General features: G+C 42.2%; 1 protein-coding gene across 1 annotated transcript; it reads left to right on the plus strand.

Moving 5' to 3' along the window:
- The first annotated feature begins 20,923 nt into the window (after window positions 1–20,923).
- On the plus strand, window positions 20,924–44,150 carry CALM1 (calmodulin 1). The gene is made up of 6 exons (XM_060756802.2): window positions 20,924–21,079; window positions 27,468–27,498; window positions 32,328–32,471; window positions 36,635–36,741; window positions 42,259–42,394; window positions 42,844–44,150. Exons 1-6 carry the CDS (start codon window positions 21,077–21,079, stop codon window positions 42,870–42,872), a joined length of 450 nt encoding a protein of 149 aa, XP_060612785.1. The 5' UTR covers window positions 20,924–21,076; the 3' UTR covers window positions 42,873–44,150.
- Window positions 44,151–72,089: the final 27,939 nt, after the last annotated feature.

Here is a 72,089-nt window from a genome sequence, read left to right on the forward strand (position 1 = left end):
TAAAAACTAGTTCTGGGTTTAATAGAACTGGCACAGGAAATCTCTACATATACATGAACAATGGATTTGATGATTATCTGGCATGCAAAACAGCCAGAGGGGTTTGCTGAGCCTTCCTGTTGTTGAGGATTTTCTTTACAGGGTCATATAGAGCTGACTGTCTTTGAGCTACATCTTGAAACATTTCATAAAACAGTTTATCTATATATATAAATTTGTTAGGGGCATCCAACGAGGAAACAAAACTCAAAAACCCCCCAACGAAACTTAACCAAAATTCCCATGCCCATAACACAACCCACAAGGTACAAACATATCTACTCAAAATGAAAAACAACACAACAACACACTCACAAAACGGCAAAACAACAAAACTCAAAAATCCCCCAACGAAACTTAACCAAAATCCCTGTGCCCATAACACAACCCACAAGGTACAAACATATCTACTCAAAATGAAAAACAACACAACAACACACTCACAAAACGGCAAAACAACAAAACTCAAAAATCCCCCAACGAAACTTAACCAAAATCCCCGTGCCCATAACACAACCCACAAGGTACAAACATATCAACTCAAAATGAAAAACAACACAACAACACACTCACAAAACGGCAAAACAACAAAACTCAAAAATCCCCCAATGAAACTTAACCAAAATCCCCGTGCCCATAACACAACCCACAAGGTACAAACATATCTACTCAAAATGAAAAACAACACAACACACTCACAAAACGGCAAAACAACTGAGCATGCGCATTGGCGCCCAGCCGCAAGTTCCATCGCACGCGCACATGGCCTTCCGGCCAACGTTCCCTCTGCGGAAACCATGCCCACTCCAAGCCCCGCCGCGCCGCTTCCCGCACACACACACACCCTGCCGTACACACACACGCAACCCCACGCTCCATCACTCCCCCCGCCGCCGCACACACACACGCAACCCCACGCTCCATCACTCCCCCCACCGCTGCACACACACGCAACCCCACTCCCCCCGCAGCCGCACACACACACGCAACCCCACTCCCCCCGCCGCCACACACACACACGCAACCCGAGGCTCTATCACTCCCCCCGCCGCCGCACACACACACGCAACCCCACGCTCCATCACTCCCCTGCCCCAATCTTACCTCCTTTTACTTCAGGCCACCTCCAAACCCCACCCCGCCCCTTCCCGCCCTGTCAAAATCTAGGAAAGCAGGAAGGAAGGAAAGAAGGAAGAAAGAGAAATGGAGATAAAGAAAAAGGGGGAAGGAAGGAAAGTTAGAGGAAGAAGAAAAGGAAAGAAAAGGAAAGATGGAAGGAAAGAAAAGAGAGACAGCAGAAGAGAAAGAAAAAGGGGGAAGGAAGGAAAGAGATAGAGAAAGAAGAAGAGAAGGAAAGATGGGAAGGAAGGAAGGAAGGAAGGAAGGAAGGAAGGAAGGAAGGAAGGAGGGAGGGAGGGAGGGAGGGAGGGAGGGAGAGAGGGAAAGAAGGAGAGAAAGAGGGAAGATTGGCCACAGCAACACGTGGCGGGTAAAGGTTGTTATTTCTATTATTATTATTATGCTATTGTTCCTCTGAGACCCTTTTAGGGGGAATGGGAGAGGTGTCAGGTCCCAGAGGCAATGCATTTCATTATTGTTATTGTTATGATGGTGGTGAAATAAAAGGAAATAAAAAGTGAAAGAAGGAAGCAAACAGGGAGGGAAGAAAGGCAAAGGAAGAAAGGGGGAGGGAATGAAGGAAAGAGAGAAGGATGAAACCAAGTAGTGAAAGAAGGAAAGAAAGAAAGAGGGAGAGAAGGAAGAAAGTAGAGAAAGGGGGAGGAAAAGGGGGAAGGAATAGGTAGGGACCTCTCTTTCATAATAGTCCAGATATCTACCTCAACTTTGATAAGTTTTACTATAGGCCACAGCAACGCGTGGCAGGGCACAGCTAGTACATTTTATATATAAGAAATAGATACAGTACACAGAAAGGTACATGTTATACAGAAAGTCATGAAGAATTGATACAATTTATTAAAGGGTTAGAAACTATTGAGTCTTTGAGGGTGGGGTGAAGCTGACACTGGTTCTGGGTTGTTGTGAGTTTCCAGGCTGTATGGCCATATTCCAGAAGCATTCTCTCCTGACATTTTACCCATATCTATGGCAGGCATCCTCAAAGGTAGTTCCCTGTCTCCTGATGCCTTGAACTTAAAGGGGGGAATCATATGTTTATATCGGATCATCAGCAAACTATAAATCTTCTGAGGGTGGCTTGACAACAATCCCACCCTTGTATTGTAGTATAAAAGGACTGACAAATATATATTTTTAGGCACTGAATTAAACTGAAAAATCCATGGGCCAAATTAGACATCACCATAGCTATTTGAATGGGATGAATGTGTATGGTTTTCTTTCCATATTCTCTCCTTGCCAACAATCTCCACAGCTGCTGTTTGTATTTCAAAGCAAGCTTTTGCTGGAGACAATGCAGGCTCCTTAGAAATGCAGATGGAAACTCTGGAAAGACACTGTTTGGTGGAGACATGAATTAATGGAACTTTTCTCTGTTGAGGGAAAACCCATAGAGGGTTTTCTGTGAGTACAGGCGGTTGGTAGGACAAAAACCAGTTGGACAGGCTATGAGCCAAATATGAGTGAACCCATCTTCCTCCCCTCATCCTATCTAATCATACTCTCCAATTTATTTATTTGTTTGTTTGTTTATTTATTTATTTATTTATTTATTTATGCTATTTCTATCCCGCTTTTCTCAAACCCAGAGGTGACTCAAGGTGGCTTACAACTGGCAATGGTCAACTTTTAAAAGGGACACACTTGGTCAATTCTCTACTGTCCCACACTACAACTTTTTTAAAAATGTCCCAGTTTCTCTCTTCTGCTCTCACTTTCTTTTTTTGTCCTGGTGGAATTTTGCTTTTCCTAGCAGGCTCAGGCAAAAGCAATATGCTGCAGACTCTCCTGGCATGTGTATTTTTTCTCGTCAATACCTTTGCCATCTTGACTGCATTTTAATATTGCTTGGCCACATGCATCCTGGCTTTCATCTGCAAAATTTTAAAGGGTGGGTCTGTTGGACTGATCTAGAAGGAAGAAATAGCTTTTGCGGTAGTCTTTAACTTTGCCTTTGAAATTAGGCAAAGGGCTTCATGATAATCAAGTTGGGGCCAGTGGCCTAGCAGGTGCACTAGAAATACTTGTGTCCTGACAGCAGGTTATGAGCTCTCATGACTAAACAACTAATTTTTTCTCTACATAAGGTGGCACGGCAAGTGATGAGGCATGATAAAAGTTATGGTCTAATGAGAGGATCACACCTTCTCCATTCTTCATACAATCATAGAAACATAGAGTTGGAGGACCATTCAGTCCAAATCTCTATAAGAATATACAAACCATGTAAGAATACACAATCAAAGCATTCATAACAGAGAGCCATCCAGCCTGTTTAAAAACCTCCACAAAAGGAAACTCCACCACACTTCAAGACACAATATTCCACTTGTTCGATGTCTCTTAACATCAGGAAGTTCTTCCAGATGTTTCAGTGTAATTGCCTTTCCTGTCATTTGAATCTATTGTTTAGTATCCTAGCCTCTGAAGCAGGGGAACTCAAGCTCAACATGTCCTTTCAACCCCCTCGATGGACTGTCACCTTGTCATGGTGAGAGGGCTTGTGTGTTCCAATGAAGTTGCTCTACTGCGAATGGAAAATGGAATGTTAGAGGGCAGTAAAAGAGATTTAAAGATGGGCTCAAAGCCAACCTTAAAAATTCTGGCATAGACACTGAGAACTGGGAAGCCCTGGCCCTTGAGCACTCCAGCTAGAGGTCAGCTGTGACCAGCAGTGCTGTAGAATTTGAAGAGGCATGAATCGAGGGTAAAAGAGAGAAACATGCCAAGAGGAAGGTATGTCAAGCCAACCCCGACCAGGATCACCTCCCACCTGGAAACCAATGCCCTCACTGCAGGAGAACATGCAGATCAAGAATAGGGCTCCATAGACACCTACGGACCCACCGTCAGAACACTGACCTTGGAGGACCATCATCCTCAGACTATGAGGGCTCACCTAAGTAAGTATGTCCATTCAAATATTTAACATGACTATCATGTCCCTTCTTAACCTTTTCTGCTCAGGATGAACCTAAAGTAGGACTATGGTTTTCAGAGCTCCTCCTCCTCTTCCTTTTGCACCAAAGTTCCTAAAATGTTTGATTCTTAGTCCACACATGATTTTTTTCCCAAACTAGACCAATATATTACGATGATCTGACATACTCATAGTATCATTAGGACCTTCTGGAGCCAGTCTCCCTTTACAACCCATTTCTCCTTGTTATATTTAACTGGATTGGAGCTTAATTCACCATCTTTAATGCTGGCATTGCCTCGGAAAGATGTGACCTTATCTAGTGGAAAATTACGATGAGCTGCTCCAGCATAAAAATCTACTGTCTAACCTCTTAATCTTTAAAAGTATTTTCTGTACTCTTTATCAAATTAATGATCTACTTATTATACAGGCATTTGAAAATATAGCTGCAAACACTTGGGTCACAGACCAGCAGCGATGCTGAGCATTTAATTTCCCCCCCACAAAAGGTGCAATGGCAGTACATGCCCTGACTTGAAAAGGAGTGCTGTCTTCTATCATACATTTTTTTCATATTATCGTTTTGGGGGAAAGATATTTTTTCTCCATGCTGCAGGGTCCTAATGCTTAATTAGCAACTGATCCTCTGAGAGATGCTTTTCACTGTGACATTTCTCATCCATTATACCCTTTTGTCATCTGCACCTCATAAATCAGCACTCTTCTTCAGGAAGGCAAACACAACTCAGCACAAAATAAAGTTGGGTTCTTTGAGAGGCATAAATCAGGTACATAACTTATCTTAATTTACATATTTTAGTTTACAGTTTCTGGCAGTCTGCATCATGCATTCTAAATCTAGCAGACATTAGATAAGGATATCCACAAAACTATATAGAGATTGGAAAACTTCCTCTTTTTGGAAAACTCCCAAAATCCTCCGGTCAGAGACTGTGCTGGCTGAGGGATTCTGGGATTCATAGTGCTAAAAATGTGTTTCTCAAGCTTCTTCTATAGGGTAATGAAATCTTAACCATTTTCTCTGGAGATGCTTGAGTTTGTAAGGTTTTGATTAATAAGACCCTAGCATCTATTTATGTATAAAGGTAAAGGTAAATGTTTCCACTTGACATTAAGTCTGTTGTGCAAAGCGTGTTTTAGCCAAGTCCCATGCAAAAGACACACAAACAAGAGGAAAAAGGAACAGAAAAACTTTACTCTTATCGGCAGAGGCATAAAGTTGCAATGTTGCATACAAAATCAAATAGTGCAACAAACGTACATAGTCCTTGTAAGTAACACAGAATAAGGCTTCTTCATCTTCATATAAATGAGTGAGCAAAACATAAACCTGAGTAAATAGCTATTCCACCATAGCAAAGAGCAAAGAGCTATGACTTCCTTGATTGAATACATCCACCTGTAATGTACTCTTTCTCTTTTTCTGACTGCCTTCTACCTTGCCAAGCATTATTGTCTTTTCTATTTAGTCATGTCTTCTCATGATATAGCCAAAGTGCAAAGGCCTCACTTTAATCATCTTGGCTTCTCGGGAGAGTTCAGGCTTGATTTCCTTTAGGATCTATTTATTTGTCTTTTTGGCAGTCCAGGTTATTCACAGATCTGTCCATTCCTCCACCACTATATTTCAACTAAGTTGATTTACTTCTTATTATCATTCTTCACTGTCCAGCTTCACTATCCATACATAGAAATTGGAAATGAAATGGCATGGACACTCTTGACTCTGTTCTTCAAAGATATGGCTTTACATTTGAATATCTTGTCTAATTCCTTCACAGCTCCCTTTCCATGTCCTAGTCTTCTTGTGATTTATAGACAGCAGTCCTTATTTGGTGCATTTGGTGCTTGCAGTGAATTCAAACTCGTGTCTGATGGGGAATGGTGGTGGCAACACTGGGATATTGGCCTATCCCTGTGCAGTAGTGTTCATCTGGACAGTGGGTTGGGCCAAAATGTACCTGATCCAACTGTTCAGATAGCTCCAAAGCAATAGAATACTCCAGAGTTTTCTGGAAACTCTGGAGTGTTCCCCCAACTTTGCCTAAATCAGAGCAAAGACAGGTCAAGGACAGAAAACTCAGAATACTCACCAGAAGTTGCCATGTGCTGTGAGAAGAGCTAGTACTGGATTTGAGACAAGTCAAGGTTTTTTGACCATGTAGATAAGTCCTCATATTCAATTTATTCACCAAGATCCAGGCATTTACTGAGTCCAGACTCAGGATTTACATAGCAGTCAGACCAAACTTCCAGCTTAAACATGGAGGACCATACTGAGCTACACAGAATCCCCAGGCCAGTCTGCATTACCCTCTAATTCTGAAAATGCTTGGACAAAAAAGACTGGGATCACTGCAAAACAACGGGCCAAAGCCATATCAGAAGCCAAAAGGCTACACTGATCAATGATATTGAATATTGCTGAGAGATTCAGCAGAACCAACGGAGATATACTCTTCCTATCAAAAGCGCAAAAGCTGGGTTGCAGCTAAACATTAAAAAAACCAAGATTATGGCAACAAGAATGATTGACAACTGGAAAATAGAGGGAGAAAATGTGGAGGCCGTGACAGACTTTGTATTTCTAGGTGCAAAGATTACCGCAGATGCAGACTGTGGCCAGGAAATCAGAAGACGCTTACTTCTTGGGAGAAGAGCAATGTCCAATCTCGATAAAATAGTAAAGAGCAGAGACATCGCACTGGCAACAAAGATCCGCATAGTCAAAGCCATGGTATTCCCTGTAGTAACCTACGGATGTGAGAGCTGGACCTTAGGGAAGGCTGAGCGAAGGAAGATAGATGCTTTTGAACTGCGGTGTTGGAGGAAAGTTCTGAGAGTGCCTTGGACTGTGAGAAGATCCAACCAGTCCATCCTCCAGGAAATAAAGCCCGACTGCTCATTGGAGGGAAGGATACTAGAGACAAAGTTGAAGTACTTGTTGGGGTTCAACCTGATCCTGATCTGTGTGAACAGGATTCTCTGATAGTTTTTCAAACTGAGCAAGCTCTTCCTGACTCTGACAGTGTGGAATCTGTTGTTGATGCAGAGGTCAGTGGGAATGAAAACGAAACCCAACAGTTAGAAGAGAATGTTTTGGAAGTTAGCCGTGATATCTCCCCACCTGGGCTTGATAATGAGGTCCGAAGAGAACAGATAGTGAGAGATAGATTTGTTTCCCAGTCTGTATGAAGGTCACAGCGTCTTCAGCAGAAAGAGGCCCAAACAGAAAAGTCAAGGGGTGTTTCTAAGAATAGCTTCTTTGGTTTAAGAGCATCCCTGCCGGGTGCTTCTTTAGGTCAAGCAACATTCGGGACTGTGGCTGGTCTTGGCAGAATTCCTGTGTTCTATGGCCAGTAATCCCATAGTTTCCAAGTTCATGGTTAGTAAAAGGCTAACAGACTCCTGGTTATTGTTTTGTGGCTTTTGAAGTTTTGCTCAAGTTCAGAGATCCTATTGACTACTGTGTTTTTCTGTGGCTTTTTTTACTCTGCATTTACCTTTCTTTTGTAACCAATTTTTCATCAATAAACAAGGATTACTTTTCCTACAGTCCAGAGTGGTGGATTTAATCTTATGGTCTTGTTTCTTGAACTGGGACGCAACAGTACTTTGGCCACATCAGGAGGAGACAGCAAAGCCTAGAGAAGACAATTATGCTGGGGAAAGTAGAAGGTAAAAGGAAGAGGGGCCGACCAAGGGCAAGATGGATGGATGGCATCCTTGAAGTGACTGGACTGACCTTGAAGGAGCTGGGGATGGTGACGGCCGACAGGGAGCTCTGGCATGGGCTAGTCCATGAGGTCACGAAGAGTCAGAGACGACTGAACGAATGAACAACAACATCAATTTACTGTCATAATAAATCCACCAAGGTGACTGTTTCCGTCTCATAAACAGGTCTGAAACCAGATTGGAATGGATCAGTAATCATGGCAAAACACTTGCCATTCTAATAAAGTATGAGAGTGAGTAGGGAGAGGCACTTCTTCAAGTGTCAGGATACCAAGTGATTTAAGGCTTTAAATATCAGCAGCAGCCTCATGAATTCAGATTGGAATCATATGGGCTATAAAGCCCTAGCCGGCTAAGACCCAGACTACCTGAAACCACATTTTCCCACATATGTCTGCCTGAATCTTACACTTTTCAAGGAAAGGATTTCTTTCTATCTCTATGGCTAGATTATTTCCATCCAGGAAATATGATAGACCAACCAAAACTGTTCCTTGTCACTCCAAACAAGCCTCCAATAGTAGCAATTGATCTAGGAGCACTCCAAAGCTACCCATTTCCCCCCTGACTAGTCAAAACAATAACTGTCCTGGACAAGATTGGGTCCGTGCAATGGAGACAATAAAGAACAATTTCTTCATTGCTCCCACCTTCTTGGACTCAGCTCTGAAATTAGTCCTAATGGCCATGGTATGCCTCAAGCATTAGTTTTGATAAGGAAATAACAACTACCTATACACCCATTATCCTATAACTTCCCTAACAAAGGATATGGTAAGGACTGCTTAGTTAGCATTCATAATATCATGATGCTAATCAGTACTGATTTCCAAAAGTAGTCATACTTTTCTATGCAGTGATGTTTGTTACAGTAAATTGTAACAGGATCTAGTGTGTGTGTGTGTTAAAGAAAACCATATGCTGTTAATTATTATGTGCAGCTGCTAATGTAGGTCAGCTAGTAAGTTTGGACCACACCTGGTGGAGTATAACTGTATGGTTTTTAGACTACAGTTCGGCTTTTGCTCTGAGAAGCCTTTGCTCAGGCATTTTGCTCAACCATTTCTACTGCTCTCTCATTTGGATGAAGATGAAGAAGCCTTATTCTGTATTGCTTACAAAGATAATGTAAGTTTGTTGCACTGTTTGTAGCATTGTAAGTTTATGTTTTAACACTGCTAAGAGTAAAGTTTTCTGTTTTTTTTCTCCTCTTGCCTGGGTGCAACGTTATTGTGTCTTCTGCATTGGACTTGACTGAAATACATTTAGCGCAACAATGTTTAGGGGTTCTGGTGCTTACTGGATATTATTAGAGTATTCTATAGTAATATGTAACAAAATTTGAAAGATTTTCTCTTCCTGATTTGAAAGTGTTATTTTCTGTTTAATTGTGCAGTATTTACCTTAAAAGTAGCTGTTATACTCCAGAAATTTTGTTTTTGTGGCTGCCACAAACTATGTTGAATTGGTTGAGATTCTATCAGATATTCACTGAAAAACTATAGCAAAATCTTCTGCAGGATGGCCCACAAAAACAACATTTTTGCAGTTTTAATCAACATTTTCCATATTTTTTATGACAGAACCAATTAGGAAATGAAATTTATAACCCAGGAACAAAAATCGTATTACATAGTGTAATGTTTCCATGGTTTTACCAAGCTGGGAATTAACACCTCCCATGCCTGAAAAATTTCCAGAGCTCAATTAGTCTACTTATGCATTTTTGTCATTCTCATCTCTGTCTCTAAAACTGCAGGCTTTGCTCACTCACCTCTCCTGGGACAGGAAGAGGACAAAGGTATGAGTAATTGTTCTACCTTCCTGTTCCATTCACATAGGTAAGAACTGATAACCAGTCAGATAACACTTGGAAGCATAACCAGATGAGACCTAACCAACCAGTTTTTCTGTTAAATGATTCACTTTTCCTGACAATATGAGTGACTGGGTTACAATTCTTTTCCATTGATGGTGTTGGATGGGATTTAAGGGAGATGTAGACCCCCCAAAAAATCCCTGCTGGAGAACTAAAGATTGTCTCCTGTAATGCGAGGGACACCTGGGATGTTGCAGAAACCAATCAATACTAAATACTTTTTTGCCATTGTTGGCTTTGACTTATGGAAGCCCAATGGTAGCTCAATGAAAAAAAGACTTCTAAGAACTTCCCAGTTATCAACTGCTCTGCTCACATCTTGAAAACTCAGACTAGAAGAAAATCCTATATGGGACTATAAAATTGAATAACTCAATATTGAATAATACTATAGATAAGAATAGAATAGAATAGAATAGACTATGGAATATAGAATAGATGCAGGACACTACTTAATTACAGTTGAAAGTTTAATTCCCAAAGAATGGTCAAGAAGTTCTTGAAAGAGCCATTGAAAACAGCATGCTTTAGATTGTTGCTCTTTCAAACAAAATACATGAGAAAAATTGTGGTATTATGTGTTAAGCATATGGCTTTTCCTTTCTTGAACGCTTAAATGTTTTACTGGGCAAGCAACTTCCAAAAAGCACTTGAAAAAAAGTGTACAGACAAAAAGGTTTAATGGGAACTATGATTTGAGTTTCAGAACTATGACAAAATATGCTCTCCCTCTCAAAAAAAGGAATGGTGTTTTTTTTTTTTAGATATGTCAGAGCCAGGCGTGTAGCCAGAGGGGGGGCTTGGGGGGTTTCAGCCTCCCCCCCCCCCCCAAAATTCTGATGGTGGTCCGCAAGAAGGCCTTACTGGTGCATTATTTAAACTGCTATGTTTATTCTTATCATGATCTGATCACTATACTCAATATATCCCATATGCATGGGGGTATTGGGGTAACGATACAAAAGGTTTGCTAGGATAGACCCTCTTTCACTCAGACTCAGCCCCCCCCCCCCCACGAACCAAACTCAGCCCCCCCCCAAACCGAATTCAGCCTCCCTCCCGCCAAAACAAAATCCTGGCTACGGGCCTGGTCAGAGCAGAAATAAGCAAATGCCCCTTTTGCCAAGACAGTGTTAGGCAAACAGCCAATAGATTGCACCACAAAATGTGGGGAAGCAAATATGGGCAAACTGTTGGAAAAATTACTTTCTTGCTATATGGGTTGCTGTGAGTTTTCCAGACTGTATGGCCATGTTCCAGAAGCATTCTCTCCGGATGTTTTGCCCATATCTATGGCACGTATCCTTAGAGATTGAAAGGTCTGTTGGATACTAGACAAGTGAGGTTTATATATCTGTGGAATGTCTAGGGAGGGAGAAAGAAATCTGGTCTGTTTGAGGCTAGTGTGAATGTTGCAATTGACCAACTAGATTAGCATTTAATGGCCTTGAAGTTTTAAAGCCTGGCTGGTTGCTGCCTGGGGGATCCTTTGTTGGGAGTGATTAGCTGTCCCTGATTAATTAATTGTCTGGAATTCCCCTGCTTTTTGAGTGTCACACTTTATTTACTTTTCTGATTTTAGAGAGTTTTTTTAATATGGTAATCTGATTTTGTTCATTTCCATGGTTTTCTCCTTTCAGTTGAAATTGTCCACATGCTTGTGGATTTCCATGGCTCCTCTGTGTAATCTAACATGGTGGTTGTTAGAGTGGTCCAGCATTTCTGTGTTCTCAAATATGCTATTTCTAGGATGATTCATCGGGTGCTCTGCTATGGCTGACTTTTCTGGTTGAAGTAGTCTGCAATACCTTTCATGTTCCTTGATTTGTGTTTGGGCAATGCTGTGTTTGGTGGTCCCTGTATAGACTTGTCCACAGCTGCATGGTATACAGTAGACTCCTGCAGAGGTGAGAGGATCCCAACAAAGGATTCCGCTAGGCACAACCATAGAATCATAGAGTTGGAAGAGACCTCATGGGCCATCCAGTGCAAACCCCTGCCAAGAAGCAGGAAAATCGCATTCAGCCAGGCTTTGAAGCTGCAGGGCCATTAAATGGTAATCAAGGTGGTCAATTGCAATATACACACTTGCCTCAAGCAGGCAAAAGTTCTTTCTCCCACCCTGGACATTTCACAGATATATAAACCTCACTTGCCTATCTTCCAACAGACCTCTCAACCTCTGAGGATGCCTGCCATAGAGGTGAGTGAAACATCAGGAGAGAATGCTTCTGGAACATGGCCATACAGCCTGGAAAACTCACAGCAACCCTATGATTCTGGCCACAAAAGCCTTTGACAACACATTTCTTGTTATAGTTTCCTCAATTAACCTGAAGTATTCCAGAAGCTGTTCTTCCATGCAGAAATGTCAATTCTGCAGAAGTACAGAGTTGGTGTCCACACAATCCAACCATTGCGACACTACATTGACCTGGCTGGACACTGTGTCAAAGGCATCCTAGCACTTAACAGTACATCTCTGCTCATTGTAGTTTGACACATGCCCCCAGGTGTGCAAAACAATAGAGGACATAACTAAATCTGGTGCTCAAAGATCAGATGAGATCAGAAAATATCTAACTTGCGCACAGCTGTGCTAGTACCTTGGGAAGTCTGACTTGGCCATGGTGATCCACGCTTTGGTTACATCCCATATAGACTACTGCAATGCGCTCTACGTGGGGTTGCCTTTGAAGACAGTTCGGAAGCTTCAAATGGTCCAATGGGCGGCGGCCAGGTTACTAATGGGGGTAGTGCTTAGGGAGCATACTACTCCTCTGTTGCGTCAGCTCCACTGGCTGCCAATTTGCTACTGGGCACAATTCAAAATGCTGGCTTTAGCCTATAAAGCCCTAAACAGTTCTGGCCCAGCTTACCTGTCTGAACATATCTTTCCTTATGAACAATTTAAGAGCTTAAGATCGGTGGAGGAGGCCCTACTCTCGATCCCACCTGCATCGCAAGCGCGATTGGCGGGGATGAGGGACAGGGCCTTCTCAGTGGTGGCCCCCCATCTATGAAACTCCCTTCCCAGGGATATTAGATCATCCCCCTCCCTTCTGACTTTCTGAAAAAAGGTAAAAAATTGGCTCTTTGAGCAAGCTTTTGAGAATGCAGCAGAATAGATAACATTAAACTTTGAATGATGGACATGGAATGGCCAGACGATGTTACTGGAAAACGATTTTAACAAGATGTCATCAGTGACTACATGTTTTAATGGTTTTTATATATGTTTTTATATTGTTATGTTGACTGTTTTTAATCGCACTTTTATGAATGTATGGCATTGACTCATGCCAATCTGTAACCTGCCTTGAGTCACTGTATGGTTGAGAAAGGCGGGCTATAAATGTCGTAAATAAATAAATATATAATAAACTGCAAAAAAGTAACTGCCTCAAAGTTTTCCCAGATTCTTCTAAAAGAGAGAATGAATGAAAGCTATAATCGCTGGCAGGGGCTTAATAAAAAAGCAAATAGATATTGCAGCTATACTGATTCACCAATACTTTAAAAAAAATCCACCAAATGCAAATCATGCTTTTATTAATACTATACATCAGTGTTAGTTTCTCCCCAAGAATCAATAGCTCTTACTGATTAGACACTATATAGTGTATACTATACAGCAGTAATTCACTTGAATCTGCCTTAATTCATTAACAAACAGGACATTCAAATGGCTCATGCACTAATGTAAATCCAAACTCAGTGGCACTTGTACCAGCACAAGAACCATTCCTGCTGCCTCATCAATTTGTGCTGCCAAAGCTGATACCTCTCCAAAAATTGGTTTCTCCTGTTTTTACTAAGATTGCCTGAAAGAAAAATACTGTTATTTAAGTGCTTAGTAAACACTAAGGTGCTTAATAAACCCTATTTCTTTGTTCATCTTATGTGGTTGGCAAAAAAAAAAGCCAATTTGCAATTCAAGGTTATATCAACAGATACATAATGTCCAGATCAAGGTAAGTGGTACTGCCAATCTATTTTGCTTTAGTCAGGCCTCATTTGTAATTATGGAATCCACTGCAGGGCACTGCCATTCAAGAAGGATATGGAGAAGTTGGAATGTGTTCGGAGGAGGGCAAACAAGATGGGAAAAGGCAAGTTTATTTATTTATTATTTCCACACTTCTCAACCCCCAACGGGGGACTCAGGGCGGCTTACAAACTGGCCACAATTCGAAGCCTCAAAATAATACAAATATAAACACAAATAGCAACAGTTTGAAACAGTAAATAAAACATTAAGTTAAAAACGCATTAAAAACATTGTCATCAACCATATAACCAATTTCAGTCTGGTTCAACATCCAAAGTCCTGTCATGCTTGTTGTCCAAAGACCTGGTCCCAGAGCCCTGATTTAACCTTCTTCCTAAAAGGTTGGTAACTGTTTTTATACTGTAACATTGAATTCTGCTGTCTCTTATTGTTGTGAACCGCTGTGAGTCGCCTTCGGGCTGAGATGAGCGGTATATAAGTAAGGTAAATAAATAAATAAATAAGAAGCTGACCTGATCTCGCTGGGGAGTGAGTTCCACAGGCGTGGGGCCACTGCTGGGAAGGCCCTGTCCCTCGTCCCCGCCAAGTGCACTTGCAAGGCTGGCAGGAGCAAGAGCAGGGCCTCCCTGGATGATCTTAAGCTACAAGGTGGGATATAGAGGGAGATACGTTTGGACAGGTAAGCTGGGCCGAAACCATATAGGGCTTTATAGGTCAAGACCAGCACTTTGAATTGTGCTCAGAAGTGGACTGGCAGCCAGTGAAGCTGGCACAACAGGTGTGTGCGTGTGCTCCCTGTATGTCGCTCTAGTTAGTAACCTGGCTGCTGCACGTTGGACTAGCTGAAGTTTCTCAACAGTCTTCAAAGGCAAAGAACAGATGGGTATGTTTAACTTGAAAAAGAGAAGATTTGTATGGTTCAGATAGAATTAATGTAGAAGATGGGGCAAGCTAGAACACAAACTAGTAGATTTAATTTACTAGAAAAGAGAATCTACCTAGACTTTAGGAAGAACTGTTTGGCCGTAAGAGTTGGTTGAATATATTGCCTTGGATGGTGGTGGACTCTCTCTCTTTTACATGGAGGTTGGATGGCTATAGAGTATGAGTTTTCCTTTATTGTATGGGGATGGACTAGATGGCCATTGTAATCCTCTCTTGTATGTGATTCTATGATTCTGTTTTCCAACTGCACATGATGTGTCCAATTGTATGCATGTTGTGTTAAGTTGTCCTTTGGTAACTGTTGTAGATCAATCAGAGGCTGATGGTTTAACTGATGATTTAGAGAGGATTGTGAGTTTTCCTGTGGCACAAAGTGATGGGCTCTCAAGTCTGGGAAATTCAAGTCTGGGAAATGATGGGTCTCTCTGTCTCAGAAAGTGCAGGGTCTCAAGGGCATCCAGGAGAGTCAGAAGTAGCAACAGCAGATAAGGAATTGAGTGAAGAGATGAGTGATAAGGAGGGTTCCCATGAGAACCCACCTGTAGCTATGGAGATCAACAAAAGTCTTCATTTACAAATCAGAGCCAAAAATAGATTGCGTTGTTCAGAAAGATTATGTGGGAAAGTTGTGAAGGAAATTCACAGGAAACAGAAAGATTTCATGGGTGTCTATTAGACAATTAGGCAATGCTCCATTAGAGTGAGAAACCTGAGTTCTCTTGTTCCTGGTTCAAGCCAAGCTTTGATTTTGGATTTTCTATATTCTGGAAGTTTTCTATGTTCCTGTTCATGTAATCCTGTTCAAGTTTTACTAGTTATACCTTCTGGGTTGTGGACTTACGCTGTAATTTCTGGCTGTTCCTGGACTTTGTCACTTCTAGAACTCTATGAGATATTTGGATTATTGTCTGGTTATCATCCACCACTAACCCTTTTTGGATTACATATCTTCCTTTCTTATTGCTGATTTTCATATACTTTTAATATGTTTTACAATAAACTGTTTACTTATATTCCTGGACTCCTCTGTGGTGTGGTGGTCATAGGCGTTTCCAGGCCTGGAGTGCAACAGTAACTGTAAATTCACAATGAGTTTAGGATGCTGAGACCAATCCGTGCAGGGACTTTACCCTCTGATACTTAGAAATGAAGCTGTGCCTTTCATTTCTGGGCCATTGTTCCCTCAAACAGCTCAGGTACAAATACAGAGGTAAGCCTGTTTCTGCAACTGCTCCAGAGCCCCCTCTGCCTTAATCCAGCTTTGACAGTGGTGAGGGGAATCTTTCTCCTGCACCATTTTTCCAATTAAAATGGTCTCACTAATCCTGCCGCTTGCCCTGCAGCACAAAACATACTGTGCAGGAATAAATACTGGGACTCCTATTCACAGAAGTGGATTTGCAATTTAAATTGTATTCTTGACTGTATGCAAATATATGTTCAAACTCCTGCTCCAGGGCAAATACATACAGGCAATCATCCTCCTTTGCTTATCAGTTACCATGTCAAAAAGAAGGGAAGGAGGTCTAATTGTGGGAAAGACATTTATATAGTGATTTTTTTTTTGGTCGTGTCAGGAGCAACTTGAGAAACTGCAAGTTGCTTCTGGTGTGAGAGAATTGGTTGTCTGCAAGGACGTTGCTCAGGGGATGCCTGGATGAATTGATGTTTTTATCATCCTTGTGGGAGGCTTCTCTCATGTCCCCGCATGAGGAGCTGGAGCTGATAGAGGGAGCTCATCCACCTCTCCCCGGATTAGAACCTGCGACCTGTCAGTCTTCAGTCCTGCTGGCACAAGGGTTTAACCCACTGCACCACCGGGGGCTCCTATATAGTGATAATGTACAACTTATGTGAAGTATGAAAGTTTTATCCTATTCATATGCCAGTACTGACACATTGAGGCCTGTCGATTTTCAGCCTTCTTCAGAAACAAGTCCCACTGCAGCTTTCAAGTGTTATTAGGTAAAGGTAAAGGTTTTCCCCTGACATTAAGTCCAGTCATGTCCGACTCGGGGTGGTGGTACTCATCTCCATTTCTAAGCCGAAGAGCTGATGTTGTCCATAGACACCTCCAAGGTCATTTGGCCAGCATGACTGCATGGAGCGCCATTACCTTCCCGCCAGAGCAGTACCTATTGCTCTACTCACATTTGCATGTTTTTGAACTGCTATGTTGGCAGAATCTGAGGCTAACAGCGGGAGCTCACAACGCTCCATGGATTCGAACCTGTAACTTTTCAGTAAGCAAGTTCAGCAGCTCAGCAGTTTAACCCACTATGCCACTGGGGCAAACATATTATTTCTTTGAAGTTTGGACTATGAATTTGGAGACCAGGATTTGAATCCCTTCTTGGCCATGGAAACCCATTGAGAGATCTTTGAGATTGAGAGAGTATGTCTTCCCCGAGGAACAAATCTTGCCAAGAAAACCCTATGGGACATCTATACTGACTACTTAACATATTACGGAGGCAGCTTGGCAGTACAGTGCTGAGATGAATATGTGAAGGAATGCACATGAAGGGCTTTAAACCAGAATAAGCAGAGTTAGGTGATACTCCAAAAGAAAACCTGTCATGCCATCATCATGCCTAAATACAACCACACTGCATGGCACAACCAATTCAAAGATGGGTGCATTGTGGGGTGGGGGTGAAAAATAACACAACTCCTCCATGTCTGTGAAGATGGAGATTCTGCACATCATGGAACTAATATGCATTTATAAGCAGTGCATGTAAAAACTATCCAGGCTTCCAACCGGCTCTGGGACATCGCATATAATCATCCTACAGGAAAGGTGATTTCACCTGAACATTAGGAAGAATTTCCTGACTGTGAGAGCTGTTCAGCAGTGGAATTCTCTACCCAAAGTGTGGTGGAGGCTCCTTCTATGGAGGCTTTGAAACAGAGGCTGGATGGCCATCTCCTGGGGGTGCTTTGAATATGATTGTCCTGCTTCTTGGCAGGAGGCTGGACTGGATGGCCCATGAGGTCTCTTCCAACTCTATGATTCTATGGTCCACACAGTAAAATCGCTTCTTTCTCTGCAACTCCCATGTTGCATCAGCTCCACTGGCTGCCAGTTTTCTACCGGGCACAATTAAAAGTGCTGGCGTAGGCCTATAAAGCCCTAAAGGGCCCTGGCCCAGTTTACCTGTCCGAAAGTGTCACCCTCTATGAACCAACGTGGCGATTAAGCTCTTCTGGGAAGGCCCTGCTCTTGGTCCCACCACAGGTGCGATCGGCTGGGACGATGGACGGGGCCTTCTCAGTGGTGGCCCCTCGGCTATGGAACTCCCTCCCAGGTGAGATTAGATCAGCTCCCTCCTTCCTGTCCTTCAGAAGATGGTATAAACTTGGCTTTGGAACCAAGCCTTTGGGACAGTGCACTCTATCCTGCTGATCAGATAGATCAGATATGATATGAGATGGTTTTAAACAATTGATTTTAAATGGAGATAACTGATTTTAGTGTTTGTGTGTATCCATGTTCTGCCATTGACTGTTTGCCGTAGATATGTTGTGCTCCGCCCTGAGTCCCTTTATGAGCCCCGAGAAAGGCAGAATATAAATGCTTTAAATAAATACATTTTCTGAATCAGCACTCCAAATAACCAAACCGAATCTAAAGTTGACCAAAAACTGATTTGTAACCCTTTTGGTACTAATGTTGGAGAGTGGACCCTAGTCAAAGTGGTCCCTGGTCAAGTGATCCCTGGTTTAAAAAAAAGGATGGGAACCACTGATTTAAACATCAGGAAGAACTTCCTGACTGAAAGAGCTGTCCAGCAGTGGAATATATGCTGCCTGGGAGTCTGGTGGAGTCCCTTTTCTGGACGTGAGTGCTTTGATTGTGCAGTCCTGCATGGCAGATGGGGGTTGCACTGGATGGCCTTTGGGGTCTCTTCCAAATATGTTTCAGTGGTGAAACATAATGGTGCCCGATCATCATCCCCCAAAGCAGTTTCTATACTCCCAACTCAAGAACAGGAAAAATAATGCTGATGAACAGGAAGAGAGATTTAAAGACAGGCTTAAAGCCAACCCCAAAAACTGTGGCATAGACACCGAGAAATGGGAAGCCCTGGCCTTGGGGCACTTTAACGGGAGGTCAGTTGGGACCAGCAGTGCTGCAGAATTTGAAGAGGCAGGAATGGAGGGCGAAAGGGAGAAATGTGCCAAGAGGAAGGCGTGTCAACCCTGACCGGGACCGCCTTTCACACAGAAACCAATGTCCTCACTGCAGGAGAACATGTGGATCAAGAATAGGGCTCCACAGCCACCCATGGACCCACCACCGAGACACTGGACTTGGAGGACCATCATCTTCAGGCTACGAGGGATCGTGCAAGGAAGTAAGTAAGTAAGGTGCATCATCCATCAGTCTCCATCATCCCTCCTCATCTCTTGCCAGAGGCGGGGGGAACCCTTTGGCTGTTCCTGAGTATTATTTATTTCTTTTGTATCAAAAACATTGCATAAATTAGTATAAAAATAAAACCGATAAAAATAGAAGGAGTACAGGTGGCTAAATATCTTTTGACCAAAAACGGGCAACAGCAATGGCATTGTCTGTAGCCTCCAACAATTCTTCCTCTGTACATGAGGCAGGGCATAGTGGACAAGCGTACAGGTGCAGGTGAATTCTTCTAGGTAGTCCCATTTTGCCAGGTTGCCTTCTGATCTTCCCACTTCTGAGTCTGTTCAGGAACTTCCAAGTTGGCCATTCTTGGTTTGCCCTGGAGGCAAACCCTCATTGGGGGCCATCCAGTTGGGATTTCCTGGTTTAGTTGCCCAGAGGGATACCCTTGCTGTTGCTGGGGGACACACCAAGGGGAGTGGTAGGTAGTTCTTATAAAGCCTTTCCTTGATTTGAGTCTACTGGGAGGAGGCTGGTAGCCATGAAGTGGATGGCTTTCACAGTGTACAACCTTATTTCCAATGGGACTTTGGCCTGCATCAATAGGAGCAGAGTGTCTAGATCTAGGGAAGTAATGCTACCCCTCTATTCTGCTTTGGTTGGATCACACCTGGAATATTGTGTCCAATTCTGGGCACCACAATTGAATGGAGATATTGACAAGCTGGAATGTGTGCAGAGGAGGGCGACTAAAATAATCAAGGGTCTGGAGAACAAGCCCTATGAGGAGCGGCTTAAGGAACTGGGCATGTTTAGCCTGAAGAAGAGAAGGCTGAGAAGAGATATGATAGCCATGTATAAATATGTGAGAGGAAGCCACAGGGAGGAGGGAGCAAGCTTATTTTCTGCTTCCTTGGAGACTAGGACGCGGAACAATGGCTTCAAACTACAAGAGAGGAGATTCCACCTGAACATGAGGAAGAACTTCCTGACTGTGAGAGCCGTTCAGCAGTGGAACTCTCTGCCCCGGAGTGTGGTGGAGGCTCCTTCTTTGGAAGCTTTTAAACAGAGGTTGGATGGCCATCTGTCAGGGGTGATTTGAATGCAATATTCCTGCTTCTTGGCAGGGGGTTGGACTGGATGGCCCATGAGGTCTCTTCCAAATCTCTGATTCTATGATTCTATAACTGTGAGAGCTGTTCAGCAGTGGAACTCTCTGTCACAGAGTGTGGTGGAGGCTCCTTCTTTGGAGGCTTTTAAACAGAGGCATCTGTTGGAGGTGCTTTGAATGCAATTGTCCTGCTCCTTGGCAGGGGGTTGGACTGGATGGCCCATGAGGTCTCTTCCAACTCTATGATTCTATGATTCCAGCCTGAGAGAGAGCCCACCCTCTGCTCCCTGGAGATTTGCAAGCAGATAATGGCTGGACTTCTGTGGGGAGTGCTTTGGTTGTGTTCCTGCGGTGCAAACCAGGGTTGGACTGGATGGCCCATGAGGTCTCTTCCAACTCTATGATTCTATCATTCAAGCCTGAGAGAGAGCTCAGCCTCTGCTCCCTAGAGATTTGCAAGCAGGCAATGGCTGGACCTCTGTGGGGAGTGCTTTGGTGGTGTTCCTGCGGTGCGAACCAGGGTTGGACTGGATGGCCGTCGCGATGCCTCCCAGTTCTGCCAAGGCTTTCCTCCGCAGGCCAGCTGGGTTGGGGAGGGGGAGGGTCTTTGCCTCCTGCAGTCCCTCTGCCGCCAGATGCCTGGGTCCGGGGAGGAGAGAGAGAGAGAGAGAGTGAGTGAGAGGGGGGGAGCGGCAGGCAGGCAGGCAGGCAGGCGCTGCTCCGGCGGAGGGATACGCCGCGCCCTATAAAACCGCCCCGCGCAGCCTCACGCCTCGACAGCCGCTTTTGGGCGACGAGGCGAGCAGCCAGACAGAGCCGGGAGCCGCTGCCGCCGCCACCACCACCACTACCTGCCTTCTACCTTCTGCCCCTCCGCCTCTCGCCCGCAGCCCCCCGTCGCCATGGTAGGTAGCGGTCATTGCTTTGTCTGGGGTTGGCTTGGCAAGGGCTTGCTTTGGAGCCCTTCCTTGTCCCGCGATGGGCTTTGTCGGGGCTCCTTTCCCATCGGAGGGAGTGCTGCTTCTTTGTGGTTCCCTTTTGGAGGTGCTGAGAAGAGCTCTGGCTCTGGTGCTCCTGCTTCTTCGTGGACTTCTGGTTGCCTTTCCCTTCGGAGGTTCTGTTTGCAAGGGCTTGCTCGGCTTCATGTCTTCCTTTCCAAGAGGAGCTCTCTTGCTTGTGCCGCGGCTTCATGTCTTGCCCTTTTTAGGGGGTTTCCTTTCCTTTCCTTTCCTTTCGGGGGGTGTTATTTCCAGGGGTTTGCTTGGACGCCCATGATTGTGCTAGTGCTTCATGTATGGTCGCCTCTTTTGCTCTTCCCAAGGGCTTCCTTAATTGTGTTGGTGCTTCATATATGGTCGCCCCCTTTACTCTTTCGAAGGGGTTCCTTAATTGTGCTAGTGCTTCATATATGGTCGCCCCCTTTGCTGTTCCCAAGGGCTTCCTTAATTGTGCTAGTTCTTAATGGATGTTCGCATTATTTTGCTCTTTCCAAGGGATTCCTTAATTGTGTTGGTGCTTCATATATGGTCGCCCCCATTGCTCTTGCCAAGGGCTTCCTTATATGTGCTGGTGCTTCTTGTATGGTCGCCTCTTTTGCTCTTCTCAAGGGCTTCTTTAATTGTGCTGGTGCTTCATATATGGTCGCCCCCATTGCTCTTTCCAAGGGCTTCCTTAATTGTGCTGGTGCTTCATATACGGTCGCCCCTATTGCTCTTGCCAAGGGCTTCCTTAATTGTGCTAATGCTTCATATATGGTCGCCCCATTGCTCTTGCCAAGGGCTTCCTTAATTGTGCTGGTGCTTCATGTATGGTCGCCTCTTTTGCTTTTTCCAAGGGCTTCCTTTGCAGCTCTTTTGGCGGCTGCACGGCTCGTTTTGTGGCTTCCTTCCTTCCTTCCTTCCCTTTTCGGGCGACGGTTTGCTTGGCTTTGGCCGCTTCGGGCCGGGTTTCCTCTTGCAGTCGCCATGGCTTTGAGAGAAATGGCCCGAACTGATCAGAGGAGGGAGAAGGCGGAGGGGAGGGTCATCCTCTTCCTCGCAAGCCCTCCTTTGGACACCCCCCCCCCCCCTTGAGGCTGGGTAGAGTGTCCCTTTGGCTTCCTGGGGAAAGCGCCACCGCCTTTTTGGAGCCTTGCTGGCCTCCTCTCTCCCGCCTCTGGGGCTTCGGGCGGGGATGCTCCAGAGTCCAAAGGGAGCAGCAGCAGCAGCAGCAGCATCATCAGGAGGCATCCTTGGGCCTGACCTTGGGAGCAAGGCTTCTGGCCAGGGCTTCGGGGCAGAAAGAGCGCCTTCTGGCCGCGGAGGGACCCATTTCTCTGACCCCAAAACGGAGGATTTGGATGCTCCAGATTGCCTCCCGCCCCCTCTCCTCCCATTCTTCCTTCGGGAGGGGCTTCCTAGCTCTGCCTGGAGTTGGGATATTAATAAGACATGTTGGATGGGGATGGAAGGGGACTGGGAAGCTGGGAGTGGGCAGATGGCACTCACATTAAGTCTCCTTTGTGGAGAGAAAAGGCAGGGTTGTTATTATTATTATACACAGAACAACAACAACAACAATAATAATAATAATGCATAATAGTCTCTCCATATCTGTGTGTCTTTGAAAGCATGCTTCTTCCTCCCGTGGAACACCTCAATGGATGCACATTTTGGGTTGCTGTGAATTTTCCAGGCTGTATGGCCATGTTCCAGAAGCATTCTCTCCTGACATTTCACACACATCAATGGCAGGCTTCCTCAGAGGTTGTGAGGATGCCTCCCATAGATGTGGGTGAAACATCAGGAGAGAATGATTCTGGAACATGGCCCTGCAGCCCGGAAAACTCACAGCAACCCAGTGATTCTGGCCATGAAAGCCTTCGAGGACACTTTGATACACATTATGTCACCTCTGAATTTCTACAGATTATTCCACCCTTCCCATGATGACCCTTTTCTGTTTTAACGAAAAAGTGCAACATAATAATAATAATAATAATAATAATAATAATAATCTTTATTTATACCCCGCCACCATCTCCCCAAAGGGGACTCAGGGTTGCTAACATGAGGCCCAGCTCAGAATTACAATACAGCAAAATAAAATACAAACAGCAAATAATAACATCAAAATAAAATACATCAAATAACAGAAAATGAAATAAACAGATGCAAACTAATGCAATGAATTAAAAAAAAAGCATCTATTCCACTCAATAGGAGTAAGGGTGGTTGTGAGTTTTCTGCGATGTATGGCCATGTTCCAGAAGCATTATCTCCTGACGTTTCGCTTGCATCTATGGCACCCATCCTCAGAGGTTGTGAGGTCTGTTGGAAACTAGTTGGGATGTGCTTTGAGTCTCTGTTTAAGAGAGGAAAAAACAGGACTCCAATAAATATAATAATGCTGCTGATGGAGAAAATGTGGATTATTTTCTGTTTTAATGTTGTTGTTGTTGTTGTTGTTATTATTGTGTTCATTTGTACCCCACTTTTTCTCTCAATGTGGATTATTTTCTGTTTTGTTGTTGTTGTTATTATTATTATTATTATTGTGTTCATTTGTATCCCACTTTTTCTCTCCATAAGGAGACTTCTGTTCCCTTCCAGGGAACCAAAAACAGGAGGCAAAAGGTCTCTGGTTAGGGATTATAGGTGTTGTAGTCCAGCCCCTGTGGAGCATGCCGCATAGGAGGAGGGAGCAAGCAAGCAAGTGTGGCTCCCGGCTGTGTGGCGTAACTGGTTGTGGAGGATTGTCAAAAAGACTCCGAAGCTTCGAGTATTTTAGAAAGGGTGTTGATGGCGTTGACAGCTTCAGAGGCTGTGTCTCTTCCATGGGAAGGGAGGGAATGTGGTGAGAGGCGAAGACCAAAGCTGGCTGCAAAAAGAGGGCAGCTCTGGGTTTGGAGGGTGTCAAGAGGATGATGGAAACCCTGCCCGTCCCTCTGCCAGCTGCACTGCGCAGGGTTGGAGAGGAGGGGGCCCCTCTGCGGCTGTTCTCCTCCTCCTTCCTCCTCCTCCGCCCCACCCCCTGCTTCCTCAAGCCCCTCAAACCCAGCAGCGCCAAAGAGGCATGGATGGAAGAGAACCCCTTTCAGGGCTGCATTACATCATGTCTCCTCTTCCTCTTGAACCTCCATCCTCCTAACCCCGAGAGGCCCTTGAGAGCAGAGGGTGATGAAAAACTGACGTGCTTCTAATAGGAAGTGGCACCTTGTTTCCTAGAAGCCCCAGACAAGCCTGAATGCCTCAGAAAATCCACTGCTATGCCAGGCTTGGAAGGAGTGTATGCATTCGGGTGATGCAAGCTTTGGTTGTAAGCTTGATGTTCAAAATGTATGGGTTGAAAAACAATGGGCTTTGGTCAATTTCAAAAACAAGGCTATGATTAAAATGCAGAATTGGGCTATTTTAACTAAATTTGTCTTTGGGATGTGTGTTTTCTGGGCTATATGGCCATGATGTTTTGCCTGCATCTATGGAAGGCATCCTCAGAGGTTGTGACCTCACAACCTCTGAGGGTGCCTCCCATAGATGCAGGTGAAACATCAGGAGAGAATGCTTCTGGTACATGGCCACACAGCCTGGAAAACACACAACAACCCAGTGATTCCGGCCATGAAAGCCTTTGACAAGACAAATTTGTCTTCTTTTTTTTCCCCCAAAGTGGCACTTGTATACACCTTGGATCGCTCGGTACCCAAAGATGACCAATCCCTTTCCCTTCCAGAGCATCTATTGGAATTGGTTTTAGGTGGTCTTTTGCTTTCATCCAGTTTCCGCCCCACAATGGGCACCAGATGTCTGTGGCAATACTAGGAAATCCAAAAGTGTGAGGTTGAGAGGGGAGGAAGTCTCCATTTCCCTTTCCCATAGCAGAGAGAGAATAAAGCTCCACTTGCAGATGCCCAAATATGATTATGGGCCATTCATTGTGTTTCTCTCCTTTCTCCTTCATCCTGTTGGGAAAGGTGACATCATCTGATGCAACTTCCTCCAGCCCAGCTCCCAATGACTTGGCAAGGGTGGGGTGCCTGATTCACCTGGTCGCCCAAGTGATGCAATTTTGCATGTGCTGCATAGCATGGCAGACCAGATACTGCCTAGCAGTTTGTCCCAACTGGGGTGTTGTCCAGAGGGTCACACTACAACTCTGCTGGCTGGGGATGATTGGAGCTGTATTGTGACCCTTTTGAAGAGAGCCATGACTGGAGGAAAAAAAAATGCTGCTTTAGCAGCAACATGCTGGATTCTTATCTCGCCAATCTCGCACAAGAGGACTTCCTACACTCCGGTTCTGTCAATTTGCATTATTCTTTCTGTCAAGGCGTGGTCCCTGTTTCCTGTTCTGCATTGCTCTGATATGTTATGTAAATTGCTATGTCAACTTGCTTCACTGAAGGGAAATCCAGCAGCTGGTTTCTGGGAGGACACAGGACAGGGTTTCACGTCTGGAGCCAACAACAAATGCTATGGATTCTTTCTTTCCCCCCTATGAAAAGCCTGCTTTGAGATGCCCCTAATCCACTGGCAAGGCACTGCATTGGCAAGTTGGCCGTTGCCAACAGAGGCTTTTCTAACTGCGGCGGAGCTGTGATGCATCTGTCAGTCAATCAAACCTCGCAATGACTGTTTGGCAGATTGTATTTGAAATATGTTTTGCTCCTCTAGAATTTATGTTTTAAAGCAGTGTTTCACAACCTGGGGGCCGTGATCCCTTGGGTGAGATTGTAAGGGGGTGTCAGAGTTGTCGCCAAGGACCATTCGAAAACACAGTATATTCTGTTGGTCATGGGGGTTTTGTTTGGGAGGTTTGGCCCTATTCTAACATTGGGATTCAGAATGCTCTTTGATTGTAGGTGAACTGTAAATCCCAACAACTACAACTCCCAAAAGTCAAGTTTTCCCCCCCAAACTCCATCAGTTTTCACATTTGGGCATATTGAGTATTTGTGCCAGATTTGGTCCAGATCCATCATTGTTTGAGTCCATAGTGCTCTCTGGATGTAGGTGAACTACAACTCCAAAACTCAAGGTCAATGCCCACCAACCCCTTCCAGTATTTTCAGTTGGTCATGGGAGTTCTGTGTGCCAAGTTTGGTTCAATTCCATCGTTGGTGGAGTTCAGAGTGCTCTTTGATTGTAGGTGAACTATAAATCCCAGCAATTACAACTCCCAAATGATAAATTCCCACCAGTATTCAAATTTGGGCATATTGGATATTTGTGCCAAATTTGGTCCAGTGAATGAAAATACACCCTGCATATCATATATTTATATTACCATTCATTACAGTAGCAAAATTACAGTTATGAAGTAGCACCAAAAAAATTGTATGGTTGGGTGTCATCACAACATGAGAAACTGTATTAAGGGGTTGCAGCATTAGGAAGGTTGAGAACCACTGTTTTAAAGGGAAATGGGTAATAGAATTTGACCCTGGCTGTGTCAGCCAACTATTCTAGGGGAGGAAAATACTTAAAACTATAGGATTGGTTCAGATGCGACTTAAATCTCCCAGTTTCCAGCAGTTCCTAAAAAAGCACTTTGGCCTCACCAGCTGTTTTAAGTACATATGTGCCTCTCTCCCACTGACATTGATGGGACTTGACATTTTCAATATTGGTCCAATCACATGTCCTTAGTAGGTCAGTGTGAGCATAAGTACAATTGTTTTCTGTTTTTGTGTTGTTCTGTTTTAATAGTGGGTTTATTGAACAAGGAGGCAACTGAGCGTGATTAATTGTAAAAAGGCAGTATTGGTAAGTTTTAGTGACGGCTCCAGCTGCCCTAAAAATGACATGTGACTAGAAAGCAGGACACACATTTTTAAATGGTAAACACGGGGCTGAATAACTCCTACCATTGTGTGTTGGCCATCTTAAAGTGGGAAATCCCTTAATGGTTTGTCATTGCTTGCTTACAAAGACTGCATCTTGCTGACTTGTTCTTGTGCCAATAGTTGCATAGTGTTAGGACTGGCAGCCTCTTGGCTGCAATGAAACCTTGGCATGAAACAACTCAGAAAGAGGAGAATCTGTTCCTTGATCATCAATTGTACTGGGCCTTGCTTGCCTGGCAAGCTAGCATCCTGGCTGGACACTTTGTGTTCTTCGTTCTGCTGTGCCATCTCAATCCAGTTTGTTTTCCCCTTAGTGGACGGAGAAACAATCCCTTGCCAGTTGCTTCTGGATGTGCCAAACTTTTAGCATAAGATTATGTCACCTTGCCTCCAAGTTGCAGTTGCATCTTCTGGTTTAACAGGGCTACAGGTAAACAATGTTCTGAAATACTTTTCTATTCTTTACATAGGCCGATCAGCTGACCGAAGAACAGATTGCTGGTAAGTATCCTAATTGGAGGGAGATGGTTTCTGTTGGCCTGGCAACCTATTCTGAATACAAAAATATTGCAGAACATTCTTGGTGACTGCCATCACTTGGCTGTTTCTCAAACCTTTGCTTTCCTATCAGAGCGGGCAGGATTGTGTTCAATGAACAGGAAAATACGATTTTAAATCACTTCCAATTTTGCAGTTCATATATTTCCTAAAAGTGTGAGCATGTGTGCCAATAATAATCTACTAAAGCATTTGAAATATATTTGTTGCTAATGAAATCCATGTTTGGGATCAAGGATCAATAATAATAAGAATTATTATTATTATTATTATTTGCAAGCTAGCAAAGTTGGTCCCAGTGGTGAGTGGCACACTGGGTGCAGTGCCTAAAGACCTTGGTTTGCACTTAAAAACAATAGGCTCTGACAAAATTATCATCTGCAAAAGGCCACCCTACTCGGATCTGCACACATTATTCACTGATGCATCACACAGTTCTAGACACTTGGGAAGTGTCCAATGTGTGATCCAATACAAAAGCCAGCTTAGTGATCTTGTTTGCTGTGTACTAATCTTGTTATGTTTCAAATAATAATAATGATGATAACTTTATTTGCATTCTGCCCCTCTCCCAAAAGGGACTCAAGGCAGTTTACAACAAAAATGCAATATGCATAGTAATGATAGCAAGGATAATGGTGTATCTGGAAATGTTGGAGTAGATGAGTTTGTTTAGCTCCTGCAAGGACACCAATCCAGATTCTTTGATTGAAGATTAAAGGCACAGCCCAGTGCCCATTTCACCTGGAAGTAAGCTCCATTAGACATGCTTCTCAACAAAAATGGATAGGATTACATATTTGAATACTTTTCCAAAAGGAAGGACTGGCTGATGCTGTGCACACCCACCGTTTCTCCATGACATGCAAGTTTATATCTTGCTTCAGCCTTTAAATGGGAAAAAACCCGAAATTAGTGAAGTCTTTACACAGCTACAAGACACACTAAAGCACAAATTTACTGAAGCAGATGAGTCTTTAGTGGACTACTAAGGTGAAATGGAGGATGACTAGATTGTAGAATGGATGCAATTTGACACCACTTTAATGGCCTTGTCTCATTACTATGGAATCCTGGGAGTTGTAGTTTGGTATGGCATCAGCATTCTTTAGAAGAGAAGGCTAAAGATTGCAGAACCACAAGCTCCATGGCTCCATAGCATTGAGCTATGTCAATTAAAGTGATATAGATCTGCATTAATCTACAGTGCAGATTCACCTTTGGATTTCTTCATACGATGTGTACTTTCGTCTTCACTCATTATATTGTCAAACTGTGGAGCTCGCTGCCACAATAGGATTTTAACACTTCCTCTTCAAAGGGTATATTCATGGCTACTAGTATGGATGGCTGTATGTCACATCCAGTTTTAAAGACAGTATGCCTCTGGGTATCAGTTGCTGAGGAGCATGAGGTGGAGAGTGCAGTTGTACTCGTGTCCTGCTGATGGGCATCCCATGGGCAACTGATGGGTCACTATGTGAGCGGAATATAGGATGAGATTAGATAGGCCCTTGGCTGGACCCAGCATGACTCTTACAGTCACAGCTCAGTCCTAGAGCCTGCAGTGATGTCACTGTATGTGCCTACGCCTATAGTAAGCAATTCAGTATTTGACATTGCCAGCATTCAGATGTCCTCCTCAACCATGGACTGGAGAAGCATAAATCAGTTCTGTCCCTGAACATTTTCTACACTGTCATCACCTTTTGAGCTTTGTAGAGTTTTTGTAGAAATGGAGTTCTATATAAAAATGCAATTAGACATGATGGAAATTACTGTCTAATGACAAGATCACATTTTCTCCAACCTTCATAGAACCATAACGTTGGAAGAAACCCATCAGGACCATCTAGTCCAATCCCCTGCTGTGCAGGAACACAGAATCATAGCACTCCTAACAGATGGCCACCCAGTCTATGTTTAATTATTTATTTCAATTATTTATTTATTTCAGATATTTGTACCCCACTCTTCTCTACCCCCGCAGGGGGACTCAGGGCGGCTTACAGCCGGCAACAATTTGATGCCCCACATATACAACAGATAAAACAACAATTACATAATAAGTAAAACATTAAAATTAGATTAAAAACCATTTAAAATAATGCAAATTAAATTAGTTGGCATGTCAAGTCTGAGTTCTACGATCAACAACTTAATTCGAAGCCTGTCCATAGTCCATTTTCCATAGCATTGTCATCATTTTTATTGTCAACCTGCTATCCGAATGCCTGGTCCCATAGCCATGTCTTCAACTTTTTCCTGAAGGAAAGGAGTGAAGCCATTGACCTAATTTTGCTTGGGAGCGAGTTCCACAGGCGGGGGGCCACTGCTGAGAAGGCCCTGTCCCTCATCCCGCCAAGAGCATTTGTGATGGTGGGATCGAGAGCAGGGCTTCCCCAGAAGATCATAAGTCTCAGTATGGGACGTAGGGGGAGATACATTCGGACAGGTAAGCTGGGCCAGAACTGTATAGGGGTTCAGAGAATGATATTCCACCATATTTGAAGGCAACATTTTACTGTGGGAAGTTCTTCCTAATATTCAGGAGGAATCTCTTTTCTTGCAGTTGGAATCAGTTGCTCTGGTTAGTCTCTATCAGTGGTTCCCAGCCTTTGGACCTCCAGGTGTTTTGGACTTCAACTCTCCGAAATCCCAACCATTTTATCAGCTATTAAGAATTGTGGGAGTTGAAGTCCAAAACACCTGGAGGCCCAAAGGTTGGGAACCACTGCTTGATCGTTCGTGAATATTGGACACTGTCAAGCAGCTGCACTGATTAGAATGAAGGTGGCCAGAGCAGGCTTACTGGTCTCTAGCACTTCTTTACCAGAATTACAACTCTATTAACAATTTTTATCCCTCCCATCCTCCAAGGAGTTGAAGGCTGTGTATGTGGTCCTCTTCATGTCCATTTCATCCTCCCAGTAGTGCTGCAGAGCTGATGCAGTACAGTGGCCAGAATAGCTATGAATCATTCAATTCCCAGTTCAATTTTAATTTCTTCCTTGAACTCAGTAGGTGGCCCTCATTCAGCCTTGTCTCTCAGTGCTCCAATTCCCAACATGGGGGATAATATTACTGGCTTACCTTGTGGGGCTGCTACAACCATTGCAACTTGAGAATGTGCAGGAAGCACTTTCCACACTTGATAGGTCTATGCAAATACTAAGTACTACTGTTGTTGAACACTTAGATTACTAAGATTCCTATGGTCTGCTTCACCCTCCCCAATTTGACATCTTCCAAAAGTCTACTTCTCGAGTGCATATTTAGGATCTCTTAAGACACGTATGAGTATGCAAAGGGATTTTACAGCACCGTAGAGACTAACTCAGAGAACGAAGCTCTCATAGGCTAAGTCTACTTCCTCAGGTGAATGGAGCGAAGAAATAATCTATGAAAGCTTATGCTACCAGCTTGGTTTTCTTTAAGGTGCTATAAGATCCATGTGTTATTGATATTCCAGATTAATGTCGCTGTGTCTTTGAACTGAGTTACACATTCAGTGCTAGGGGAAGATAATCCCTTGCTAGAACATTTTTTTCATGTCAGGAGCAACTTGAGAAACTGCAAGTTGCTCCTGGTGTGAGAGAACTGTCTGTCTGCAAGGACGTTGCCCAGGGGACGCCCTGATGTTTTGATGCTTTTACCATCCTGTGGGAGGCTTCTCTCATGAGCTGGAGCTGCCACCATTAATTCATAGGTGCTTATTAACATTTTATTAAGAGTTTTTCTGCCATCATAAGATTAGTACTAAATAATTAATATATTGTTATGACTCAGGTGGCGCAGTGAGTTAAAGCGCTGAGCTGCTGAACTTGGTGACTGAAAGGTCACCAGTTCGAACTTAGGGAGCAGGGTGAGCTCCCACTGTTAGCCCCAGCTTCTGCCAACCTAGCAGTTTGAAAACATGCAGATGTGAGTAGATCAGTAGGTACTGCTCCAGTGGGAAGGTAACAGTGCTCCATGAAGTCATGCCAGCCACATGACCTTGGAGGTGTCTACGGACAACGCCGGCTCTTCGGCTTAGAAATGGAGATGAGCACCAACCCCCAGAGTCGGACACGACTGGACTTAATGTCAGGCGAAAACCTTTATCTTTACCTTATGACTAAGAGTGACCTGTGAATCCAGGAGCCTGTGATTCTGTTGTGAGTTTACTAAATCTTGTGTTTCACATGCATCCTCTTTTTGGCAGTGTAAGGAGGATAGTAATCTCTTTTGCAAAGCTGTTGACATTGTGGATTAAGTACTTTCAAGTACATTGTGACCAGGGTTCCTGGGAGTTGCAGTTCAAGAAAACATGGAAGGCTGTATAGTCCCAATTTCGGGTTAGATTTCCCCCTTTCTCCACGGTGCTGTGGAAGACATGGGGTTAGCGTCACACACACACAAACATGTGAAATGAAAGACTGAAAGCAACGTAGGTTCATGACCGGGGTGGGGAAAGAACTTGAACTTTAGACCCTGTAATCCAAATCCTGCACAGTATCCATGGCACATTGGTTGTCATTTTCTCAAGTATAATAATGGCATCCCATGGGACAAGTGAATTGATACTGATGAGTAAGATTAGAAACACATAGTTTTATACGGCGTGCAGGTAAGTGGATCTTTACTACAGTTGCATCTCATTTGCACACAGAAACCAATAAAGAGGTGAAAACGGACTTCATTTGTTGATTGATATTTTGATCATTTGCACAAAACGATTATTGGTTAATACTATCCTCATAATAAGTATTCTCCTTACCTATTCTCCTTAGAATTCAAGGAAGCTTTCTCTCTATTTGACAAAGATGGTGATGGCACCATCACGACAAAAGAACTTGGAACTGTCATGCGGTCGCTGGGTCAAAACCCAACAGAAGCAGAGCTACAAGATATGATCAACGAGGTAGATGCAGATGGTAAGTCTTTGAAGAAGCTAAACACCTGCCATTCTTATACCAAAATACCTTCCCTGAAATCGGTTTTGGTGAAGGCTTAACTCACAGAAATCCTGACAGACATTGACTCCTTGCCTCAGCATTTTTAGTAAAAGCAGCCATTACATAATAGAGAGAGCTGAGTTTTTTTCTAAATAATCATAGTGCTACGCTGAGTTAAAAACATGGATTAAGTTGGAGTGTGTCTAGTGGGTTTTCTTTTTTAAAAGGCAGGTATTGCTGTAACATATAACTTTGTAATGCTATAATGTCATACAATATAATACTACTACTAATAATACAATATTATAATTATATATTTTATATTACATATAATATTACTAATAATATTACAATATAATGGTATAGTTGTTGTTGTTCATTCGTTCAGTCATCTCCGACTCTTCGTGACCTCATGGACCAGCCCACGCCAGAGCTCCCTGTCGGCCGTCACCACCCCCGGCTCCTTCAAGGTCAGTCCAGTCACTTCAAGGATGCCATCCATCCATCTTGCCCTTGGTCGGCCCCTCTTCCTTTTGCCTTCCACTTTCCCTAGCATAATTGTCTTCCAATGGCATACTGACATATCTCTGGTTGTACTGGTCCATTTACTTTTCTTGGCAAGAATACTGGGGTGGTTTGCCATTGCCTTTCCCAGGGATCACGCTTGGTCTGACCTCTCTGCCACAACCATCCCGTCTTGGGTGGCCCTTCACGGTTTTGTTCATGACATTATTGAGGTGCTCAAGCTCCAGCGCCACAACAAGGCGGTGATCCTTTGCTGGAGAATGGTATAGTACAAGATAGTAATATATAATACTGATATTGTGCTATGCTGAATAATATAATATGTTGTATGTATATATATCCTGTAAGCCACTCTGAGTCCCCTTCAGGGTGAGAAAGGCGACATATAAATCCGTAAATAAATAAATAAATAAATAAAGCTTTCTGATGTCTACAACTTAATCTTCTAGACTTAGTGTCCAAAATATGTTGTGGTAGTTACATTAGTTCTGCTCTTGAATACAGAGTTATTCCCTCCAAACCTACACACAGATTTTGTGTGTGTTTGTGTCAGGAGCGACTTGAGAAACCACAAGTCACTTCTGGTGTGAGAGAATTGGCCATCTGCAAAGACGTTGCCCAGGGGATGCCCTGATGTTTTGTCATCCAGTGGGAGGCTTCTCATATCTCCACATGAGAAGCTGAAGCTGACGGATGGGAGCTCTCCCCACTCCTCGGATTTGAACCACCGACCTTTTGGTTAGCAGTCCTGCCAGCACAAGGGTTTAAGTCATTGCGCCACCAGGGGCTCCTACACATAGAATATCAGCACAGAATACCAAGTCCCTATCAACTCTGCAGCAATGGCCTGAGGTTGGGCAATGGTTCAGTTGAAAACAATATATCTTTTTTCTTTCTGCCTTTGCAATGTTGATTTCTGACAAGGGAAAGGGAGGAGATTATTTGGCTCAAGCTGGCAAAATCTTAAAGCTCCCTCCCTCTCATGGCAGGATCCAGATCAGGAGTCCCTGTGCTGACAGTTTGTGGGAAGAAAATGTGCTGATTTCAAGACCATAGCTACACAACCAAGGCGATATGTAGCTTAGCTGTGCATCTTATTTAAAGAAGGCACGTAGAAGCAGGGAACAAGTAGGAAATTCTTGGGCACATGCCTCTGTTGGCAACTATCATGGTGAAAAAGGTTCAAGTGGTAATAGGAAGACTATCTTTAAAGTCTTCTCAAGAACTTCATTTGGTCTGCCTACCAGTCACTCATTGGAGATATCAGTCTCCAAATCCCACCTTTTCTTTTTGTTAGTAACATTGGCCTATAGTATTGGAGCACATTGAAAGAGAACCCAGCATTGTCACACTATTATATATATATCTCACATTTGATCTATGGCCACTGTCTGGAACTTCGATGCCAACACTCGTTTAATATATCCTATACCTATTGTGACTTTCAAAAATAGAAATTCACAAGGGTATTAAAGAAAAGGCTCTCTTGTTTTCAATCCCACTAAAGGGAATAGAACTTTGAAGGTTTTGGAGGCCCATTTCTTCTGTTGCTATAATTCAGTGGTTCCCAACCTTTTTTTGACCAGGGACCACTTTGACCATGAACTACTTTCCAACATTAGTATCAAAAGGCTTATGAATCAGTTTTTGGTCAACTTTAGATTTGGTTTAGTTATTTGAGGTGCTGATTCAGACAGTTGCAGTGGATAGACCACATCGGCTCTAGTTTCTGATACAGAACATATGCCACCCAGTAGTCGCCATCTGCTCACCCACAGAAAACTATATTTAATAATCTAGAGCTGATGTGGTAGTAGCAGCAATCTTTCGTGGGTAGTCAACTTCTACCCTCCCAACATCCCCATTGCCTTGGCACTATAAGAGGGCTTTGTGAGACCAATCACTCTCATTGCTGTGTGGTTTCGAGGCAACGGTGTAGTAATGGTGAGGCCGCGGACCATATTTTTGCTGGTGGTCCATGGACCACAAGATGGGAACCACTGCTATAAATCATGCTTGGACACATGCTTTGTTAAATATCCCAGTGTTTCCTTCTTTTTTTTTTTTTTGTTTCTCTTGCCCTTAAACCTTCTGCCATTTACATAGCAATGAGTACTTACCTGACTGGCCACAGAACAGTTGTCCGCCATTGTCTTGGTCTGATGACAAGAAGAACATGATAGGGCAGCTACTAGGTTCATAGCATGTGTATACAAAGCCTATAATTTCCAGTTCATAGATAGGAGAGAATAATAAGCCTTGTATAGTATTCGCCTAGTACAAAAGGTTCTCGATAAAAATAGATAGGATTGCATATTTGAAAACTTTTCCAAAAGGAAGGACTGGCCAATGCTGGGTGCACCCATTGTTTCTCCATTATATGAAAGTGTTCGTATCTTGCTTCAGCATACAAAATGGCTGCTAAGAAGAAACTACATTTTCAGATTCTAAAATCTGCTGGAGATGATAAAATGTACACATGCCCTTAGTGGGAAATGGTGGGGTGGGGGGAGTATTAAGATACGCTTATTGCTATGAAATAATAATAATCTCTATTGGAATGTAGCAGCTATTCCATCTTCTTTTTAAGTTTGAGGTATATTTGCTGCTACTAAAACAATTTATTCTAAGGAGTCCTTCTGGATGTTCACATCACTATTTGACACTATTAAGAAACAAAGCCTTCACAATATCTCTTGAGTGAAGCCTGTGGGGAAATGGAAAGAGTTACTTTTTTGGACTGCAGGTCCCAGAACCATGTTGGGCTTTAGCAACGCCAGGCTTTAGCACAGCGGGTTAAACCGCCAGCTGCAGAAAATCTTGCTGATTGAAAGGTTGACATTTCAAGCCCGGGTTGGGGTGAGCTCCCAACTATCAGCCCAGCTTCTGCTCACCTACCAGTTTAAAAACATCAATGTGAGTAGATAAATAGGTACTTCTTTGGCGTGGAGGTGTAATAAAAGGTGTCCATGCTGAAGATAACAAAGCTCCTCGGCATGGAAGGTGGAGCGACAGCACCCCCCATGGCCGGAGTCGAGCACAGCCTCTAGATGCCAAAGATGGGAAGCCTTTATCTCTGTTTATGTACTGTCTTTGTTAATTGTATAATGCCATTGAATGTTTGCTGTATATGTGCCCTGAGTCCCCTCGGGGAGATAAGGCATAATATATTATATTTCACTCACCATGGCCACTGGCTATGGCTATGGTGGTTGGAAGAATCCTGGAAGATATGGCCCCAAACTAGCATTTCCAAGTTCTGAGCCTGAGCCAACATTCCCATGCAGCCAGTTCTGTTTGTATCTGTAATATAAGAACACTTATATTAGCTCCAACTTTACTGGGGCAAAGGAAATGGGGCAATGTCAGGAAGAGGTTTGCTGAAGCATGATTGCCTGTGAAACACCTCATATTATGAAGGTTAGGCTGGTCTTCTTCCAGTAGCCTGTTAAATGAAAGCAAAACCCAAGCCTCTGAAAGGAAAAAGAGTATTTCATCTAAGAATACTTATTCCAGATCCAAGAAAGAAGGTGATTTTGTGTGAGAGAACAATTGCAAATGTGTGTTGAGCATTCAGATGGAATTATATTAATTAATCTCCTTCCTCTTTTCCAAAGGCAACGGCACTATTGACTTCCCAGAATTCTTGACCATGATGGCCAGAAAAATGAAAGACACAGACAGCGAGGAAGAAATTCGTGAAGCGTTCAGAGTCTTTGACAAGGTATGGCTTAGATCAGAGGTGTCAAACTGATTTTCACTGAGGGCAACATCAGTCTTATGGTCGCCTTCAAAGAGTCATTTCTAATTGTAAGACGGTATAAATGCTGGCTGGCATTGAAAGCTTCCTGGGCCACCTAAAATGATACGGCCTGCAGACCTTGCGTTTGAGACATACGACTTAGACATATTAAGTGGTGTTTAGACTACTTATGCTGTGGCTTATTTGGCTATAGCTACAAAGGCAACAATGGAGAACATGCTTTGTTGCTGAAAGCAAAATGTACACCTGGGAAGGTCCAGAGAGATTTAGAGGCTTTGCTTGTGGTCATAATCAAATCTCAGTTCCTGTCTTGTCTTAGCCTACCTAATGAAGTCATTGGGAAAGGAGAGGTGTGTGAATTACAGTTGGAAAATGAAAGAAGATATGCTTGCCTGTGTATGTATATAATACATATACACAGTGGGCTCTTCATATCTGCTGGGGTTTGGTTCCATAATCCCCTGTGTTTATCAAACTCTGTGGATGCTGTGTTTATCAAACTCTGTGGATATACAGTGGTGTATATTCAAATTATCTGAATGTTATGTTTGGAAATTAGCTGAAATTCAGCTTGGGCCAAGAGTAAAGCAAAGGAGGTACTTATTACAATGTATGTGAAGTTAGATAGGGATGTGGTAACTTCACCAGGAACTCTTTGTGAGGATGTTAACAGAGTGGAGAAGTTAATGCTGGTATGTTTTCCTTCAAGGATGAACATCTTATGCAGTATCTCTCCTAGAGCCAGTACATTTCTGTATTTAATTTGCCTTTGGATTAGAAATTGTCCATTTTTCTTCATGCTAGCTAGCCTGATAAAAAGTCAAAGAACGTGCAAAACCCATTTTCATTACAACCTTGCCTGGTCTAAATCCAGAGAAATCATGCTACCCCTCTATTCTACCTTGGTCAGACCACACCTGAAACACTGTGTCAAATTCTGGGCACCACAATTGAAGGGAGATGTTGACAAGCTGGAATGTGCCCAGAGGAGGGCGACTAAAATGATCAAGGGTCCGGAGAACAAGCCCTATGAGGAATGGCTTAAAGAGCTGGGCATGTTTAGCTTGCAGAAGAGAAGGCTGAGAGGAGACATGATAGCCATGTATAAATATGTGAATGGAAGTCATAAGGAGGTGGGAGCAAGCTTGTTTTCTGCTGCTCTGGAGACTAGGACACGGAACAATGGCTTCAAACTACAGGAAAGGAGATTCCACGTGAACATTAGGAAGAACTTCCTAATGGTGAGAGCTGTTCAGCAGTGGAACCTCCTGCTCTGGAGTGTGGTGGAGGCTCCTTCTTTGGAGGCTTTTAAACCGAGACCATCTGTTGGGGATGCTTTGAATGTGATTATCCTGCTTCCTTGCATGGGGTTGGATTGGATGCCCAGGAGGTCTCTTCTAACTCTATGATTCTATGAAATGAACACACAGGATTTAATCTGTAATGGAGAGCTAGAGAGTTTCAACTACACATAGAAGGTGTGTTCCTCTATATGTTCTTTAGCCTTTATCTATATTGTTCCTTATCAAGTCAGTGGAATCTCTGTAGACAGTGATCCGGTTAGGTATCATGAAATCAATCCAACCAAATCAACAGATTGGATTTGAATCACGTATCCTGTGGTATAGTGGTTTTAGCGTTGGGTTCGGACTTCTGAAGACCAGAGCCCAAAGCCACATTCAGCCATGGAAATCCAATTGGTGACCTTGAGCAAGCCATTGTGCCAAGAAAATCCTGTGATAGGTTCACCGTCGGGTTACCATAAGTTGGAAGTAACTTGAAAGCACACAACAACAAATTATTATTTATTATTTATTTACAGTATTTGTATACCGCTTTTCTCACCCCGAGGGGGACTCAAAGCAGTTTACACATATGTAGTGGCAAAAATTCAATGCCAGTACAAACAATTACAATTATACACTACAATTAGACATAAATCAAATTAAAAAATACATCCATGAGCAATAAAACAATCATTAAAAAAATAAACAGTCTTGTCCGTTGAATCGCTGTTCCAGTCATTGTCTTTCCGAAATACTGGATACATTTATTTCTACTGCCCGAAGGCCTGGTCCCAAAACCATGGTGGCCAACTTACTTGCTATGATGGGCATGTGTTATTGGCCTAAATACATTTGCCTGCTGGAGTGCAAAATCCAATTGACTTTTGGGATGTTTGAGACAAAGGGGAGATGTGTATAAAATTATGCATGGTGTAGAGAGAGTAGATAGAGAGGAGTTTTCATCCCTCAAAGAATTCTAGAGCCTGAAATTGAAGAGTGGGATATTCAGGATAGATGAAAGGACATACTGTTTTCTGCAATGCACTGTTAATCAGTGAAATTTATTGCTATAAAATGTAATTAAGGCTGTTGATTGAGATGGCATTAAAATGGAGACTGAATGAATTCATGAAGCATTGCACCATCAGTGGGTAATTTAGCTTGGGTGGCTGTATCTCCTCCATTAAGACAGTGCCACTATTTATTAGTTGCTGAAGAAAATGATCGTTATGCTGCCCCACTTTTGCTTACGAGCTTACACGAGCAATTGCTTGGCCATTGCATAAACAAAATGATGGACTAAATAGGACTGACCCAGTGGGGCGCTTCTTGTGTTTTTAACCACATGATTCACAAAATGTTCCCCCCAAACAGGATTTCTGGGTGTTTTTAAATAGCAGCTTTGCATCTTGCTTGCCAAAGCCCATTTTGGAGCTCAGACAGGGAGTTTCAAAAGCAGTTAGTGATGCTATGTGAATGTGGCCAATGTTCAAAAGGGGAAAAAAAATCTTTGTCCCAGCGGGCATCCTGAAGCTCACTGAACACCTAATTGAATGCTCTCTATATTTGTGACAGGAAGCAGGTTAACTCTCAGGGGTCTTTTCTGTACATTTTGGCTTAATGGGGGGGGGGGGGCTCTGCCTCTGTGTGGACACTAGAAACCTCTAAAATCTAGAAGGAAAACCTCAGCCCCATCAGTTTCTGTTCTGTCTAGTTGTTTTGTTTTTCAGAGCGAAAACAGAAGTTTGTGATAGGTCCTATAATGTTCTTGCCACCTTGGGTTGCACTCTGGGAGAAAGACGGATAATAAATAGCCAAGCCAGAACCCTTAGTAAACTTAACTAAGTAACTTCTCTTGGTGCGACACTGGCCAAAACATGATGTAAACAACATTTACCCTCCTTCTAACTGGCAGCAGAATTGCCTTCCTTCTCCATATGCAGCTGATGCCTGGCAATGTAGTTGGGGAGTGGGAGGATTTAAGATCATCACAATCATGGTGATGATAATGATGATGATTGACTTTATTTATACGCCGCCTTTCCCCCTGTGGAGACACAAGGCAGCTTTTTTTAATGGTGTCAGAAGCAAATTGAGAATATACTATAAGTCGCTTCTGGTGTGAGGAAATTGGCCGCCTGCAAGGACGTTGCCCAGGGGATGCCCAAATGTTTTACCATCCTGTGGGAGGCTTCTCTCATGTCCCCAAATGACAGATAGGAGCTCACCTCATCTTGCAGATTCAAATCACTGACCAACACAAGGGTTTAACCCATTGCGGCACTGTGGCTAATGATGTCAAAATAAAGCAGTTATTAATATGAAACAGTTACTCTTCCTTAAGTGTTTTGTATTCACCATCACTACTTAGTCACAATTTTGACACTGTTGCCACAATGTTAACTCCCTCCACCAACCTCCCCTCCTGAGTATCATGGGGAGAAGAAGAGCCATTCAGTGAATGACGTTTCCATCACGTTTGATGAGGATTTGACAAGGAAAGATTACAAGGCTCCATCTACACAGTTGTATAAAACCCAGATTACCTACTCAGAACTGGATTAGATGGCACTGTAGACTAATATAATCCAGTTCAAAGCAGATACAGTAGAGTTTCGCTTATCCAACCATGGCTCATCCAACGTTCTGTATTATCCAACACAGTCCACCTCCCACTTGGATCCACAGCTGTTTCAATACATTGCAATGTTTTGATGCTAAATTCGTAAATACAGTGATTACTACATAATGTTATCATGTATTGAATTGCTTTTTCTGTTGATTTGTTTTAAAACATGATGTTTTGGTGCTTAATTTGTAAAATTATAATGTAATTTGACGTTTAATAGGCTTTTCCTTAGTCCCTCCTTATTATCCAACATTTTCGCTTAGCCAACGTTCTGCTGGCCTGCTTACATTGGATAAGTGAAACTCTACTATAATCTGTATTTTATATGGCAGTGTAGATGGGAACTCAGTTAAGTGTACTTGAGCTGCAATCTTATGAACACTTGTGTGGGAGAAATTTCCAGTGAATGTGGTAGAACGTACTTCTGAGTACAGTAAACATGCAGAGGATTTTACTGGTAAAGAGCCGCATCAAACTTTTGCCATAACGTTATTACAGAAAGCTTTTGGTATTGACTGGGGTTTTGCCCCAGGGCACACACACATGCTGTCGATACAAAAATCTATAAATGCTCAAGTTGCTATTGTGGTTTTGAGGTTGGTTTAATACACTTCTACGTTGTTTTTGCCGTTCTTAATTTTTTTAATTAGATTGTTTACGTTACATTATTTGTTATGTTTTTAACTGTGTTTTAGCTAGTAAATTCTGTTGTATGCTGAGCTTGGTCCCCATGGAAGCTGCCCCGAGTCCCTTCGGGGATATGGTGGCGGGGTATAAAAATAAAATTGTTGTTGTTGTTGTTGTTGTTGTTGTTGTTGTTGTTGTTGTTACATGCAGTGATGTAGTAAAATATTATCTCTTCTGTAAGATCACACAATCAAGGATCCTTTTTGGAACTTTATTTTGGGGAACATTTTCAAGTTGTGGATGGTTGAATCCATGGATACAGAACCCATGGATATGGCAGACTGATTGTATTTATTCAATTAAATTGCACATAGTCCAACATTCCCCTAGAACTGGGATTCGTGACCACTTACAACATGAATCAAACAGATATGAGTAAAAAGGCAACAGCTAATAGCAAATTAAGTCATAACACAAACCAACGTCATATTAAAATAACTACCAAATGAAAAGCAAATTTGAAAGCATATCGGAAGAAAATGGTTTTATAAGCTTGTTGGGTCCCCTGGTGGCACAGTGGGTTGAACTGCTGATCTGCTGAACTTGATGAACAAAAGGTTGGCGATTTGAATCCGGGGAGTAGGGTGACCTACCTCTGTTAGGCCCGGCTTCTGCCAACTATCAATTCGAAAACATGCAAATGTGAGTAGATCAATAGGTACTGCTTTGGCTGGAAGGTAACGGCACTCCATGCAATCATGCTGGCCACACAACCTTAGAGGCACCTGCAGACAACACTGGCTCTTCAGCTTAGAAATGAAGATGAGCACCCCCCCCCCTCCCCCCAAGAGTCGGGCATGACTGGTCTTCATGTCGGGGAAAACCTTTACTAAAAACCTGTCGGTTTCAATCTTTTCCATCGTTTTGTTTTTGCAGGATGGCAATGGTTACATCAGTGCAGCAGAGCTACGCCATGTTATGACAAACCTAGGAGAAAAGCTAACAGACGAAGAAGTAGATGAAATGATCAGAGAAGCAGATATTGATGGGGACGGACAGGTCAACTATGAAGGTAAGCTGTAGTTTCCTATATCTGTAAATAGCACCTTGAAGGGATTTTTTGTGTGTCAAGAGCTACTTGAGAAACTGCAAGTTGCTTCTGGTGTGAGAGAATTGACCATCTGCAAGGATGTTGCCCAGGGGACACCCGGATGTTTTGATGCATTACCATTCTTGTGGGAGGCTTATCTCATGTCCCCACATGGGGAGCTGGAGTTGACAGAGGGAGCTTATCTGCGCTCTCTCTGGATTCAAACCTCTGACCTGTTGGTCTTCAGTCCTGCTGGCACAAGGGTTTAACCCATTGCGCTACCGGGGGCTGAAATATTGGGGTGTTAGAAACCCTTACTATTCTTTTGTGCCAGAATAGCTATCTCTAGTGATTTTATCCTGTACTTAATTTTGTATTATTTCCTTTCTAAGGAGGTTAAAAGTAGTTTTTTCTTTTGCTCTTTCTTTTAGAATTCGTACAGATGATGACTGCAAAATGAAGAGACCTCCCACCTATTTTTCCTCTAGAAGAATCAAATTGAATCTTTTACTTACCTCTTGCAAAAAAATGTTCATTTATTCATTCTGTTTCTGTATAGCAAAACTGAATGTCGAAATACCTTCTGTCCACAAACTGCATGTAATGGTTGGTGGTCCTGTTCCCAAAAAGATCAAGTTAAACATCAGTCCCCCCCCCCCCCCAATATAAATAATTGTATTTACTACCTTTTAAAAAAGTAAGAAAGCACTTAGCGAACTCCTCAAAAAAGTTCCATTTGCTAATAACTATTACACTGTTTGGGCTGGCCAGTTTTTCATGCATGCAGCTTGACAATTGAGCACAGTCAGACATTTGTATTAAAACAGTTTTAAAAAAAGAGAGAAAAAATCTTTAAAAAAATAGTAATTCCCAGGCCACTCTTTTCTCTGAAAGTGGATTCTGGTTCAATTTGTAGTTGTCAAATTGTCATAGCTGGGTTTACTTTCAAATTGGTCTATACCTCAGGATGATGGTATGCAGCAAAAATGGTTGAAGGATGCAAAATGCTTAGTGAGAAAATGCCCCTAAAGTTAGAGAAGGTTCTTCTGTATGTAGAAAAAGTTGGTTCCAAAAAACAAACAAACACAAACCCATGACTGCGGCTATGGGTGGCAAGTCTGTATTACTTTGGTTTTAATATTGTCTGCGTTGCACTATTGTGAAACAGGCGTTGGGGCCGTTACCCTTCACAAAACCTTTAAAAATGAAACCTTAATTAATTAAGGGGTGGGAGCACCTTTGGGCATGTGCTCCCCTTTTCTCTCTCTCTGTCTCTCTCTCTCTCTTTCTCTCTCTCTCTCTCTCTTGCATTTTCAAAACCTTCTGTATCAAGACTTGGAGCTGGCGGAGCAGCCTGTGGACTTCAGCACAACTATCAACATCGCTGTTCAAAATATTACAGTTAATGTCCATTCCAAGTTGTAAATGCTAGTCTTTTTTTCCAATAAAAGACCATTAACTTAAAGGTGTTGTTACATGCTTTGTAAAAGCTTGGAAATAATAATAATAATATATAGCTCTCTATAGAATTTGAGAAACTAAAAACCAAATGAATAAATAATAAATAGATGGCAGTAGGGAAAGGGTAAATGTGTTCTGTAAATGACTTGCTGCTAAATTTTAAATGCACATGTATGCAATAACTTAACCCGTTTAACGTTTCTTCAAGATGGCAAGAACTGACCTCTTGTAACCCAAGACCTTTGCTATAAATAAATGAACTTGTGCTTGCCTTTCATATTTATGACAATCTTAATTCACTTGCTCACAAACCAGCTCGATTCTGACATTTCTGGGGCCTGTCGGGAGGCGGCACCACTCCTAATACTGTCTGTGTTGGCTATCCATCTAAGAAATGATATTTTATGGGAAGGGTCACCTTTGGTGGGGGTTTAAAAATATTTTCCTAACATTTTTTGTGGAAAGGCATGGAAACAAGTTACCAAGCATGATTACAAAGAGGGTTGGAATGCGGCATGAACAAAAAAGGCCTCTGAATGGATCCTCTGACTAATGAATATTGTAAACAAAAGCACAAAATAGAGGAGCTTTCTTGGGCAACTTGCTCTCAAGAGAGTAAAATTGCAAGCTCTGAATCAAAAGAACCTGTGCAAATATGAACTCTGCCCCTTTCCAAAAACTTTAGCACAACCATGCTTTATTTCCAAAACTTGTGACATTTTGATTTGTTTTAATAGATCCCTCCTGCAGATTATGTTTGGGTTTTTATTCTTTAAAGGGTTGCATGGCAACCTTTTTCTGGAGTTTCCTGGGAGTGCATGATTCCGGTGGTTGCTTCTGCAGGTTCATTGAAACATGTCATATAATCCAGTTCAAAGCAGATAATCTGGATTTTAGATGGCAGTGTAGAAAGGGCCTTAGACTGGGAAGCTTCAACCTTTGCCTGTGATTGGTGCCTCTAAAATAGCCCCAAACTTTGTCATCTAAATTGCCAAAATTTCAAAGACTGTAGCCAAACATGCATTTGTATTTGTGGAGAATCCTAGATACATTCCTTTTCAATAGGGAATTAGGCCCAATCTGAACTCATTTAATGCAATATCAAACTGGTATTGAAGAATGCGGTTTTGCTGTGCAAATAATTCCATAGACATTCCTGGAACCAGTTAGAGGCCCACTTGGTGATGATTATACCAACCACAGATCACTCATGCACATTAAGGGCTATCCTTCATGTGCTTTTGTGGGAGTTTATTGTCTGATCAGTCCGAAGCTAACTTTGAAATGCATTAAATTGGCAATGTAGATGGAACCTAAAAACACAGAAAGGTCTTGCATTAAAATGAGCAGCTGTTGAAATGCACCCCCAAGCAGCCCTAGCCAAACTAGATAATAATAACAATAAGAGATTATTGGAGTTGCCACCCAGCAACATCTGAAGGACCACAGTTCCCTTCCTAGTTCAAATGAAATAACTAATCTTTAAGAAGTGAGTCCTGTGTATATCTGCTGTAATTCCTAGGTAGGTAAACATTGCTATTGCTCACCAAAATGTTTACCTAAGACCAATTCATGGACAAGGATCATGCACTCATTGCAATAGTGTATATGTATATATTAAAAACATTTCTGCCTGTTTTTTTTTTCTAAATTTGCTTAATGGCTAATAGCAACAACAGAATTTTAATAGGTTGCTGTGAGCTTTCCGGGCTGTATGGCCATGTTCCAGAAGCATTCTTTCCTGATGTTTAGACCACATCTATGGCAGGCAACCTCAGGGGTTGTGAGGTCAGTTGGAAACGAGGCAAGTGAGGTTTCCAATGTCCAGGGTGAGAGAAAGAATTCTTGTCTGTTTGAGGCAAGTGTGAATGTTGCAATTGGCCAGCATGATTGGCACTGAATAGCCTTGGAGCTTCAAAGTCTGGCTTCTTCCTGCCTGGGGGAAAATCCTTTCTTGGGAGGTGTTAGCTGGCCCTGATTGTTTTCTGTCTCAGGTCTCAGAGACCTCACAGCCTTTGAGGATGTCTGCCATAGATGTGGGCAAAACATTAGGCGAGAATGCTTCTGGAACATGGCCATACAGCCTTGAAAATGCACAGCACCCCAGTGATTTCAGCCATGAAAGTCTCTGACAACATGTAGAACTTTAATATATTTTTTACAAATCCCTATGGAACATAAAATACAAAGCAGCAGCAGGGAAAATGCCAAAATTAAACTCCAACACAAGGCAATAAAATGTGTTTTTAAAATTAGAGACTAATAAAAACCATATAATTACTTAATGAACGCCTTCCTAGAGGAAGAAAGTTTTCACCAGCCTTCAGCCTAGATTTTATTGCTTTGCTTGAAGCAATAAAGATGTGAGGAAAGATTTCCCTTGTAAAGATCTGCCGCCAATATCAAAAGTTAATTAAGTGTAGCTATGTTGTAATGGCATGCTTTATTACCACATTACAATAAAGGTGAACTTTAAAAAAAATAACTTCACCTGTAGCCTGTTATGCATAACTCCTTTGTCAAAACAAAACACCTGATGTTTGTAGACCAATAATGATGACATAGAAACCTGTCAATCAAGTCATCAGATGCAAGTTTGCTGTAGTTTGCCTCTGCCTGGCTTTATTTTATTTTAATTTTTGGTTTGTTTTTGCTGTCTTAAAGAGACATTTCTACATCACCTCTGATGAGAAAAATGAACTACAAATCTCTTGTTTTGTCAACACACTTGGCAAATAATAGCATTCAGGACATTCCATACCAATAGGAATAAGAAAATAAAATGTTTGGTGTTAGGGATGAGAGCAACAGTCCCCTCCAGTAAATTCCTATTGATCACTGGCAGGAATACAGCTGCCCTGAGTAAAGTGCTGGGTGAAAGAAACCATGCGTCAGAACAGCTGCTACCACAAATGATGACTCAAATGCAGTTTTCAAGCAAATGTTACTGATATTTTGACTTACTAATTGCTTTTTTTGGTATACAATCATTCTGACAGTTATGTAAGCTTTTAAGATTGCAGATCATGTGTACGTTTTGCATTTAAGCAGAATTGTGTGGGAATCATACCAAGCGTGAGCTTGGGTCCAAAATTAGACCTAACACAGCATTGCAGTGTTTACCACTCTTACCTCAAAACATAGAATGGTTCTGAGAGTGTTCTCGCCATCATCTTGTGTGTTCTATTTCATTGCATTTGAGGTGATGCAATCATGCAGTAAACTGCACATTGTGGTCCAATAATTCTAGTCTTTACCCTTCTCAGTCGTCACTCTGCAAATGCCTGATTCCACAGCCAGGATTTCAATTGCTTCCTGAAGGTCAGGAGGGAGGGGGCAGACCTAACCTCATTTGGGAGAGAGTTCCATAGCTGGGGGGCCACCACAGAGAAGGCCCTGTCTCTCGTTCCCACCAGGGAAAACCAGCTGATCCCTAATCCATCTAAAACACAGACATGCGCCTTTCACCTTAAGAATAGACATGCATCCCGAGCTCTGAGGATTACCTGGGAAGGAATCCCACTGGAGCATTGCAGCGCACCCAAATACCTGGGAGTCACTTTGGACCGTGCTCTGACCTACAAGAAGCACTGCCTGAACATCAAACAAAAAGTGGGCGCTAGAAACAACATCATATGAAAGCTGACTGGCACAACCTGGGGATCACAACCAGACACAGTGAAGACATCTGCCCTTGCGCTATGCTACTCTGCTGCTGAGTATGCATGCCCAGTGTGGAACACATCTCATCACACTAAAATAGTGGATGTGGCTCTTAATGAGACATGCCGCATTATCACGGGGTGTCTGCGCCCCACACCACTGGAGAAATTACACTGCTTAGCCGGTATTGCACCACCTGACATCAGCCGGGAAGTAGCAGCCAATAGTGAAAGGACCAAGGCAGAGACATCTCCAGCTCATCCCCTGTTTGGGTACCAGCCAGCACGTCAACTACTTAAATCAAGACATAGTTTTCTTAGATCTACAGAGACACTCGCTGGAACACCCCAGCAAGCGAGAGTCCAAAAGTGGCAGGCCCAAACCCAGCACCTCAATTCATGAGTGATACCAGATGAGAGACTCCCCCCTGGGCACACAGAAGACTGGGTGACTTGGAAGGCGCTGAACAGATTGTGCTCTGGCACCACGAGATGCAGAGCCAATCTTAAGAAATGGGGCTACAGGGTGGAATCCTCGGCATGCGAGTGCAGAGAAGAACAAACCACTGACCACCTGCTGCAATGCACCCTGAGCCCTGCCACATGCACGATGGAGGACCTTCTTGCAGCAACCCCAGAGGCACTCCAAGTGGCCAGATATTGGTCAAAGGACATTTAACCAAATACCAAATTTACAAAATCTGTGTGGTTTTTTTTCTTTCTTTTTTTTCTTTTTCTTTTTAATCTCTGTGTTTGTTTTGCTCTGTTAGAATTGTAATACAATGGTTGCTGATGACACGATAAATAAAACCAAGAGCGACTGTGAAGGTACTGGGACTGAGAGCAGGGCCTCTCCGGAAGATCTTAACACCCTTGATGGTTTATAGGGGAGAATACGTTCAGACAAGTAAACTGGGCCAGAACTGTAAAGGGTTTTGTAGGTTAAAACCAGCACTTTGAATTATTAGCCCTCATCCAGTTCATCACTGATGACAGGCACCGGTTTAGGGGTGGGATGGCATCCTTGGGGCTTTCAGTGGAAAGGAGTAATAAGGTTGTGATGTAGATTTCGCCAACCTGGCGCTCTCTAGAAATATTGAAATACCACTTTTTTTTTATCATGTCAGGAGCGACTTGAGAAACTACAAGTCGCTTCTGGTGTGAGAGAATTTGCCATCTGCAAGGACATCGCTCAGGGGACGCCTGGATCAATTGATGTTTTTATCATCCTTGTGGGAGGCTTCTCTCATGTCCCCGCATGAGGAGCTGGAGCTGATAGAGGGAGCTCATCCGCCTCTTCCTGGATTCGAACCTGCGACCTGTCGGCACAGGGGTTTAACCTACGGTGCCACCGGGGGCTCTGAAATACCACTAATCCCCATACACCAAGGCCAATGATGATCACATCTGGGAAATATGCTGGGGAAGGCTGCCATATTCTGAAGACTTTGGTGAGTCATAACAGTGATTCTATAAGAATATTTGCAAAAAAAAACCCCCAAAAACAAAACAAAACAAAACAGGATTTAAGAACTTTAGAAGAGTTATGTGGGTCCATCTCATCCAGTATTCTGTTCACACAATGACCAAATGGTCGCTTCTGAGAAGACCATAGGCAAGATACAACTGCACCTGCATATGAGGCAATTACTTTGAAACTGGAATCACTTCTCTCATACTATCCTCTTCAGCTAGGACAAGTAGATTTCTCTTTGTGCAAAAGAATGTATCTAAGCCACAGTATGTCAAACATGTTCCTGAGTTCAGAAGGGTTAATAAACCATGGTTAATATTCTAGGTCTAGGAAGGAATCCTTTTGATTTTACAAAAGTTAATTGGTCTTCGGACATTTCCATATCTTCCTTACAGCTTTTTATTGGTTAATAGGGTTTGGGTAGGCCTGGCAGGAATCCACTACGTAGCATCATAAAGACAGAATTCTGCTGGATATTAATAACTGATATGCTAGAACTATAGTGGTAAAACTTTTAATCTTGAATGCAAGTTTGCTGTTCTAAAATTAATTTATGGTAAATAAAAGAAAAACAACAGAGCCCTGATTCATGAGTCATCAGTTGTTTGAATAGGTAAATGAATTATCTTTAGAGTGAGTAGTTCTCCTTTTTTAATACCAAATCAGCAGGGGAGCATCTGCAAGACCAGTTATTTCCTGCATGACCAGACAACCCTTCCATGCCTATGAAAACATGACAAAAATGCTCTTGAGAGAGACAAAAACCAATCAGATGTTGGAATCAGGCTGTGCATTAGCTAGATCCTGCCACCTATAAACTAGGCAACAGCACGAAGAAGTCCAAGTATTTGCATAGCAACATACCGATAAGAACAGAGAGAGCAGTTTTCACTAGACAAACAACTTCTTGCCTGCCACACCTTAGTGCTCAAAACAACCAAACAATGTGTATCCTATAAAATGACATGGATAAGACATCTGAATTGTCAGCTCACCAACGTATTAGAATAACTATCTGTATTTCAAAACTGTTTGATATCTATTATGTATGCAAAGAGCTTCCACTACAGAAGACTATGGTAAATCATACTAGATGAAAGCCTCCTTCTCTCCCTTCAACAGTTGTGTTTGGTGAGCCAGATGGGGAATTCTGCAGCATCAGCTTCTCTCAAGAGGTTTAGAACATCACACGCGCTGCTAGCTCTTCACCTCAACAGATTAACATGAGCTTAAAGCTCCTGTGATATGGCTTTTCCAACTTGATAACAGCTGGGAGCACCTCATATATTTGTTTTGGGTTTATATACTAGCTTGGGTACCTGGCGGTGCCCAGGTTATTTGAAAAAAGCATTGTTTGTTTTGGGATGTTCGGAAATATCATATAGTTAATTAGTAACACTATTTATTAGGAAAAAGCCAGTTGTTGAATTCGTTTTTTATGAATGCTCCCACTAGAAAATACGTAACAATGTGAATGAACTACAATTCCCAGAATTGTAGGTCAATTCTCCCCAAACTAGGCCCGTATGCACAGTTGGCCATGATGGGTGTGTGTTCCAAGTTTGGTCCAGATCTGTCGTTGGCTGGGTTCAGTGCTCTCTGGATAAGGGCGAACTACAACTCCCATATGCCAAGGACAGTCAGTATTTACAGTTGGCCTCAGTCCCCCAAACCCCTCCAGTCTGTTCAGTTGCTGATCAATTACTCTATGTTCGCTGTGTGCCATAGGAAGTGGTAGAAAAGGGTAGGAAAGGGTTAAGGGAGAGGCAGTGGGCGAGATCATACAAATTCCACATAAAGAACCTTGGGATGCCTGCCTGTGGTGGAGGAAACACATTAAATCTAGGATGAAATTCTCCCCAAATGAAAGTATTCCTTGGGTGGTGGGACGCAGTGTTGGGAAGGACATTGGTAGGATTTGGGCTACATGTCCATGGTGCTCGCTCTAATCTGTAATGTCAGTAGAGGGAGTGCCTTTGGAGGCTTCTCAGCACTTAGAACTACAGTGTTCCCTCACCTATCGTGGGGGTTCCATTCCAGGACAACCTTATATTTCTTCCCTACATTAGTCATAAAACTTAAGGATGCTCTTATTATCAAGATGCTTTAAACTATCAGACATTCCTCCTTTGAAGTCTTGTGTGGTTTCAGAGTTCTGGAATTCAGAAAATTTCCCAGTTTTTTTTTTAAAGGAATACGGAGTGGACGGGGACATAATTTGCCTATGTGATGGATACGAATGCAGGACACAATAGAGGAAATGCTGGAGAACATATCCATGTGGTGGGAAGCCTTGGAATTTAATGACCCATTTTGGGATGGAACGTTATAATTTCAGATGGTTCCCCCCGTTTCCCTGGAGTATGGACTGTGTCCATACTCCAGGAAATAAAACCTGACTGCTCACTGGAGGGAAGGATATTAGAGGCAAATATGAAGTACTCTGGCTACATATTATCCTTGAAGTGACTGGCTTGACTTTGAAGGAGCTAGGGGTGGCCACGGCCAACAAGGAGCTCTGGCGTGGGCTGGTACATGAGATGATGAAGAGTTGGAAATGACTGAATGAATAAAAACAACAACAACAACCCCTCGCTTCCCACAGTTCATGTGATGAGGTCCCTACACTTACTTTCTGAGGAAGAAAACCCACCAAACTCAGTTTAAATACATCTGTTTTACTGAGTCTTTGTCTTTCCTTGTTATTGCAGAGCTGTACCAAGATTGTTCTTCTCTTCTAAGCTTTATTCCTCACTGTCTTTGTCAAAATCTGACGATTCAAAGTGAGGAGATCAAAGAAAATTGAAGAGGCAGCTACAAAAGAGAGGGGGTTGTACATATGCATTTCTGTGCATACCATTCTCTGTTGTCATATGATAGCATAGTGAGCAAAAGGAAGTCTTTACTTAATAATTATGGCTACTGACTTAGATGTATTTTCATGCAGGCAATCAAGATTCTGGGCTTCTCCTCTTATGGTCAGGACAACATGGATATTGAAGCACAGTGAGGCTTATCATCAAGCTTTTTTCTATGGCACATCTGTTGTAGTTTACCAAGCCTGAATTTTACAGGTTTCTGGGTACAATTATTGTTCTGGTTGCAATCAAAGGTTTGTGCTAAAAAGTTCTGTATTTTATTTCAGCCTTTAGGTTTGATGACTTACTCTGCTTTGTTCTCCTACATATAACCCATCCTTCAGGTATTTCTACTTTCCCTTCTCTTGTACAAAGAGGATCCCCAATGTCAGTCAGGATTAAATGCTTTGACAAAACACTGTATAGATCCCTATTGCATATATGTGAGGAACAGTAGTGAAGATTCAACAGGCATAATATGAAGGACTTTTATTTCAGCCACATTTTTCTTCTGTTTGTTTGTTTATTTATTTATTTATTTATTTACCGTATTTATATCCCGCCTTTCTCAGCCTGAAGGCGACTCAAGGCAGTTTACAAGTTGGCAGTAATTCGATGCCACAACAAACATAAAATGCAGTTTAAAAACATTTAGCACATAATATGAAAACCATACAAAAACATTAAAAACATATAATCATCAGTGTCTTCTTATTAAACTCATTTTCCAATCGCATCGTCTAAGCCGTTCTGTAGTTCCATATTTACCTATCACGCTGCATTTGCAAAACTATTGTGTTATTGTGTTTTCTTTTGGTTAGTTCATAGAATTATAGAGTTGGAAGGGGCCACATAGGCGACTGAGTTCAATTTATTTCACTTATTTACAGTATTTATATTCCGTCCTTCTCACCCCGAAGGGGACTCAGAGCAGATCACAGAACACATAAGGCAAACATTCAATGCCGTTATACACTGATAAGACAGACAACTGTACATAGATCTTTGGCATCTTGGAGGCTGTTCTTGGTTCCGGCCACAATTATATGTGTGTGCTGTTGCTCCACTTTTCCCTGCCAAAGAGCTTTGTTCATAAACTTCCTCCTTGAACGAATTGCCTTATGGGTGCCTTAAATACTTCCCCATTTAAGCAGTACCTATTTATCTACTAACATTGCTGTTTTCGAAACTGCTAGGTAGGCAGAAGCTGGGCTGAAGGCCAGAAGCTCACCCTGACCTGGGCTTTGAACTATCAATCTTTCGGTCAGCAATATTTACTGCAGCTGCTGGTTAACCTGCTGTGCTAAAGCACAGCCATGGTATATTATTATTATTATTATTATTATTATTATTATTATTATGTTTATTTATGCTCTGCTTATAGATCAAATTCAATTCAGAATTTCCAGATAGAGCATTCCTAAAGGTTTCTATCCAGCCTCTCTTTCAAGATATCCAGAGAAGGAGACTTGCAACACCTCTCCAGGCAGTGGGTTCCATTGAACTGCTCTTACTGGCAATACATTCTTCCTGATATTCAATCTAATCTACTCTTCTGTAACTTCAAACCTGGTCCTGCACTTTGGGGCAGAATTCTTGCCCTTCCCTGTGAATTCAAAATGATCTCCAGTGGAGTTACATGGCGTTCATAAGAGAAGAGGCATTGCACACACCTGCTACTCCGCACATTTGTTTGTCTTTGAAATTTATATCTTACCATATGGCTCCATCAGAGCCCTCAGGGTGGCTAACAACTTAGAATAAATCAACACATGATTGTATTATATGCCACCATCATAATTCATCATTGTTCCTCACAATTAGACTGGTACTTGAGGACCATCCATCTAACAAATGTAGGAAGCGAGGGAGTTACATACTCTAGGTATCTGCAGCTGACGATTGCCTGCTGCCTTACTGGCTTTATGCTAGGACAGAGAAAAACACCCTCTCTATTCTTTCCTATTGAAGGAATGTACATTTCTTCTTCTGATATGCCCCTGATAAATGTACACTCCTGTTGCACAAGTGGGCTATATACCAATTATACCAACTACGAACCTGCGCAATCCCTTCGAACTTCAGGGGAGGCCCTCCTCTTGCTCCCACCTCTGTCAGAAGCATGGCTTTTGGGGACAAGGGAGAGGGCCTTCTCCGTGGTGGCCCCTTGGCTCTGGAACTCGCTCCCCAGGGAGATTAGGCAAGCACCCACCCTGGCAACCTTTAGGAAAAGTTTAAAAACTTGGTTTTTCCAGCATGCTTTTGATGAATGAATAACTAATTTCGATGCCAGGTCCCGTCCCAGTGTCAATTGTTTTTCTGATGCACTTTATTTCATCCCTCAGTGGAGATGAACCTCATTGTTTATCCCACCCAGTCTCCCACTAGACACAGCACTTTATCTATCTACCTCACCCATGGGTTTTACAATTTTTACCCTTTGTATTTGGCCCAGCTCACCCTCGTTTAATCCTTGTACCATTTTATACTCTGCTTCATTATGTCATTGTCACTATTTTACTGTATTACCATGTTATTGTATAGCATTTTTACTTGATGTTATCGTCTGTCTTGTATGTACGGTATGTTATCTTGCTTTATTGCAATTGCTTGGGCTTGGCCCCATGATAGCCATCCCAAGTACAAATGAAGTTGTTGTTGTTGTTGTTTGAAACACAAGATGGGTCCACAGCAAACAAGATCTCTCTGCTGGCTGTTGTATTGGATCACACCTCGGACACTTCCCAAGTGTCTAGGACTGTGTGATGTATTGGCGAATAATGCATGCAGATCCCAGTAAGGTGGCCTTTTGCATCTAGCAGATGATAATTTTGTCAGTGCTGATTGTGTTTAAGTGCAGGCCAAGATTTTTAGGCATGGCACCAAGTGTGTCGATCACCACTGGGACCACCTTAACTGGCTTGTATCAGAGTCTTTGCAGTTCAATCTTTAAATCCTCATATAATGTCAGCTTTTTCAGTTGTTTCTCTTCAATCCTGCTGTTGCCTGGGATTGCAACATCAACTATACGTACTTTTTAACATGATCGTGAGGTCAGGATTATTGTGCTCCAAAATGTCTGAATTCAGAAGTCTCAGAGTACTTCCGAATTGTTGTTGTTGTTGTTGTTATGCTTATTATTATTATTATTATTATTATTATTATTATTATTATTATTATAGGTGTACACTCAGTTTTAAAATATTTTATTAGCTCTAGTCTTCAGTATCCACTTGTTTCTTTGCTCTTGCTTTGCTGATCCTGTCTTTGCTTCTTGATTCCCTTTTCAGAGTACTATTATGTTGAAGACTTTTGAAATCATGTGCTTTGATCCACTAAGGGCCCTTTCACACAGCCATATAACCCAGAATCAAGGCAGAAAACCCCACAATATGTGCTTTGAACTGGGTTATCTGAGTCCACACTGCCATATATTCCAGTTCAAAGCAGAAAATGTGGGATTTTATTTTGCTGTGCGAAAGGCGACTGAGACAAACTGCAAGATTCACATGCTTTGCTGAAATCATGTTACCAGACAACCCAGGGCTTTGAGAAAGAGCCTTGGTAGCCCACTCTTTCCAGAGAATCCACTCATACTTGCTTGCTTCTCGAATCTTGCTTTCTCAAAGCATCATAACTCTCATTGCTATGGAATTCTAGGAGTTGTAGTTTTACTCAGTCTTCAGCTTTCTCTGCCAAAGAGTGCTGGTGATTCACCAAAGTTATAGACGTGGCAGTTAAATTAATGTCAAGCTGCATTAATTATACACTATAGATGCACCATAAATTAATTTCCCCATATTGAAGACTTGTTTGTTTGTTTTTAATTGTGTCTTTTTAATTCTCTGCCTTTTTATGCCCGGAAGCCATATGATTGTTTGTTGTCTATGACGAGCCATTCGGTTCCTATTAAAGTTTATATAATTATAATGCAAATCCCGAAACAGTGATTACTGGGAATACTTAGGGTTCTTGTTTTTGTTTATGCCTTCAAGTCATTTCCAGCTCATAGTGGCTCTAAGGTGAAGTTATTATGAGGTTTTCTTGGCAAGATTTGTTCGGATGGAGTTTGCGTGTGTCTTCCTGACCAAGGTCTCCCAGTGGGATTCCAGACTCTTTGAACCCTAGTCTCCAAATGCTTTGTCCATTGCTCAAAGCACTATATCACATGTTAAATAAATTTTCTCTGAGAAATGTATTTAACATGTGATGTAGTGCTTTGAGCATTGTATGAATGTGAACTTCTGCATGCCAATGAACTGTGACACACTACTGCAGTGGTTCTCAACCTGGGGCTCAGGAACCCTGGGGGGTTGTGAGAGGTTGCCAAAGACCATCAGACAACACAGGATTTCTGTTGGTCATGGCGGTTCTATGTGGAAAGTTTGCACAGTTCAGAATGCTCTTTGATTGGAGGTGAACTATAAATCCCAGCAACTACAAGTCCCAAATGTCAAGGTCCATTTCCCCCAAATTCCACCAGTGTTCATGTTTGGGCAAATTGAGTATTTGTGCCAAGTTTGGTCCAAATCCATCGTTTGAGTCCACAGTGCTCTCTGGATGTAGGTGAACTACAACTCCAAAACTCAAGCTCAATGCCCACCAAACACTTCTAGTATTTTCTGTTGGTCATGGCAGTTCTGTGTGCCAAGTTTGGTTCAATTTCATAGTTGGTGGAGTTCTGAATGCTCTTTGATTGTAGGTGAACTATAAATCCCAGCAACTACAACTCCCAAATGACAAAATCAACCCCCCCCCACCCCACCAGTATGCAAATTTGGGCATATTGGGTATTTGTGCCAAATTTGGTCCAATGAATGAAATTATATACTGCATATCAGATAGTTACATGATGATTCATAACAGTAGCAAAATTACAGTTATGAAGTAGCAACAAAAATAATTTTATGGTTGGTGATCACCATAACAGGAGGAACTGTATTAAGGGGTTGCGGCATTAGGAAAGTTGAGAACCACTGCACAATTTTTCATAGTCCATGTATAGTTATATACCTTGGGGTTAGTTCAGTTTTGTTTGTGTACCTTTTGAAGTCGATTGTTCCTGGGTAAATCTTTAAAGGTATTTAAGGTAGAGGTAAAGGTTTTCCCCTGACATTAAGTCCAGTTGTGTCTGACTATGGGAGTTGGTGCCGAAGAACCGGTGTTGTCCATAGACATCTACAAGATTATGTGACCAGCATGAGTGCTTGGAGCACCATTACTTTCCCACCGGAGTGGTACTTATGATCTACTTACATTTGAATGTTTTCTAACTGCTAGGTTGGCAGAAGCTGGGGCTGAAAGTGGGCATTCACGCCGCTCTCCAGTTTAAAACCTGCGACCTTTCCGTCAACAAGTTTAGCAGCTCAGTGGTGTAACACACTGTACCTTGCAAAATCCTTTTTCAATAGGCAGTCTTGAATGTCGAATTTGTCCCTAGGTTATGCTTCTTTCTAAGCTCTGTATTGATGTGATAATATCAGATAGTGTATAAGACGGTTTGGGGTATAGTAGATGCATTTTGTTGTTGGAGATTCATAAAAGGAAAAAAAGGAAAGGAGGGCAATCCTTATGACAGTGCAAAAAAACAACAACCACAAAGCTTGGAAGCAGGATATCAGGTTACTAGCATTACATCTTTGGAACAAACTGTCACTGGCTGATTAGTGATCCTGATGGAAAGACAGCGTTGCTTAGCAATGACCGAGTGCCGATTAACTATTTGTGAGTACCACCCATGCGCTTGATGTCACTGACTTTGGGAAATGTATTTGGCACAACCGTATGGTAGGTCTGTAGACAAAATCATTTCAATGTTGTTTTTCACATTACAACAGGAAGACAGCACTCATTTCTCTTAGATCTCCTTTGTCTTTTCAGTAGTATGTGCAGCATGTATGCAATAAACACACTTATTTATCTCTTTTTTACAAGTAACACTATTGCTCCCTTTAAAAAGCATTACAGCAACATTCTTTACATGTTTACACATACATTTTATAAGGCTGACTCCTAAGTAAATGTGGTTAAGAATATGTCCCATATGGACAGAAAGCTCCCCAAGGCTGTTGTTGTTGTTGTTGTTGTTGTTGTTGTTGTTGTTGCTGCTAATCCTTCTTCCTCCTCCTCATCTTCCACCTCCACCTCCTTCTTCTGCAATCCCTCGTAGACCAAGGATGATGGGTCTCCAAGTGTAGTGTCTTGGCGGTGGATACACAGGTGGCTGTGGAGCCTTTTTTTTGATCCGCATGTTCTCCTGCAGTGAGAACATCGGTCACTGGGTAATCCAGGTAGAAGCGGTCCTGGTCTGGGTTGGCTTGACGTGCCTTCCTCTTGGCACATTTCACCCTTCATTCATGCCACTTCAAATTCTGCAGCACTGCTGGTCACAGCTGACCTCCAGTTAGAGCCCTCAAGGGCCAGGGCCTCCCAGTTCTCGGTATCTATGCCACAGTTTTTAAGTTTGGCTTTAAGCCCATCTTTAAATGTCTTTTCCTATTATTATTATTATTATTATTATTATTATTATTATTATTAACTTTATTTATACCCCGCTAGCATCTCCCGAAGGACTCGATGCGGCTTACACGGGCCGAAGCCTCAAAACACAATACAATAGGAAACATAACACAAAAATAAACAGAGCAAATCAGACAGTTAAGCAAATTTTCCTACCTACCAACATTACATTTCCCATTCTTGAGTTGAGAGTATAGTAACTGCTTTGGGAGACAGTGATCAGACATTCAGACAACGTGGCCAGTTCAGCAGAGTTTATGGCATTGGCACATCTCTTGAATGCTGGTGGTCTTTGCTACCACCAGCAAGACTTGTTTCTGCAGCCCAGGGAAAACCCCGCAATTTCCATTGTGCCATTTCTATTGTTGGAGAAGTAACAAGATTTGCAAAGAATGAATGGAGCCTGTTAAACATTTGATTAGAGAGCAAGGAGGGTGATATTTCCACTCCTTCACCTACCACCTGGCTCACCTGTGAACCCACAATAGGGCATGCAACAGGGTCTTTCTTTTTATTGCTGCAGACTCGCTGCCTGGTAGATGCCTATCCTTGCAGCTATTGGAGGCTGAAAGCCCAGTCCTTTGTCAGGTCCAGTTACTGGTGCTTAAGGTGTGTGTGTGGAGGCGGAGAGAGATTTACATAGGTTTCCAGCAAAACTACATAATCTTACTAAATCCACTCCAGTTATGGATCCATAACTCTATGTTACAATTCTGTAACAGCAAAATCAAATAGCAGCTGTTTCTTTTAAACCATATGCAAATATATCCAATTATGCATTAATTAATTACCACACTATGTTCTAGCATCCTATAAAAACAAAGATAGTTTCTCAGCTACATCCATGGTTGCATCCAACAATTATGCTTCGTTTTCCAGAATCATTGTTAGCACTTGTGCAATTAATTCAGACGATTAATTACTCTGGAATTCTTTAATTGGGTGTTAGCTTTTCTTGCCTAATGTTATGGTAAACCAACAGTAGGAGACATTTTCCTGATACGCATTTCACTGAACGTTAGGTTTCTATGCATCAGGGTTTGAAAACCATTACCAAATAGGGTCAAAGTAAGTTTTTAGACATGGATGACTGCACTTTGCGTGTAGAACTTGTAGCATTGTGGGTTGTGGTAATGTATCCTAACACCATCCTGGCTAGGATTTCTGGGGGTTGTAGGGCAAAACACCTGGGGACCGACACATTAAGAAGCACTGCTATAGGATAAGGGAGGATCCAGGATGACTCTCTGGATTATCTCTTCTTTTGCTGCAGAAATGGTACGAATGCATAGGCTTAATATCAGAGGCTGAGGACTGTAAACTTTACATTTGTAAGCTTTAAGATTTGTAAGGCATGAAATATAAATAATTAATCTTTGTATATTGTGGAATGTGTATGTAATGCTAAGATACTGATGAGTTCTGGGCATAAAGCTATCCTAAGAAAAACAAAAAAGATAAATGAGGGGGGAAACACGAACAGCAAATTGACATATAATGAACCTAGGAAAAGTACCAAACTAAAAGAATACTAGAACATGCAATTTGATTAAAGGCAGCCAAAAAGGGAAAGTATCAGAGTAAAAAAAAAAAAAGCCCACTAAGATCTTTAGTCTGATTGGAGGAGAATATTATATGTATATAAAACAAGCTGTAATCTGATTAGACAGGGAAATATATAAAACTTGTCTGGAAGATAGCAACAGAAGCCTGGCCGCTATTGCCGGTCCCGCATCCATCTGTCCCCAAACAGTGCTATTTGATAATGGCTATGTTTATAAAAATGGCATATAAATAAAAGCCCAGACAATGTTGTTAAGATGTAGGCTATGCTAAAGATATAGTTCCAATTCCACTTGTAAGGGATACTTCTAAATATAGCCATGCTCAGGGATAATAATAATCATTATTATTATTATTATTTATTTATTGTGTCAGAAGCGAGGTGAGGGTACAGTTAAAATGCATTTAAAAACACAAACAAAGTTTTTAAAAACTTGGCATTATGCCAAATGTCCTTTGATCAGAAGCTGGCCACTTGGACTGCCTCTGGTGTTGCTGTGAGAAGGTCCTCCATTGTGCATGTGGCAGGGCCCAGGTTACATTGTAGTAGGTGGTCTGTGGTTTGCTCTTCTTCACCCTCGTATGTCGTGGACTCCACTTTGTAGCCCCATTTCTTAAGGTTGGCTCTGCATCTTGTGGTGACAGAGTGCAGCCTGTTCAGCACCTTCTAGGTCACCCAATCTTCTGTGTGCCTAGGAGGTAGTTTCTCATCCGGTCTCAGCCACTGATTAAGGTGCTGCGTTTTAACCTGCCACTTTTGGATTTTCACTTGCAGATGTGTTCCTGCAAGCATCTCTTTCGACCTTAGGAAGTTGTTTCTTGATTTAAACCATTGGCATGCTGGCTGATACCCAAATAGAGGATGGGCCAGAGATGTCACTGCCTTGGTCCACAATAACAATATACTTTATTATTTTGTATCCGGGCTCTACTAGTCCATGTTAGCCCAGTTACCATCGCTGGCCACATAACCAACCCACACAACTTTGTGAATGATAGTTGGCTTCTGTAAATCAATGTGGATGTTTATTTTCAGATTTTTTTGTCATTATATAACTTGGGTTTGATTACGTTTTGTTTAATTTATTGATGTTAGGTTCTAATGTTGTTTTCCTATATGGGGTTTTTCTGGGATTATTCTATCGATATGTGTTTGTTCTATGGAGGCATTGAATGTTTGCCGTTGTATGTTGAAATCCGCCCTGAGTCCCCCTGGGGAGAGAGGGCAGAATATAAATATATTATTATTATTAGTATTATTATTATTATCATCGTCATCACTCAAATATTTAGGAGTTATCTTGGATCGTTCTCTGTCCTACAAGAAGCACTGCCTGAATACTAAGCAAAAAGTGGGAGCTAGAAACAAGATCATATGAAAACAGACTGGCACAACCAGACACAGTGAAGATATCTGCCCTTGCACTTTGCTACTCTGCAGCTTAATACGCATGCTCAGTATGGAACACATCTCACCACGCAAAAACAGTGGATGTGGCTCTTAATGAGGCATGCTGCATTATCACAGGCTGTCTGCGCCCTAAACCACTGGAGAAATTACACTGTTTAGCCAGTTGCACCACCTGTCATCTGCCAGGAAGTAGCAGCCAATAATGAAAGGACCAAAGCAGTGACAACTCCGGCCCATCCCCTGTTCAGTTATCAGCCAACACACCAACATCTTAAATCAAGAAATAGCTTTCTAAGATCTACAGAGATACTCACAGGAACACCTCAGCAAGCAAGAGTCCAAAAGTGGCAGGCTAAAACTCAGCACCTCAATCCATGGCTGATACCAAATGAGAGACTTTCCCCTGAGCACACAGAAAACTAGGTGACTTGGAAGGCACTGAACAGACTGTGCTCTGGCACCATGAGATGCTGAGCCAACCTTAAGAAATGGGGCTACAAAGTGGAGTCCATGATATGCGAGTGTGGAGAAGAGCAAACCACAGACCACCTAATATAATGCAGCCTGAGCCCTGCCACATGCACAATGGAGGACCTCCTTACAGCCACACCAGAGGCACTCCAAGTGACCAGCTACTGGTCAAAGGACATTTAATAGAATGCCAAGTTTTTAAACTTTATGTTTTCTCAAATACATTGGTTCGCTCCTGATACGATAAATAAAAAATAAATATTATTTTTATTATTTCTATGCTGCTCTCTCTCCCCAAAGGGACTTGGAGCGGGCAAAACATCATCACACAGAATGAATCCACTTGAAATCCAGTTGCTGCCTCCTGCAAAATTCTGGGGTTTGTAGTTTAGGGAGGAGGATTGAACAGCTTCACTAAAGTACAAACACCAGAATTCTGCAGGAGGCGGAAACTGAATTTAATGTGGATTCATTCTCTAGTGTGATGAGGTTGTAGGACTCAGAGCAATGGCTTCAAACTACAGGGAAGGAGGTTCCACCTGAACATTAGGAAGAACTTCTTAACTCTGGGAGCTGTTCATCAGTGGAACTCTCTGCCCCAGAGTGTGTTGAGGGTCCTTCTTTGGAGGCTTTTGAACAGAGGCTGGGTGGCCATCTGTTGGGGGTGCCTTGAATGCAATTTTCCTGCTTCTTGGCAGGGGGTTGGACTGGATGGCACATGAGGTGTCTTCCAACTCTATGATTCTATGAGTAGAGAATAACACCTGATTTCATTACATATTAGGTTAGACTTTTCCATGTGCGGGTCAAGGGTCCCTGGATAATATTTGTGCTTTTCTTTTTACCATTTCAAGAGAATTCATTAGAGATTCCCTTGAGGATGTCGAAGTAAAAGTTTTAATGTAGACTTAAAATTGCATAAACTCTACTGAAGAGAGCGGTGCTTCATAAAAGATGCCAAGCAAGTGTACTTCAATGTGACATTTTTGTGTCATTAAACATTTAGCAGCCCTCTGTACTGATAGCGCATGGATCATTTCATTCTCTTCTTGCTGCATAAGCCATTTCTCTCTTCCAGTAGAATGAGGCTTACTGGGGAGCACCAGTACATGGCAAAATGTAAATAAATTATACAGTTTTAAATTACATTTATGATTTTGGCTAAGATCATGCTGGGAAAAGGCACTTAAAATGGGGAACTATCAAGTATTGCCATTATTGTATAACTGGGCCAAATGTCCTGGAGTGCACTATGTTCACATCTTTTTTTTTTCCAATAAGTTGAGATCCTTTGTGTATTTTTTGGAAATTAGAGGAACTTACAATCCTTCAGGTATAAAATGACCAAGCCAAAATAGTAGGAGACAGTCAAAATCTTGGGAACTTTCTTAGCTTGGGTAAATGCTCCTTGGACAAATGCAGCTTGAGGAATAGTGTTGACTGCATTTTGGGCATCAGGTGAGAGACTAAGGTGCCTTCAATACAGCTGTATAAAATTGACATTGAACTGGATTTTATGGCAGTGTGGACTCAGATAATCCAGTTCAAAGCGAATATTGTGGGTTATCTGCCCTGATATTCTGGGTTATATGGCTGTATGGAAGGGCCCTAAGAATTCACATCACAACTTAGGGAAGCACAGACCAGTAGCATGCATGGATTTTCAGACTGTGTCTGTACCATTCTCCTGAAAGGTAGGTACTTCAGTCTTGTGAGATATGGACCAGAGGCTTAATTCCCTCAGAAGTGATTACCTGGACCTAGATCAGTGGTTCTCAACCTCTCCCCGGATGTTTTGCCCTTCAACTCCCAGAAATCATAACAGCTGGTAAACTGGCTGGGAGTTGTGGGAGTTGTAGACCAAAACACCTGAAGTCCCGCAGGTTGAGAACTACTGACCTAGATTGTACCAACTTAGACTGGGACAGAAGCTTGTGTGTTGCATCAGGGGAGAGAGGGGAGAGGTAGAGCCAATTCACTGGTTCTCCAGAAAGACCACATCCATTGGGTCCTTCCCTCAGTTGTCACCTGTTTTATCAGACATCAGCAAAGTGAGGTAGAAAAACAAGGCTATGATATCAGCTCCATTGAAGGACTAACTTCCTCAGGCTTCTCTTCTCCAATGATGATTTCCATCTCTGTTTCTTATGAGATCACGAATGGATGCTAGAGGTTGCTTTTGTCTTCTTACTCCCTCATCTCTATTTTCTTTTCCATCAATATGGATTGCAAACCTATCATAATGCCAATCCATTTTTTTAAAAAGGTAAGAGAGAGCTTCTAGACTATCCTTTTCTATTGTATGCTGTGGCTTATACGTTTATGTATTATTTTCTTTAACAGAAGAACATTTAAAGCATATGAGTCTGCACTGGCAGTTTCAAATAGCATATTCAAGATACAGGTTTAGCATTCAGTGAAAGGTAGTTATAGTACTTCCTCAAGATCACTCTGTAGTTTTAGTTCAAGAGGTACTTAAACACTGGACTGACTAATCTGTAGATACAATGAGTAATTGAGTTCTGATTTCTGTTTGGAAAATAAGGTAAATAATGGCCCTATCAGGGGTTTTTTGACGTGAACATAGAATGATTTAGAAAAAAGTGAAACTGTGTTCCACTAACATACACACACACCAGATAGCTGTATTTCCAAGGAATAATCCATATATTTTATATATACATACCCCACCCCCGTATCTGTAGGGCAGTGATGTCAAACATGTGGTCCTCCACGTAAATATGTCAGCTCCCAGAATTCCTGGCCATTGGACAAGCTGGCTAGAGTTAGATGCCCAAACATCTGAGGAGCCATAACTTTGACACCTCTGCTGTAGGGGATACAATCCTGGGCATTGCATGGATCTGAACAACCACAGAAAATAACAAACTTCATTGGACCTCATAGAATCATAGAATCCTTGAGTTGGAAGAGACCCCGTGGGCCATCCAGACCAACCCCCTGCCAAGAAGCAACTTCTCAAAGCAACGTATCTCAGTTTATGGATGCATTGATGTAAAAGCATTACCCGTTGGTCTTCTACAGCCATTAAATGTATAGGACCATGTTGGAAAAGCTGCGTTGAAAAAATAGCAGATATGTTTAATGTTAACTGCACCAGTCTAGATTTACACCAAGCTAAGGAATTTAAAATAAACCAATATTCTATCTGCATACAGTGGTGAGGGAAAGTAATAATATGCATTAATATTTACCAGTTCCCTTTGTGTGTTCATACTAGCCGGAATCTATGGCACTTAATCTTATTAAAGATCAAGAAGCTTGTTTTAATTTCTAAATTCGGAAAGATAGTCCAGGGACATTTTAGAAGAAAGTGCCTCAAGGTTTTTGTAGATTCTAAGTATCTGAGCTTTCCATCTTTAAAGTCTTATTTTTCTCCAGTCTCTTAACAAAACGAGGAGGACAAATAATGCCAGTGGGAAATGGAAATGCGGATGCATTTAGTAGTATCCTTTTTACAACTCTGCTTTTTTTTTTTCTAGAAGGGGAGAAGCAAGGGTCGGGAGAGGACATTTCCACTGCTCATTTAAATAAAAAAAATCCCTTGCTATGGTATGTCCCCGTATTCCTTTGCTAAGCAGTTCTGCTTAATTTTATTTGGACTTCAAACCATCTTTGATTTAATAGGTTAATCTGGCCTAATTCCCAGGCTTGGCTTGTTGCAAGCCTTTGGAGGCTTGAATAATATATACTTGCATCAATGGCGTTTTAATGATGCATTCTTCCAATACATCATCTGAGAGATAGTGTTTTCTTGATAGATTTGTCTCATCTATCACCTTGGTGAGGCAATCCTTGTGATATATAACCAAAACAATGTCAGTGTGGAACAAAGGAGGGGACTCAAGAAGCCAAGAGGTTTTTAATTTCACTTAAAAAAAAAAAAGCTTTTAAATATATTGAGCTCAGTAATTACTTTCCAGATTGAAGTTGTTGCCAAATTCAGGCATATATTTTCCCATAGGATGAAAAAAAATATATAAATAAAAATAAATAAACTTTATTTGTATCCCATCCCCTCTCCCAAAAGGGATGTGGGGCGGCTTGCAACAAAAATACAGATATACATATGTATTGTCAAAGGCTTTCATGGCTGGAATCACTGGATTACTGTGAGTTTTCCGGGCTGTATGACCATATTCCAGAAGCATTCTCTCCTGATGTTTTGCCCACATCTATGGCAGGCATCCTCAGAGGTTGTGAGGTCTGTTAGAAACTAGGCAAGTGGGGTTTATATATCTGTGGAATGTCCAGGGTGGGAGAAAGAACTCTTGTCTGTTTGAGGCAAGTGTGAATGTTGCAATTGGCCAACTTGATTAGAACGGAATAGCCTTGCAGCTTCAATGTCTGGCTGGTTGCTGCAGGGGGAATCCTTTGTTGGGAGGTGTTAGTTGCCCCTAACAGTGGAATTCCAGGCAGGAAACAATCAGGGCCTGCCCATTTTCCTCTGAAATTGCTTCTAAATTGTTTTTGTTGGCCTGTTTTAAAAATCCTATCAGGCTATTCTTGCAATGTTATGTGTAATTTACATTGTTGTCGAAGGCTGCAAGGCCATTAAATGCTAATCAAGGTGGCCATTTGCAACATTCACACCTAACTCAAGCGGACAAGAGTTATTTCTCCCACCTTGGACATTTCAAAGATATATATAAACCCCACTTACCTAGTTTCAAACAGACCTCACTCTAAGGATGACTGCCAGAGATGGGGAGAAACATCAGGAGAGAATGCTTCTGGAACATGGCCATACAGCCCGGAAAACTCACAGCAAGCCAACAATATACAATAGTAATAAAAAGTGGGAATGTGAGGTGGAAGTGTGGGAAAAAAGGGTTACCATTTTTAACTGTAGCCAAAGAGGATACAATTAGAACTTGGAGAAGTTACTTTTTTCAACGGCAATTTTCCCCAAATCCTTCCATCAACATGGTGAAGGTTCTGAGACCTGTAATCCAAAAAGTAAATTCTCCAAGTGTACAATTGTGTCCTAGTAGGAATGCACTCTTTAAAATTGCCTTTTATCTATGGTGATTAAGAATTGCATTTGTTTATTCATTTCTGGAGAACTGATGTAAATTTGAAATATTGGAGATGCAAATAAAGACTGGCCTCTATGCACAAAGTAAAGCCAATGTTTACCACAATGATGCCAAAATTATGCCTTTATATCTATTGCAGTTTAATCAACATTTACCACATTCCAGAGGCTTGTACTTGGTATTGCAATGCACTTCTCATATGTTCAAATATTACTGCATTTCATGAACTAATGTGCAAAAACACTGAAGTTCAAAAAAAAAATTGGGTTGCCTCCAATAGCAATTTCCTCTCCTGACTGCTAAACAGGAAGTGAGGAAATTACGTTAAGAAGACATTTTTGTATACATTTGGGTTGGGCCAGCTATTTTATATGGACTGCTATCTTTTCTAGGCAGTTTGGAATCTGCCTGGAAATCTCCAAGGAAAACATTTTGCTTCCTCAGCATTAATTCTGTTTTTTGCTTGCTATTTGGGAGTGTGCCATTTAGTCCATTGTATATGCAGCAATAGATTATAACCATTTTTGACACCACAGGAAGACACCCTTTCAAGGATTCGGGTGTGGTGACTGGGAAAAGAAGCCGGGAGAAACTATGGGTCCATATGCCATTGACATACATACATTTAAAGTCATTTTAGTATATTCCCCTTCACTGCAAGGAATTTTCATACCTCAATTTTCTATAAGGAGGAACAGTAGTTAATTTTTGTTTTCATATCAGGAGCGACTTGAGAAACTGCAAGTCACTTCTGGTATGAGAGAATTAGCCATCTGCAAGGATGTTGCCCAGGGGATGCCTGGATGTTTTGATGTGTAAACCATCCTTGTGGGAGGCTTCTCTCGTGTCCCTGCATGGGGAGCTGGAGCTGACAGAGGGAGCTTATCCACGCTCTCCCTGGATTCGAACCTACAACCTGTTGGTCTTCAGACCTGCTGGCACAAGGGTTTAACCCATTGCACCACCCGTAGTTAAAAGAAACAATATGAGGCTTTCCCTGTTTAACTAATGATGTATCAATAATGACCCCCCCCCCCTTAACAGATCTGCTTCAAGTATGATCCAAGTGATGTAGTTGTCATTAAAAACCCATTCTGCATGGTGAAAGCATTTGTAAATGCCTTTCTACAGAGACTAGTTCCATTTCCTGGAAATGATCTCTGTAGGGTTTATTACAGCCATCCCTCCACCTTCGTGTTTTTGATTTTTTGCAGATTTGCTTATTCACAGATTCTATTAAAAACATTCTCCCAAGGAATCTCTAGCTTCTCTAGTACGACTCTCTGGTCAGATTCCTCAGTCAATCACATAAAGGTTGCTGTGAGCTCTCTGGGCTGTATGGCCATGTTCCAGAAGCATTCTCTCCTGCCATTTCACCCACATCTATGGCAGGCATCCTCAGAGGTTGTGAGGTCTGTTGGAAATGAGGCAAATGGAGTTTGTATACTCTTGTCTTTTGGAGGCAAGTGTGACTGTTGCAATTGGCCACCTTGATTAGCATTGAATAGCATTGCAGCTTCAAACCCTGGCTGCTTCCTGCCTGGGAGAATTCTTTGTTGGAAGATGTTAGCTGGCCCAGGTAGGCTTTGAAGCTGCAAGGCTATTCAACGTTCAGTTGGTCGTGGTGGTTCTATGTGCCAAGTTAAGTCCAGGTCCATCATTGGTGAGTTTGGAGTGTTCTTTGATTGCAGGTGAACTATAAATTGCAGTACTTACAACTAATAGACGTCAAGGCCAATTCCACTCAAAATCCACCAGTATTTAAATTTTGGCATATTGGGTATGCATGCCAAATTTGGTGCAGTTCCATTGTTTGTGTTGACAGTGCTCTCTGGATGTTGATGAGCTATAATTCCTATAAATCAAGGTGAATTTCCCCCAAAGCCCTCCTGCATTTTTTGTTGGTCATGTGGGCTCCGTGTGCTAAGTCAGGTCCAGGGCCACTGTTGGTGGGGTCCAGAGAGCTCTTTGATTGCAGGTAAACTATAAATCCCAATACCTACAACAGTGAATTATAGGGGTTTTTTCTTTGGTCGTGTATTTTTCTCCAGTATTTTTCTTTGGTCATGGGGGTTCTGTGTGCCAAATGTGGTCCAGGTCGATTGTCAGTGGGGGTCACAATGCTCTGACTTGATGAAGTCAAATTCCTCCAGTATGTTTAGTTGCCGATCAGTTTTGCTCTGTTAAAGCACTGTGGGTTAAAGCTGTTTATGGAAGCTGGAGCCTATCTGTGGAAGTGGGCATCCCAGTCACATACATACATACATACATACATACATACATGTTTTCACTTTTATTATGTGTATATGTGTATAGTTATAGGTGTTTATCAGGTTCGGCTCTTCCCAACCTTATTGGATAATTGTACCAGATAATTGTATCTCTGAAGCATGAAGCAATGCAGTTGTGACGGCAGTAACAAAAAGTTGATTTAGCAGCAATGATGTTTACCAAAGCATGAAACACCTCCTTATCTCAGAGAGCAGTCAATATAGTTGCAATGCAAGAAAGAAGACCATGAATGTACCCCAGAGATTTTCTCAATGATCAAAGCATACCCCAGCTGTACTATAATCCGGAAATTCCCGTAAATCCTTTTTCAGTTGCTATATGCAACTTCCTGTGCATACACAACGGACGGTGAAGCTTTGCAACATTATTGCAGGGGGATAAAAGTATTCTTCTCCCTCAACCCGATTTTCCAAAGCGAGCTGGATCAAAATCAAGGCTAAACTCCACATGCTAAATACATATCAAACAGCTCAGACATTTTTTTACATTCAAGCAAGTGGGTCTTCAACCTGTGTTTGGAAAGAAAAGGATTATTCTCTCCAGCTCTTCCTTCATTCAGTGCCCATCTGTTTAGAGAAGGCAGGAGCTATCCTTGGGCCCTCAACCTTTTTGCTCTATTCACAAATATCAAAATTTAGGAAAACAAGTAGTTGAGAAAAGGGGAACCATTAAACCAGGTGGTTCTCAACCTTCCTAATGCTGCGACCCCTTGAAACAGTCCCTCATGTTGAGATGACCTCCTAACCTTAAAAATATTTTCGTTGCTACTTCATAAATGTAATTTTGCTACTGTTATGCATTGTAATGTAAATATCAGATATGCAGGATGTATTTTCATTCACTGGACCAAATTTGGCACAAATACCCGATATACCCACATTTGAATTCTGGTGGGGTTTGGGGGATTGATTTTGTCATTTGGGAGTTGTAGTTGCTGGGATTGATAGTTAACCTGAAATCAAAGAGCATTCTGAACTCCACCAACGATGGAATTGAACCAATCTTAGCATGCAGAACTCCCATGACCAAGAGTAAATATTGGAAGGGTTTGGTGGGCATTGACCTTGAGTGTTGGAATTGCAGTTCACCTACATCCAGAGAGCACTGTGGACTCAGACAATGATAGATCTGAACCACATTTGACACAAATACTGAATATGCCCAAATGTGAACACTGGTGGAGTTTGGGGAAAATAGACCCTGACATTTGGGAGTTGTAGTTACCAGGATTTATAATTCACCTATAATCAAAGAGCATTCTGAACTCCGCTAATGAAAGAATTGGACCAAACTTCCCACAAACACCCATAACCAACAGAAATTACTGTATTTTCTCATGGTCTTTGGCAACCCCTCTGATACCCTATTGACCCCCCCAGGGGTCCCAAACCTCAGGTTGAAAAACACTGCATTAAACCAAAGTGGTTGCACATTGGATTGAAAAAAGCAGAAGAAAAGTCTTGTGCAAGTAGACTGGAACACAGCCCTCACATCTACATATTTAAACATTTAAATATTTTAAAATCAATTAAGATTGCTGTGATTTGGCAAGCAGATGCAGCAAAAAAAAACATGTGTGACTAAAAGCACAATGGAACCATGAACACGGACCGAATCTGGATGCAGATCTACAACATTAAACACATTCAGATATGGAGCACCTGATGTAGGCCAAGCAGTGGCTGAAACATCCCTCCTTCTGCATTGTAAGGTGCATCAACAATGTGAACCACACCATTCACACCACACAATCATAACATTTTGGTATCTCTTTCATTGCTTTTAATGCCCCTGGTGATGCAGTGGGTTAAACCGCTGAGCTACTGAACTTGCTGACCAAAAGGTCGGCAGGTTTGAATCCTGGGAGTGGTGTGAGCTCCTGCTGTTAGACCCAGCTCCTGCCAACCTAGCAGTTTGAAAACATGCAAATGTGAGCAGATCAATAGGTACTGCTCTGGCGGGAAGGTAATGGCACTCCATGCAGTTATGCTGGCCACGCGACCTTGGAGGCATTTGCAGACAACACTGGGTCTTTGGCTTAGAAATAGAGATGAGCACACCCCATCCCCAGAGTCGGACACAACTAGACTTAATGTCAAGGGAAGGCTTTTCCCTTTTTATCCTGGGATTTATAGTTTGCAGAGTCACCACACTCTTTGGCAGAGAAGGCTATAGAGCTTGTAAAATTACAACTCCTATGATTCCATAGCATTGAGCTGTGGTAGTAAAGTGGTGTCAAACTGCATTAATTATACAGTGTAGATGCATTCTGTATCAGGAACTAGATTGGCACTACAAGCCGGCAGGGCTTCTCTGAAAACTTCATTCTTTCTGCTTTTCACTTAAACCAAATATATTTCTTTTAGTAAGTGGACCACAGGTATATTTCATGTACTGAATATTTAACACCCTTGAATATAATGTGGCCATTTCAGGCTTTTTTTTTTTGTACCTGTAATTGTGCTAGACTATAATCCTTCCATGATGCAATAGCAGTTTCAAAAGTAAGTTTGATATAAAGCAGCAAAACATACTCAGACTCAGGTATCCATAAGGGACAGGTAACCTTTTGCAAAAAAGATAGATATAAAGAGTAAGGAGCTGGGAGGTGTGCCGTTGCTAACAGAAATTCAATCTCAGAATAAGGACTGTACCATCAATGTGCTTGAGCTGTGTTAAGAAACAGGTCCTTAGAAACAAGAGCCCTGATCCTGTAAACCCAGGCAGAGAAAACATTATGTCATCTAGATGTACCACCATCACAGAAAATATAGCAACACAGTCCATCTATGACTTTTTTGCCCCCCACTGGTTCAGAATTGTCCAGAAATTCCTCTTTTTTTTCTGCCCCCCAACAGACGATTACTGGAGCTGCCTCTTTTAATGGTTTCTTTCCCTGTCTGTGT

This window comes from Anolis sagrei, chromosome 1 (assembly GCF_037176765.1).
Source record: "Anolis sagrei isolate rAnoSag1 chromosome 1, rAnoSag1.mat, whole genome shotgun sequence".
NCBI lineage: Eukaryota > Metazoa > Chordata > Lepidosauria > Squamata > Dactyloidae > Anolis > Anolis sagrei.

Coding starts and splice junctions, on each gene's coding strand:
- CALM1 (XM_060756802.2), top strand. Junction 32,472..36,634: donor CAACGAGGTAGATGCAGATG/GTAAGTCTTTGA, acceptor TCTTTTCCAAAG/GCAACGGCACTATTGACTTC. Junction 42,395..42,843: donor CGGACAGGTCAACTATGAAG/GTAAGCTGTAGT, acceptor TCTTTCTTTTAG/AATTCGTACAGATGATGACT.